The 72,089-nt window shown below is 34.7% G+C and overlaps 1 protein-coding gene across 1 annotated transcript; it reads left to right on the top strand.

Moving 5' to 3' along the window:
• Positions 1 to 30,091: 30,091 nt before the first annotated feature.
• On the top strand, positions 30,092 to 64,356 carry SMC3 (Structural maintenance of chromosomes protein 3). The gene is made up of 21 exons (XM_051213625.1): positions 30,092 to 30,205; positions 30,239 to 30,417; positions 30,450 to 30,529; positions 30,569 to 30,647; positions 33,623 to 33,740; positions 35,177 to 35,433; positions 36,894 to 37,204; positions 40,947 to 41,181; positions 41,785 to 41,976; positions 42,388 to 42,660; positions 45,931 to 46,081; positions 47,050 to 47,269; positions 49,241 to 49,388; positions 50,506 to 50,618; positions 52,409 to 52,565; positions 53,619 to 53,819; positions 56,184 to 56,270; positions 58,816 to 59,028; positions 59,832 to 59,912; positions 60,698 to 61,072; positions 62,946 to 64,356. The coding sequence occupies exons 4-21, from the start codon at positions 30,588 to 30,590 to the stop codon at positions 63,015 to 63,017; spliced, it is 3,264 nt and encodes a 1,087-aa protein (XP_051069614.1). The 5' UTR covers positions 30,092 to 30,205; positions 30,239 to 30,417; positions 30,450 to 30,529; positions 30,569 to 30,587; the 3' UTR covers positions 63,018 to 64,356.
• Positions 64,357 to 72,089: the final 7,733 nt, after the last annotated feature.

Genomic DNA, 72,089 nt, shown 5'->3' with positions numbered 1-72,089 from the left:
CCCAAAGATGCTTCAGCATTTTCTTTAAATACCACAGCTGCAGTAAAACTTTTTGTCTGGGTTAAAGAGTAACTGTGGGAAACACTGTATATTTTTGTTGAGGGTATTTTGTGTTGTTGAGTCCGGTTTACAGAATTTTTTATTCTAATTAAGATATAACAGAAGCCTATTATGTGAATGTATAAATGTTCAATATGTAAACTAGTTGACATGGAGGAAGATCTATTTCACTATTGACATTACAAAAGTAATGCTTTATAGAGGTTTAGAAGTGTCTAAATAAACGAGTTAAAAAGTGCCATATTCTCCGTTTTGGTGAGACAAAATGCACAATATAAGTAAAAGCAATAAATAATTCCATGAAAAAATATACTTACGAATACAAGGGTGACTGGTGCAAAATACGCTCAAAATGTACACATCAAATAAGTAACGCATGCAGAATGGGGAAGAAGCATCGGTGTTCTGTTCAGAAATTCGATGACATTTGGATACTGTAGAAGATGATGGTAAAACCAGAACGTCAATAAGTTTACATAAAAAGGAACCAGTACATTTATTACGACCAGTTGGTTGTTTAGTATTTTGTAGTTCGGAATTCGGATAAACAACATTATCCCAAACATTAATTCCAACAAAATCACATATCTGTAAGCAAAGGTGTTCAGCAACCAATCTTGAACCTAGAACTAATAGACTAGATGATGATGTGGACTGCAAGAAATTCGGATAATTTATAAGAAGGATATGCAGATGTTTTAAAAATCCGATAGTAAGTTGATAACGATGATCTTCATTAGAAGTTCTTAGTAATTCGATAATACTATCAAGATTTGACTGGCGTACAGTATCATAGAATGGATGAATACAAAGAAGAAGTAATGTTCTGTAGATTAGACTAGAAAAAATATGAAAAGATAAGAGAGAAAGAAGATTGTTGAAGTGAAATGACTAATTGGAATTTTCATCAATCATGATAAATAGTATTCATATAACAATAAATGATATACCTACCATAGCACTTCGTCAGGGATGAATGTATGTAGATCTGAAAGAAGTAATTTGAAAAGACGACCAACTGCGCACAGAACTAGACGAAAAAAAGAAGACAAGCAAAAAAAGATTTATTTCCCTACCTTTTTTTCTGACAACAATCTTCGACAATAATTAGCGTAAAAGATATTATAGTAAGAGACGCAAACAAATAAACAAAGACAAATGTGAATGGCAAACACTGAATACCATGAATAAAAACCGTCTTAATCACAAAATGACATCAACTTGAGTTTCATTGAGCATCAGAGAGTCGCATTTAGTCACCCTCAAATTTATCAGTTATTAGTGGAAAAAAACTAACACTTCGAACTATACAAAATCTTTACAAAATAAATTACAGTGAATACGGCTACGGAGTGTATCTTATAATGATTTATCAATGGAAATTTTTCATTCAATTATTACGTTTTAAATATAAGAGATATGACAGTATCACATCAGATGATTCTTTCATTATTTAATCAGTTTTCATTGTACTAGACCAATCTATGTAACTTATTGGATAGAATTAGAAATGTAGTTTTTTGTATCTGCTTCTATGTTGGGAAACAATTGTAAGTTGACCAACGTTCTATGGAATCATTTTCAGTTACTTTTGGATATTCTCGTATCATTTGGTAGTTACTGAGTTTTAGAGACGATGATTAAGTATGAGTAACAGCCAAAACAAAGATGTTAGTTACAATGATGGGATTTCTGAGTTATTATTTTCTAAGGTAGATTATCTGAACAACTGAAATTAAGCAAAGGTTATATTTGATTGTAAAGTTCCTCAACACAGCTAAGCTAAAGAATGTTCTAGTTTTGTCCGGTTATTTGATTATCTGACAACATTGGTGGTTTGGATTTTTCACTGATTGCCTTGAGTAGATGTATTTCAACACAAGTTCACACAGCTGCATTTTTATAACACTGACCACTTGGCTACCTATTCACTGCATCGATTTTGTTATTAACTTACAATTACAATTATTTTTATAGACGATATATATATATATATATATATATATATATATATATATATATATATATATATACAATGTAGAACTAGGGTGAGGACATAGTCGAATAGAAATTTTTGCTCGCTCAATTTGTATACTGCGTACAGGGTGGTTACATAAGAAAAACAGACAAGGCTTAGAATTAGTTCGCTACTATGACACTGAGATTTCTCCAGAAGAGAGTGCAAACTAATGTTACATTCCCAAACGAATTGCTGACTGTTGATAAGGCTTGGCCTAAAACTTTAGTTTCATTTGGTTCCGGCTATCGACTTCTTTAAGTCCCGTCAAATACATGCTACACGTCATTTCTGTGCCCATAATCCTAACCATACCAATGTTGGATCATCCACAGGTTGAAAATTGTCATTACTACATACATGGATTGCGCACTCGTGTCACTAAACTCAAGTTCCTGATAGAATGAGTATTTCTAATTTCTGTCAGCACATACTATCAGTGTGGAAGCATGACAACTATACTTACAACACATTTTAAGTATATGCTAATGCATTTAAAGAAACCAAATTAGCAGCTCTTCTAAAAATGAGTCTCGAAACAGGATCATGCTTTATAGGCTTGGTATGAATGAATTTTGGTTTCGTATTGATAAATACAAAAAATTATTAGCATCCGCCATCATGAAAAGACAACCTATTCGATTTTGGACATGGGGAAAAAATACTACAGTTTCCTGTAACTGAACTTCAGTAATCATAAAACCTTGTTTACTCATATAACTAGATAGAAAATTTCTCATGATGAATAGACACAAATTTGTATCCATTTCTTTCTGTGGGGAATCTAAATTTCCCACGACAATAAAATTAGTCAATGCACTGACTTGAGACTGTGATTTCTGATTCGAACGGACAAAGGGGTGACGTTCGGCTTTCAGTCACCTATCTTGGTAATGGTGATCGAGTAGTATTAATTGGTCTTGATTCGAAGACAAATACATGAATATGCACCTGGCAATCGAGCTAATTAAATGAATTAAGAACCTTTAATCAGTTATTCAGAAGAAATTAAATACCATAGAATGGTGCAGTCTGCAGAAACTTTTCAGTAAACCACGGACAACGCTTATTACTGGTTCCCGACACATTTAACAGCATATTCCAGAAAGGTGACGACTTAATATTTGACTTGAACAACTCCTCTGTAATAGGTAATTTTGTCATAGACAGTGTATACCGTAACCAAATCAATGATGCCATAACAGACTTATGAATTGCTGTTGAGTGTAAGGGTTGACCAGATGCTTGTTCGACTGATTCTAGAAGGTTTGGAATAATTGCAGTCGGCAATTTATTGCCAGATACACCTAAAATTTAAGAAATATTATCAAACAATTTTGATTGTAATATTGCAAAGATATCGTGTACAAAACGTGTGAAAATATTAATAGTCATACATACATAATGAGAAATTAGAGAAAATTGATAAGTTTGAACTTTAACTAAATTTGTGATGTTATAAAAAAAACTTTTCTGATATTTAAAGTATGTCTCAAATGGATTTTAATCAACGGATAGGATGTACTTTTATTTGGTCAAAAGTATTCTGTCAGTCAGCCACATGAAACATGAGAACCTGACACATGTGCCTCAGTCCAAGTTGCCACACCGTATTAGTATATAGAGATAAATTTTCAAGACAACCCTCTTTAGTAAAAGTAGTAACGTTATCAATAGTAGCAGAAATGATTAGGTATGCAAAAACGAGACAAAATATAAAGAGACTTTGGAACTCACGTTTTAAAGGAAGAAAAAGAGCAAATGGATCTGTACCATTCTGAACGATTATGAACCATGACGTCCAAAGTCTCTAATCAGTTACGATAATCATATGGACCACAACCAGGTAATCGATACCTCCTGACATGGCTCAGTTAAACTCTTAATGACTTAATGGACTGGTCCCATGTTTTTGTTTGCCCCCCACCCACCCAGATTTCTTTCAGCATACTTCTACATCAGAAAACACCCGTCGAAATAGGCAATAGTTGGCCATACGTAACACATGTCCCAACCACCTCAGTTGACGTAAACCCACTACTCCATCAATCGATTTAACACTTTTATCTAGTACTCTGTGTTTATTCTCAGCATTGCCCACTCAGTAGTCCCAAAGTACACGAGCGATGTTTCGAAGATATATATGATCGAATACTAGTAATCTAAAAAATATCCTCTATTCGTAATTTCCATGTTTCAAACCTATGAAGTAGAGAGAAGAGAACCGCTGTACAGTAAACTAGTTCTTAAGTTGACAAGCGGATATTTCGCTGACGCCATAAGTGACTTCAGTTGGTAAAGGTCACCCGAGCTTTCCGAACACGTGGCGAAATTCCTTCAGACACCAGCCAGTCAAAAGAGCTACCGAAAAGGTGAATTCTTCCCCGAAGATGTGACTAATCCATGAAAATATAAACAACGAAATAGAACTAATCAATTAATGACCGATATAAACAGGACGCTAATTACTAATTGGAGTTAGTAGTAAGCAGTAGTATTGTACCGATTAAATAATTTTATGCATGATACTTAGAATAAAAAATCACTGAACATATATTAATAATAGCAATGAGATAACCTACCGTTAGATAATGCTGTATCCAAGCACATAAGCAAAACCGAATGGACAGATGCACTTGTTTTCTTCGAGAAAGAATATGACTGAGTAAATGGATAACGAGAAAAAGATTTTATTAGCGTATCATGACTAGATCAGAGAAGTCACAAACTAAAGTCCGTCACTCAGTCACAACATAGAACCTATACGTATGTACATTGGTTCAAATGATAACAAGTAGAAGCATGATTAGCATTTAACTCTGAATTGAACTCTTTATAAGATATCTTTTTAAAATACTAAGAATATTATCATAAGAGATATGGCAAAGTAAACAATATCGTTGTTTATGCTTGATCTTATGTGCATCGTGAACTAAATCATCTGACGTAATAATGTAGCAGTCACAATTATGAAATGTGTTTATTAGACTAACTGTTACTGATTATAGAGAAAATCAGTAATCCATGTCCGTAAATATTAGAAGTAAGGAAAACTCCGTACAAACATTTCGATTTAAAAGCTAGTAGGTGCAGTCTAGCTTCTGTTTTTAAGATGATAACATAAATTAACACTGAATTCTAAAAAGATCCTAAATTACGACTACAATCGTAGTGTTTCTTGACATTAGGGCTGCCTTCGATTCGTTGGATAGGACTGTTCTCTGGGATTGTCTATTGAAGAAGGGTGTGCCTGAGAAGTCTATTAACATCCTAAAAGCCCTATATAAAAACACCTCAGGCAAAGTGGGGGCATACAACCACCTCTCTCCATTGTTCCATTCGAGCAGTGGGGTTAGGCAGGGTTGCCCAACCTCACCATTCCTCTTCAACTTTGCCATCGATGACATTCTGGAAACAGCTCTGATGGATGTAAGTAATGGCGGTGTGGATCTGTTGCCTGGAGAAAGAATTCTCGACCTTGAGTATGCGGATGATATTGTCTTACTGTGCGATAATGCCCAAGCCATGCAATCCGCACTTAATCAGTTGGCAATCAGTGTCCGTAGGTATGGTATGTGCTTTGCACCTTCGAAGTGCAAAGTACTCCTACAAGACTGACAGGATTCCAATCCTGTACTCACCCTGGATGGTGAGCAGATAGAATTAGTCGAGAAGTTCGTGTATCTGGGTAGCTGCATAAGTGCTGGTGGGGGTGTGAGTGATGAGATCAATGCACGTATAGTGAAAGCCAGAGCGGCTTATGCCAATCTGGGCCATCTATGGCGCCTTCGTGATGTTAGTCTGGCCGTAAAGGTCGGATCTACAACGCGTTGGTGAGAGCAGTTTTGCTCTATGCTTGTGAAACCTGGTCTCTCCGAGTTGAGGACGTTAGATGACTCTCTGTGTTCGATCATCGCTGTCTCCGAAGGATTGCTGACATTCAGTGGCAACACCATGTCAGTAATGCAGAGGTTCGGCATCGTGTGTTCGGGCACAGAGATGATAATTCAATCGGTGTCACCATCTTGAAACACCGACTTCGGTGGCTTGGACATGTTCTCCGAATGTCGTCCCAGAGAATTCCACATCGTGCATTATTTGCCGACTCTGGGACTAGTTGGAAGAAGCGGAGAGGTGGTCAGTGCATGACATGGTGTCGTGGCATGAAAGAAAGCTGCAAAGGACTGGCTTGTGTCGGTCCTTCACGACTCCCTGGTTGGGGTCCGAGAGATGGTGCTACACAGTGGCTAGAGACGTTATCAGATATGGCTCAGAATAGAAGCCAGTGGCGATCCTGCTGTAACCTTCTTTTACTTTCTTCATAAAAAGTGGTTGTGTCTCCCTTACCTGAAAGATTTCTTCTGATTGTACCTTTCCGTTCCTCATTATTACTATTATTATTACTACACTACTTTACAACAACCTCTTCGTTATTGTTCTCTTTCTTTCTGTTTTTTTCTTTCTCTTCGAATTCACATTGTTTTGTGTGGCGCATATATATTGGCGCTCTCTTGTACCAATATTTATGTGTTCAAATAAATAAATAAACTACAAGAGCATTGCGAACGACAAATAATTCTCCAGTAAGATATTGACTGTTGCCAAACTGTGATTAATTTTGGCGAATGTTCAAGTGATGTCATATACTTCGCTTCACTCCTATCAAGTAAAGCATAATACACTGAGGTCTGTACTTGTATTTTGGTAAACATCTAGAGGTCATGGGAATATTGTGAACATTACAAAGTGGGAAATAGTGGCTAAGTTGTCTGTGATCGCAAAATGTAGTCCAACAACAACATACTTGGTGAAGTACAACTTCGGATGTAACTGAAGAAATTGATGAGAAAGATTGCGTTACTCTATAAAGCTGAAATAATCTACTACTGACGTTTAGATTTAGATTATCCAGCAGTCTAGAATAACAGTTACTAGACAAGCAATTTAAACAAATGTTTTAATAAAGCTAAAAAAAGATGAGGTAAAATTTATTGGAGCGATTCATAGATTAGTTGAAACTTCATAACACAAATAAACTTCCAAAGGTTGTAAAAAATGGATTACCTTTATAAAATTAATGAAACGATCAGGAGGACTCGATTTTAAACGATGTATCCATCCAGCCAATTGTTTAGCAGTATAAATGATTATCTCTTCATATGCTAAAGCGAATAATTGCCAATTAATATGAATTTTACAATGGACAAGTTAAGTACAAAATCTGATAAAGAATAATCACTTCAGTATACACATATTCTTTGCTTATGAAAAATGGCCCTTTCAAGCTGAAGATGTTCGGCGACTTTCTGTATTTCACCTGATTGTACTAACCCTCCTTCATCTATTTCTTTACTACTTCGTACTTTTACTTGTGTGGTTCATATTTTTTGGTGCCCATTTACACCGAAACTCATACGTTCAAATAAATAGACACAAAATACATAATAAAATGTCGAATAAAGTATGTAATAAATATGTCAGTGAGATCTCTCCTGCTCGGATTGCCTAATTCAGCTAGAGTGGTGGTTAGCATATGTTAATACAGTATCAATGTTTCAGTGCAACCGTAGATCCTATTCTAAAAATATTTTTGTAATGCTGGTAACTAGCAGTGAAAAACACAAGTAATTACGGGTATATAGCCGCATCCTAAATTTGTATCTCAGTGATTTTATGAGTCCGTCCATGTTAAATCATTACCTACTAGACTGTCGGTCTTTTGCCTATAGATATCTAGATATCGTGAACTTTAAACAGTCACCATACAATGGCGCCACGTATCTCCTAAATTTCCAAAAATAATGTGAACTGAGGATTTTTCAAAAAAATAGGACATCAACATGAAGAAAAGTATGTACTAAACTACACAATATGTTGCGTCTATGGTCCTGAATAAACAACGATTTTGAGAAACAAAAACTTCTTGGTTTATTTTGAATTCGAGTGTATTTATTCTGATGTTGAACATCAAATAGTACTTGAAATCACGATGGTGATAATATAACATGTATAAAAATTCCTAATACAGAAATATAGATATTCAATAATGACTAAGAAATTATTTGGTTATTTGTAAATCATACTGCTTAAGTGACCTGGAACAAGTATATTCACATGTTGGTATTGGTTATTAGTTATTTCAAGTTTAAACAAACAATCATAAATAAATACAAAACACACAATTATTGTACACAGCTGTAGAACGTGTTGTGTTGGCTGTTTGGATGAAGTTTTAGTGGCTCGAGATCTGACTTCAGGTAGATCGTTTGGTACTTATGTCGAAATATAAATATCCCCAATCCTTGTATATAATTATCCACTTAACTCACGTTGGTGAATAATGGAATTAAATAAGTCAAATACGAGGATGAAGTTTTGAATACATGTATTTTGTACAATCGTTGATCGGAAAGCGAAGCAAAACAAAATGGCGCGCAGTGGAGAAGGCGAGTGAGCCAACTCCATTTAACCAAATGTGAATCGATATTTATAACCAGACAAAAATAAGTTACCAGCATGTGATGAGTAAGATAAAAAAATGCACACACATACGCTTACGTAAAAATAGTCAAGGTTGATAAGCGAATAAGTGACAGGGTAAAAGTGTGGCTTGAGACGAATGAATAGATGGATCTGTCCAGAGGCTAGAATAAACTATGTGCACTTGAAATAGCAACCAACACTATAAAGTTAATGACCTTGAAACTGTGACTAAACGGTTATCAATCAAATATTCAAACCAATGACTGAAAGGCAGACAAAATATTTCAATGGTGATATTACATTGTGTTGAATAATGTTTATTTAGTCTCGGAGTAATACGAAATTCCTCCATTATCTTAAAATTCACATTGGCTACCAATAAATAAGATTTCAAATAAAAACGAGACTAACACAAAAGATATTTCAAAAATAACGAATAGTTGCGTTATTCATGTGTACGGTCGAAGCAATAAAAAATTGTTATCGGCTTAAAACCTACATGTTCCGTAAATGTCTAATGAGACCAACTTTTTATTTTCAAGTAGATTGTAATTAAAACCTAAACTAGGATAGAAGCATCTGATTGTAAAAAGCACCATCAGAGATTAGCAAGTATTAAATACCAGGTATGTTGTTTAACGCTATTGTCTACCATTTACTGGATATTTGAAGTAAAATGAAATATTTGAAAAAAAAACTTAAATACATTTACTAAGATAACAATTCAATACATAAAATGAGGTTTTATACATAAAACTTACTTTCGCGCTCTAAATAATCTAAAAGTAAGTTGATAGCTACAGTGACAACACGATCTAAATTAGATTTCTGTTTTATACCACATTTAGAAAGTTCACCAAAACATGTAATTGCAGCAAATCTTGATTCTTGACTTGCCTTCTTACCCTCAGATCCAGCGAACTGTGCATAAACCTAGAAAAAAAATTAGTAATTTCAAAAGTCGACTGTTGTGTACAAGTAAACCAAAGGTAAAATCAAACAAAATACTTAATAGTTGTTCTATGCATCTAAAAAACAAAACAGATCATTGACTGACTATTCTAGCCGAAGAAAAATAAGTTTTCACAGTAGTCATTTACTAAGTACCTAGCCCAACTAGAGCAGCAGTACCATGAGTCAATCTTTTGATAAACCAATTGTTTAGATAACTGAATCACAAATAATATTGGTAAAACAAAAATGAAGTCGGACTTCTTAACTTTATACAAAAGTGCATCTAAATGCTAGGCAAAATAATTTGTTTAGTGCGCATAAAGGACAGAGATTGAAAATGATCTTATCTCTAACTAAATCCTTAACAAAAGATTTTTTATAAGTTCGAAACAGGATGTTTAGGTACAAACTATGGTAAATGTTTACAATACATAAAATCAAATTTAACCTCGTGGATTTTAGAAAATCAATGGCAATTCAGTAAAGAAAAGTCTTTTCTCAACGATATCACTTATTAAATCCGAATACTTGTATTTCTATTTATTGTATATATATATACGGCTATCTATTGTAAAATAGGTCGATAACGCGTTATCAGCCGTGTATTTGGGCTGCAAACCTGAAAAAGACGTTGCGTGACGAAATCACTAGAAAAGCGAATGATCTAACAAAGTGAAAACAGTTTATGAATGACAGGTATGCGGATTGACTGGGTACATCGTGGATACAAAGGCGAGGAGACGAACAATCAAGCGATGCCAAATTATAACCGACAAAAAAATTAATATCAAAGGTAACACCATATTGAAATCAGATTTAGGCGCATAAAGTTTTAAACGAAACACCTAATGTCAATGCATCATCATGTTTTATTTGAATTATAGACGGCAAATACAATAGGGTTTTTACGTTAAAACAGACAACGAGAAGCACCTTACAAGTTTACATAGAGAAGAGAGAGTATCAACTTCCGAACACTTCCTTGATATTGTACACAACATCACTACAGCATCCTTTCTGGTTATGTCTGATGTAGCGTGCAGATTTTTTACAACTGACTGAGCTAAGTCCATAGCACAAAGATCCAAAGTAAAAGATAAATCTTCGAGCAAAGAATTTACAACTAAAAGAATGAAAACATGAGAGAATGGAAAAAAAAATAGTATTATAGACTATACCTATAAATCACCATGATTCAATAGGTATCAGCGTTACGAGTGTATAAATATAAATATATTGCCTAAAATTATCAGTATAAATTTGTCAACTGCATATAAAGTAAAGACAGAAAGTATCGATGTGAACAAGACGAAATAAAAGTCGAATTGACTTGTTACTTATTGGAAACATACATTAACTCTTATAATTTGAGAAATCAGCTATAAAGAAGAATTGACAATATTATACACTACTTAGTGATCGTAAACTTAATGACAGGGCAAGAAGAAAGCTTAGAGTAGTGAAAGGTGAAATTTAGAAAAAGTACTGGTCGTAATACGAAAGATTAGGCATCGAAGATACGATTCGAGAAGAAAATGTAAACTAGTGAAATAAGAACAAAAGTTATGAGGAATTTAGAATCTCAGAATTAAGGGGAAGACAAAAGATGGATGCAGTTGCACTATTGCAAACGATTTTGATTCACATCACTCAAAATCTCTAACCACTGGTTAAGACCAACTCGTCTATTAATATGGCTAGGCCCAATTGTCAGTGCCTTCATGGACCGATGCTATGTTTTGGTATGGCCACCGCCAGCTTTCTTCCGGCCTACTTCTGTCAAGGTAGGAGGTGGTTGGGTATACGTAACACGTCCCAACTACATTAGTTGGTGAAGATTTATGACGCTATAAATCGATTTCCCATCTCTATATAGCACTCTGTTCCTAACCCAGGCATTACTTCGTGCTACTAAAATACACAAGCAATGCTTTGTAGACACCCATGATTGAATACTAGTAACCCACAAATATCCTCTACGCTTAGTGACCATGTTTCAAAGCCATAAAATAGAACGGAGCGAACAGTTGTGCGGTAAACTCGTCCTTTGTTTGGAAGACGGACATCTCGCTTACGCCACAAGTGGCGCAGGTTGGCAAAAGCCAATCAAATCTTCTGAACCAGTGCTGAGATTTCGTTAGACACCAAACCACCAGAAGACCAACCCCTGAAAAGTCAGACGATGAAAGTGTTATCTCTGAAAGTATGTCTATGACAGTTAAATAAAAACGGAAAAAAAGACAACCCTGAAGATCACCACTTGAATTAACCGATTTCAATGACAGTTTACCATAAGCTCTGACTTGACCATTAGTGTCCGAATAGAGAACCTGTACAAGCTCGATGTACTTCTGTAAGATGCCTTTCAATGACAGACACTGCCATAGAACCTCACGATCAACAGGGCCGAACATCACCCTTATGTCAAGGAGTACAACTATAGTAGGACGTCGGAAAGTATGTCTTTGCTCCAGGATCTGTCGAAGGGTGAATATTTGGTCAATACATCTGCATACAGGTCTAAAACCAGCCTGATTTTCTCAGACCTACTCTTCAAGAGCTTTAGTTAAACGTCGAAGTATCACTGAGGTTAATATTTTGGACACTATGTTAATTAAGCAGATACCTCGGTGATTGTCACAAGAGGATTTCCGTCCTTTCTTATAAGCTGAGACGATCAGTAAGACCAGTCCCCAGATTTTAACTAAGATTTCAGCTGATCTAACTGCTAAAACTGGATCACCACGTTTAAAAATCTCAGGGTTTAGTCCCTCAAGCCCTCCTACCCATCCTTGCTTTAGAATACTGATAGCTTTAACAACCTTATTAAGAGTTGGGCAAGATCCGGCTCTAAGCATGTGCTCCAGAATGAGTGATAGTCTTCAATCGAGCTCCTCCAACGATGACTAGTGACAAGTTGATCTATTTGAGTCGATCGATGAGTCGACTATGAGGGTCACCATATCAAACAATGTTTCTCCTTATGTTCGAAGTTGATGTCTATCAAAAACAGATAGTTATCTGAGCATAGTTGCAACAGGCGGTCGCCATTATCTGTCCGATGAACCTCAACACTGTAAAATCTACACAAGTGCCTTTCGGTTTGGTTCAGATTGCCTACTTGAGCATTAAAATTACCTGCCACTATAGCTTCCCGTAGAATCCATCTTTAACTTCACCCAAGCTGTAATCAGTGGGAGCGTAGGCAGAGACAACGAAAAGGCAAAGGCGTATGTCTTTATCTTTTCAAGTTCTTACTGTCCCGTTTAGCCAGACAGTGCACAAGTGACTATCTACTGGAATCCAGTATAACAGAGCCTGTTATGCATACGAACTTAATGCTATACCTACACCGGCGAGGCCGCGGAAGGCAGCAGTGAGATCTCCAGATAACCGAATGGTAAATCGTCCCGGTTCTGTATGTTGACAGGATCAGGTACGATGAATGACCGTACTTGAAATCTTGTATGTGCGTTCCCGAGAAGCAGAATACATTGAGGATGTGAGATTTTAAAGTCTTAACCGAAAAAGCATGTTTTCCTATCTGACACAAGGTTCGAACATCAAAAGATCAAACACGTAGTTTAGAGCGTGGTTTCAGGGGACTAAGAATAACATTTCGTGAACTCAGTTCATTTACGTTGGTGGCACGTGGTGATAAAAATAAATGAGGATTAGTCGCGGGGATGAAGGAATTATCAAAAGGTGAGGGAGAGAGATTCGATCCCCGACGAGATCTTGGGTGCTGATAGAGGTATGAGGGCAGTTGTCAATTTCCAGTTGCTCAATCGTGGGAGGATATTTCTTGAGGAACATGAAAAATAAGCTGAATTAGTGGTGGTCTTAGAGACCTGGGAGCGTGATCGCAGAGCCCAGGGGACAACTGCTTGAGGTCGGCCATACACAGCCTTTTAGTGAGAAGTTATTGGTGTGTTAACTACACACTTCAAAAGGCCTCTAGAGACGGAAATCTGTGGGGTGTGACATTTCCCAACCCCTTCTTTCCGTTGTGAGAAGGTAGCGTCGCTGCAGGTGCTGATTGTCTGAGGGAAACGCCTTACTGCTGTCACAACCTTTTACAGTCAGCAGTACGACTTCGTCCTCGGGCCTTAGTCTTATCGTCCCCCAACCGGCCTGCCTGTGATGGTAAGGCCTAAAGGAACATGTATTCCAGCCAACATATCTCGGTTGAGTCATCACGATAGGCAAGCCCGATCATCAAGTCGATGTATCAACTACGGTCGGGTAAGTAACGGGAGTCTAAGCGTAAAATATGCAGTTAATGTGGGACAAGTGAGATCTGATGATAAGCTAGATAAACTAAGAGAAATATATAGAACGAATACGACTGAGCCACTGTGATCAGTTTTGTACCATATCACAAACAAGAAGTCTGCACCTTGATCACCCCATCATCTTTTAAAACCCACTACTGTCAGCCAACATTGCATATCGAGATACGTGGTGGTTAGACACTATAAACACATGCCTTAATGACTTAAACTGATAGTTTATGGCCTGATAAATTGACCTGACATCTTCGGTGGATACATTGAAGCTAACCTTGGCAGTACTTACTGAGTGACTCCATTGTATCAATCAGTCGGCTACGACATAGGACCAGGCATATATATGCATCGGTCTAGGTTGCCATACCTGATTAGCACAAGATGAATACCAAATTCATAGCAGTTAATTCGATGGTGGTAATATATAAGAGAAATATTGTACAGGAAGAAAGAATTAGTTCGTAGAAAGAAAGATATAAAGCGATTTTAATCTCTTAGTTTAAGGGAAGACAGAGAGTGTATACACCGACGCCATTGTGGTCGATTCTGAGCCATGTCACCAAGAGTCTCCAACCACTGGTTACGATAGTCACGTGGACCCCAACCAGGTAGTCTGCATCTACCAACATGGCTCAGACTAGAAGTTAGTGACTTCAAGCACTGATGCCACGTTTTGGTTTGACCGTCCTAACTCCATCATATGGAAGCAATGCTTTAAATATACTTATGATCAAATACCTGTAGTCTAAGTATGTTTATATATCCTAAGTTTCATAGCTGTAGAGCGAGGTTTGACCGCTTACTTGCTCCTCAGTTGGCAGACTAATACTTCAACTACGCAACAGGTGGGAGCAGTTAGCAAGGTTAGACATTCTATACTCGTACGGAGACCCAATTAAGAACTGACCGAAAGTAAATGAGATTAGGCATACAAAAAATGAAGTTTTTGATTTACGATTGCTTCTGTTTCCATAATTTTACATTATCTCACACTGCCGAAAATTTGTCAGTTTCTTTACTTGTTTGTGAATAACCTACAAACTCAGACAACAAACATCGAATAACTGATTGGAAGGCTGAATAGTTGGAGATAACTTGAAAAAATGTGCAGTCTTAACACAATAAACGTCAGGTCCCGGATTTGTACTTTTATACGACGAACTAATGAATACGAGGAGAAGGTAAGCGAATATCCGGTGCTTTAACCAGGTTGGTGGATATGGAGAGTCTAACTAGGAGTTGGAAAACCCTCATTCCAAGCCAATGATGCACATGGGCTCCAGTATCCTGAGTGAACAAATGGCGTATGAACCAATCGTTGGTCACCGGCTACCATGGGACTGCATCTCCTTACGATGCTCCACTGCCTCGTGGATCAGACCTTTAAGTCGAAGGCTCCGGATGTGGCCCCCTAAGAAAACTACCTGCTTCAGTTTGGGCGCCCGAGCAGTATCACAGCCCTCACACAAGTCAAATGAGATTTGTGTGGTGCATATGTATTTGGTGCCTCCTTGTACCAATATCTACGTGTTCAAATAATACTAATACCAATACGAATAATAATAATAATAATAATAATAATGATAATAATAATGATAATAATAATAATAATTATCATTATTATAAGGTAAGCTCAGATCTAAAACTATTTATGTGATATACGAATTACTTGCCGATGTCATTAAGAATTGTGCACTAGCTTTTAATTAGATGAATAATACGACGAACTCACAAGTCAATAAGTATTAACTTACTACGTAATTGGTTTTCCGGAGAACGAAGTATGGCACGATTTATGACTGGAAGTACAAGGACTTTGAAACTGGTACTATCACAGCACACATTCAAGATTGAACAACAGCGTCGCTAAGAAAGGGTGCAAAAAGAAAAGTGGTGAAGAATTACCTGACTTGTTTCTAATGACTTCGAAAACTTACAAGATTATATCAAGATATATATTTTAAAATGTCTCATTGCTTTGATAAGTCAGGTATTCGGGTTACGATTTCGGCTCATAAAACCTCTTAGAGATTGTTTCTGTTCAGCTTTCCTAATTCTCAGAATACTTTCAACACAGCAACCGCTTCGCATAATGTGGACTATGAAAGTGTTACAGGTTATCTTTTCATAATATCAGAAGGGTAAGCGAGTAACCCTTCTTTGCAGCGGGTCATCTACGGTTTCGTAATATTCATGATTGCGATTTATCACGTTTCCAGGTGACATGTTCACACCTAAATGAAATGCCTATACAGATGTATTATAGACAGTAGCGGTTTAAATAGACAATGGTACAAGCAGAAATAAAGTTAAGCTTACCAGGGGAATATATGTTACTTCCTGCTTTCCTTCAAAGATGGACTTAAGGAGTTGGTTTGGAAATACATCCTGAAAAGAGATTAACACATGATAGATCCTGTTACTTTATACTCAGCTTCAAATTCAGGAACTGGACTATGACTGATGAAGGTACACAACTCAGAGACAACAGCCATATTGATTATTGTTGGGCTGATTGAAGATAAATGCCTCATAACACTTAGAAGAAAACTCCGGTTCTGGAAAATCACTTTTGAAAAAGACGGCACTACCTGATTCCATAACTTTGAACATACAGTAGAACTCCTTTTAAGATCTTTACCTTCACATGTAAGTAGTATGTACGAAGCAGAGCGACACCAAACATCAACCTGAACAGATACGTTTCAGCACTGAGAACAACCTTACTATATCTGAGTCAACCAACTCTACTGAATCATCAAGACAGAAAGAAATAACTTCACTGAGTAGATAAAATGAATAAACAGTGTCACTATGAGGCCTTGAATGGATAATTGTAAGATTTAAAATTCATACTGCTACCTGAATGCATAACTTTTTTCACTAGGAATCCACACCAGACTTTTAGCAGCGGCCAGACATGCAGACAGGTTCTTTGTACATGCTGAACGTATAAACTTGACGCAATAAGAGTATTTCTGAGAAGAATCATTTAGGCAATTAACAATATGGACAAATATATCGTCTATATATTCCCCGAGGTTCTCTGTGCAATAAATAAGTATTAAAAAATACCTTTGTTTTTGTTTGCTATGAAAGTTTCTAAATCCTCTCCCAACCTGTTTATACACGTATCTACAACCATCGTGGAAAACACGTTGTGCGACTAGTAGCGAAGTATCACATAAAACCCTCCACTGAAATGGAGTTCCAATATACAGTTTACTACTTTACGAATATACTACATAAGAAATAATAACCTGTCACCTCATATACTGCTTTTTCTTCACTATTCAATGTTAGAGGGAACACTATCTATTCTTTGGTCCTCAAATCGCTCTGAACCACCCATCGTTTACACGCGTTAAAGAAAGAGAAACTTTGAGCAATATGGCTTTATTCTAGACCAAAGCTAATAAAAAAGGAAATAACCGATTTCATTATAACATCTGAGACTATCAGCTTCGATAAACGACTCGGAAATAAACTGGTTCAAAAAAATCGGTTGTGGTTTCGTAATGTAAATTTTCCATGGACCTTATTGGTAGACTTGTAGTGGCGTTCGACCCTAACAACACGATTTTTGAAGCCGAACATATAATTATTAAAAAGACATATTTAACAACTCGCACGAAGAGAAGAATAATCATTGAAAACTCAGGAACACTAATTCAATTCATCGGATGGCATGGCTCAGCCTTGCAGGCGTGGTCATTATTGAGTGACTTGTCCCCTTTATTCATATTAAATATATCGTTCTATCTCCAGTCTAAGTGGGTCCCTCAGAAATATTGGACGTTATATAGCTGAATCCTACCACATGACGAGTCAGAACAAACAATGAAATGACTTTCACGTAGGATCTTATAGATTAGGCAGTTACATCATGACAAATTTACATTTTTTGGATTAGGTCAATTATTAGGGTAGTATTAATAACGGAGTAGGCCATAATTCTACAGAGTCTCCGTATTTGATAGTGTCCCTAAATAATGTGCCAAATACCGTTCAGAACTAGCCCACTTTTTCAGTGTCTGGCTTTCAGTTAAACCCGACTGGATATAAATTTGACTTTAGTTCGTACCTTCGTCGCTATACTTATTGATTAATTACAGTTAATTGGGATATATCATATCAGCTATCACTGTGAACAATAATGAACAGCTTGCATCGTTATCGTGCCTTTCCCCTGCCCCTTTAGTCCCGCTGTAGCATTTATTCTGCCAGTGTGCCGACATTCCAAAATTTGTAGGATGTTTTAAATGGTGACGACCATATTTTGGAATAAGTTCTGTTTTATCAGTTTCTCTCACTAATACAACTGAACATTTACTTACCGTGAAGACACGAAGATGACTAGTCTAAAACGAACTCATTTATACATAATTTGTGCACACTCCTGATTGTTGATTGGGAAACAGTCACACATGACAAAAATCGCATGTTGCATGTCATGCTGAACGTAGTTCATGTTGATTCAATACAAAATATGTCATGTGTCGAATGAATGTCATACCGAAATAAACCAATGTCGCACTGAATGAAATATCACACCGATAATAAGGTAAATATTATACTGAGTAATCATTATACTGAAGTAAGGACAGAAGTAATACTGATCAATAATCACAATGAATGGAGAATACTATTCTACATTTTTGTCCCGTCATTTTAGTGTCTCAATGAACCAACACATTTAGGATAGTAAATGTGTGACTTGTCGGGCGTTTACTATTACACCAAGACAACAGCTGATATGGTGACTTCTCGCCTGCATAGTGAGGAAAGTTTGATATGACTTTGGTATGAAAAGTAAGTTGAGCTGTGAATGTTATCGAGCTTTTGGATAGCTTTTGTTTATTAGCTATTAACAGCATTTTTGCCGTTACGCGTCAGTTTTCGTGATTTTTGTGCTTGTTACATAACTTTTCACGTCTATTTCACTTTATTTTTATTCATCTTAATATATGAAGTCCGCTTATGTTCGTAATTATAATTATTACCGTTATTAATATCACTATTGGTCCCCCAACACATTAGATATTTTTTATCTCTTCTTACCCTTCTAAACATATTTGATTTCTGATTGTCCTTCGAATTTAATTATAACTTTCATACGTCATCCCAAACTATGAGTGCACAAACATTTATTCCAGCGTCATATCTTACCGCAATAATAAGTTATCTTTTCTTAATTATTTTCTGTTTTATTTTTGTTACTAATTTGACGATGCATGCATAGTTGTTCATTCTTGTTCTGTGATCATAAACACGCCTATTAAGCTATTTGTGTATTCCACGTCTCCTTTATTTCTATTCCCTTATTTTCTTCCTTTCCTTCATTAAACTCAATTCAATATTCTTCTCAATTACACAGAACCTGATTTGTTTTTATTCTCTTATAATTACTCTCTTTTTCAAATATGGCAAATATAATGCTAACATTATTAAAACTTGTGTATTATTGCATTTTTGAGGAAACTCGAAATGGTTTCTTCACAACACTCATGTACCCATAAGATGTTTGTAAATAATACTAATCTCCGTTAACTAGTAGTATAGCGTAGTTGCTGTTCACTACCTGGGTGGTTGTCAAGCCAACTTTACTTTGGTCATTTGTATCACTTGAACTGAAGCAAGTGAAATGCAATATTTATGAGGTAAGAGATAGATTGCGTTCAGATTTTCAAACAAATGAGTTACGAAGACCTTTAACATTTAATTTGCTGCCCCAAAGTATGTTGATGAACAATGATGTCTAATAGTTGTTAAGTTAAAGCAGGTCGAGGCAATTCTGCGTTAAACTATTTTTAAACATCATATAAGTTTTTAGCATAGAAAACATAAACAGTTCTATTCATTATAGGTATCATCACTTTTGACGGAAGTATCGTATTAATGTGTAACTTATCTGAGGAAGAAAAAAGTAAATGGGTGATGATAGACGTTGATGGTCTTCTCCAGCCACTTTTTGAACACACACATCAACTGTGTATAACACTACAGTGTCATATGAATTAGCCACATATTCGTTATTAGTAAAAGGACTCAGTTTTTAACATGGTAACTGAGATATGTTGTTAGTTAATACTAATCTACGGTGTCTGTTACAGAGTTAAAGAATAAGCTTCTGTAAACAGAATCTGCAACTACTGACCAAATTTTGAGCAGAAATCTGATGCATATTAATGAGTAATATCGAAATTGTACTTTCCAATGATTTCATACTGTATGTAAACTGTGAATTGCTGTCAGTATTACAAACGTCGTAATTGGATTGTTCTCAGATTTCATAGTACTGCTTGAAGTTTGTGAATCAATTTATTTGATGCCTACGATTCGTTTGCAAGTACTAAATGATTAGTTAAAAACCTAGGAGGGTTTGAAAGTGAATGGTATTGTTTACAACAGGTAAAGCACTTATAGATACATTCTGTTGGCTTCTATTCCATTTATTTGTCGAATTTGATGCTGATAACGAAGTCTGATCGTCGGCTTCCCGATTGATTCTATGTTTTTCAGAACTTTATAAAGGTGGGAAGCTCCCCATACGTTTTCAAATATGCAACTTATGGCATCTGTCAACAAATTGATAGGCCGAAACCTTTCTAAGAATCACCTTTATACCAGTGAACAGTTTAACGAATCTCTGGATACGAAAAATTATGTGAATGAATAATTTACAAGTTGACGATGACTCTGTTTAATATTGACCACTTCCATGTTTACTCATCCAATGAGTCAAGTATAAAAATAACAACTATATGCAAACTTCAAATTATTTTGTGAAAGCATACCACAACCAAGGAATGCGTAGCATCTCAGATCCCGTGAAAGCTTGGTGAATGTTCCTACTATTTTACATGGTAAACCATGCTAGCATTCATACGAATATACTGATATGGTGAAGAAACGTGCATATGCGACGCAACTAACTCACTTACTTACGCTTGTTATCTTTCGTCGAGGAGCATGGGCCACCAACCAGCACTCCCCATTCCACTTATTTCTAGTTGCTATTCATCCTTTTCATATCTGCTTCCGATTTCTGACGTAGTGTATTCTTCGACCGTCTTCTTTTCTGTCCCCCCTCAGAAGCTCGAGTTCGAGCTTGCCTCGTGAAGCAGTTTCGTGGTTTCCGTAATGTATGTCTTTTTAACTTCCAACGTATTTTCCTGAGTTCCTCTTCAGTTGGAAGCCGGTATATCCTCTCCCATGGTAGACTGTTTCTGATGATATCCGGCCAAAGGATATTAAGTATCCCGCGTAGACAACTATTTATAAATACTTGTATCTTCTTGATGATGGTTGTATTATTGTTCCATGCTTCAGCTCCATACTGTAGAACTGTCTTGAAGTTCGTATTGAGGATTCTGACTTTGATGTTGGCTTGCAGACAGTTGTTTTGAGTTACATATGTTCTACAACTATAGGAATGCCGCCCTTGCTTTGCCAGTCCTCGCCTTTACGTCTGCACCCGATCCTTTTTGTTCACCAATGATGCTTGCCAGGCACATGAAAGATTCAACATCATCCAGAGTTTTTCCATCAAGTGTGATTGGATTGGTGCTCTCTGTGTTGTATTTGAGGATCTTGCTTTTTCTATGTGTATGTTGAGGCCTACTGATGCAGAGACTGCTGCTACACTAGTTGTCTTCATTTACACATGTCCACGTGTATGGGATTGAAGGAAATGGTCATCTGAAAAGTCCGAATCGTCTAATCGGCTCTGAGTTGACCGTTGTATTCCGTGTTTTCTCTCAGAGGTTGAGGTCTTCATAATACAGTCAGCCACCAGAAGAAAGAAGAAGGAGGAGAATAGACAGACTTGTCTGAGTCTGATCCTCACTTGGAATGCATCTGTCGGCTGTTCTCCATGCATGACTGTGTAGTGGCATTGGACCATAACCACACAGTCCTCAAAACTGAACACGAGACTACTAGGAAAATAGATATTCAATATTTAACGCGGAGAAATACTTAACGATGGAGGAGGCGGGAACAAGGAGTTGATCGAAAGGCATGGTTCGGCCTTGCAGGCGTGATCCTTGTTGAATGTTATCTTATATCTTTTATCCATATTAAATATATTGTTCTATCTCTAGCCTAAGCTTGTTCTACATCATGTATTGGTGATTGTTACGATACAATGAGTTGGTGTAGACGATAGAATGACTTCTACGTAAGATCTCATGGATTAGGCAGTTATATCGTGACAAGTCTACAATTTTAGGATTAGGTCTATTATTAGCTCGGTACTAATATAATAGTAGACCATAATTCTTCAACTGCACTGTAGTCCATCGTACGAATTCCTGATGAAGTTCTCAAAACTATGGCTGTAACGACCGAACTGCCAGTATTCGGTTTGAACGCAGGACTGACGAACCAAAACGTATTCGAATAGGCCAGACTACGTTCTTCTGTATAGCTTACCAAGCGTTTTTGAGACACCCGTATTAAATTATATCAAAACACAAATTGTGTGCTCAATTTAAACAGTTCTAATTTAGGAAATAGAACAAATTATATCAGAAATACAAAATACCTCAAACGGTACAGCCTGTGCTATACAGTCAGAAGTTTCTCTAACTCAAAGTAGCGCGCTAAACAATAAAAGAGACAGTTAATACCAAAGGGTTAGACACCTGAGGATCAATACAAATATTCCCAACGAAATGGGATCAAATATCTATCTGCATGGATTCCAGCTATCCTACCAAGCAGACAGTCAAAAGGTTAACGGTCACACATTGAATCACGCCGTGACCCTGAGCTTAGTCAAACATGACCTTACTATCAATAGTCCGGCAACATGCAATAGAAAATCAGGTAACAAAAGATAAGTCTTTAATTGAAATCACGTAATCTAAGCTCAAACGAGGAAGACTGAAGAACAAAAGGTGTGGTTAAAAGAGATCTGAACAAAGGTTAAAATACATGACAGGAAGAAGAAACAAATAAATGACGGTACTGTCCAACTAAAGGCAACGGAGGGATTTTCATTGTTTTATTTCCGTTACAATAGTGTCGAAGAACTTTCCATGATGACCTTCTATCCACACTGTCAAACTTCTCATAATCAAGGAAGCTGATTGTTCGATGATGATTCGTAGTGTCGCGATTTGCTGTGCACGACTATTCCTTACGAGATCCAACCGATTGATCTCGAGATTAGGCGTCTACTGTATCTTTCATCCAGTTCGGCAATACTCTATTAAGAACCTTTCCCGGCACTGACAGTGGTGCCATGTCTCTGTAGTTCTCACATTTTCTCAGATCGCCTTTCTTTAATATCTTGATGAAGTATCCTTCTTTCCAGTCCATCGATACTTGTTCCTTTTCCCAAACCTTCTTGAATAGAAGTTGAAGCATGTTTGTAGTTACTTCAGTGTCCGACTTCAGTGCTTTAGCTGGTATATTGTCAGGTCCTGCTGCTTTCTCATACTTGATTAGTCTGATTGCCATCCTGGTTTCTTCGGCCGTTGTTGGAATGACATCTATAGGAAGGTCTGCGTGTGCTGCTTCGATGTCCTGTGAATTCAATGAAGCTGGAGTTCCTCAAAGTACGCTACCCATCCGTTCCGCTGTTCTTGAATTTCAGTGATTGGCTGGCCTTCTTTGTCCTTGACCGATTTCTCTGGTTTACTATATTTCCCTGCTATTTGCTTCGTTGTGTCATATTGCTGTCTCATATTTCCGCCGCTTGCAGCTTTTCCCGCGGTCGTTGTTCGTTCTTCCACGTACTTCTGCCCTTTGACTATAATTCTCTTCTTCACTTGCTTGTTTGCTTCTGTGTATTTAGCTTGTTCGGCTGGCTGTTGTTAGCTGCTATCTTCTTGTTCCTCCTTTCTGAAATCTTATCCAGCGTTTCCATAGAGATGATGATACTTGCCGCGATTCAGCACCTTCAGACACGTTGAAGTTGATACTTCTTTGATCCCTTTCTGGTTGTCCTCCATAGTTGTTTCTTTCCCTTTCAGTAGATCTTATGAGGCTTGGAACCTGTTGTTGAGAGCTATCTTGAATCATTTGAGTTTGCTAGTATCTCGAAAGAAGCTTGTATTGAACCTTTGTAATGCCGTTTCTTCAGCTATACAGTGTTTCTTTAGCTTCAGTTTTATCTTGGCCGCCACCAGATGGTGATCGGAAGCTATGTCAACTCCTCTGCTGGTTCGCACGTCTTCCATTGTCTTTCAGAATTCTTTATTGATGCAAATATTATCTATCTGGTTCTCCGTGGTACAGCCCTGCGAGATCCATATAGCTTTGTGTATGCGTTTGTGTGGGAGTATTGTGCCGCCTATAATCAATTCGTTGAATGCACATAGTCTCGCAAGTTTCTCCTCATTTTCGTTTCTCTCTCCCAGTCCATGTCGTCCCATAATATCTTCATATCCGGTGTTGTCTATTCCGACTTTGGCGTCTAGATCTGTCATCAGGATGGTAAGGTCTTTCTCAGGCACTTCGCTATGATTGATTGCAGTCTATCATAGAACTTACTCTTATTGTCTTCGTTCCTATCACTGGTGGTTACATAACACTGGGTAACAATCATCATGATTCCCTCGATCTTTGTTTTGAGTGATGCTTTGATGATCCTGGATCCGTAAGCTTCCTATCCAATAAGTGCATTTCATATTTCTTTGGACAACAGGTCCGTGAGTGCGTAGAGCATTTTCCTCTTCGTGACTGAAGCACAGAAGCATCTTGCCCGTACCTAGATTTCGCTGTCAAGATTGAGCCAATGGGTTTCGCTGATCTCATGTACTGCCAAATTGTGTCTTCTCATTTCCATAGCTGTTTGACTGGTCTTTCCGGTCACCCTCATTGTCCGGACGTCCCATGTACCGATAAAAATTGTTGCTCTGGTTGTTAAAATGAGCATTGGCTTCATGAATTCCGAAGAATCCCAGCTTCCATCTTGAGGCATCATAATTCTTCCTTCAACTTGGAGGGCAGATTTTAAATAGTTTAATTTGTTTATTCTGGTTGGCGTTTTTTAGCAAGATTTTTTCTACGGGATGGAATTGCTGACCACATGCCCAACTCTCCTTTTTTAACCGGGATTGGGACCGGCAGTAACTCTAGGAGAGCTACAGACGGAGTTATATACGAGGCAACATTTTATTGAAACTTCTGAACTGATTCAGTACTTACAAGTTCCCATAACGAATCAGGTGCTCATGAAACAAATAGTTATTACCAATTGTCACAAACAGTTACCCTTCAAAATCATCAGAATACATCTCTATGGAACCATGGTAAATACAAAAAGCATTATACAAAGGTTTACTGATACATCATTGCTACTGATAAAGGAAGAACAAAATGTGATGCAGACATATAAGTCCACAAGTTGTATATATAGTTAAGCTCAAATGCAACCACCAAGAACTTCATGCCTCCACACTTTTTTGTATTCCGAGCCATGTTTTTTATCGTAGAGTAGACGACACGAAAATAAACGTTAGAGAGACTGAAGCCTTGCCTCGTTATTGATGATTCTGTCCACTGTCATCACGAACCGCTCAACGTATTTATCGGCAATCTGTTATTTGTGCATTTTCTCGCTTCATTGAAAATTTGTGTGCTGTTTGCTTCGCTTAGGAAACAAAACTGTTGTGTTATTATGGTAGATATGCATGTTATCTTTCTTCTACCAACTGAAGTGTCCAAAAATATAATTAGCTATGTGATTTATAAATCGTAGTTGATTGGGCTAACCTTTAAGTATTCGTTTTATGTATGTCAGAAGCATATAATGGCAAGGATACGGACATGTGATAAACGTTCTACAGTCACCGTCTCAGGTGCTTGTATCTACCTCATAAGGCCTGCCACAGTCAATCGAAAACATTAGGTCGCAGCTTTTTTATTCCATATGAACAAAATGCATCGTTTCAAATCCCAATAAGACCTTTCTTACAAAGGGAATGCTCCCTCAATTCGCATTTCCGTCTCGACATACTAAATACCTTCAATCTAGTATCGCGACTTAAAATATATTTATATGCAATTACTTGTGAAGGGTTGAGCTTTCATAGTCTTCACATCTGTATTAGTGATCTTCTTACCGGTTCGTTCCTTAATGCCTCCAACTACTTCATCTGTTGATGATTACAGCGTCTCCGGTTTCAAATTTTCTTTGTTTTCTGGTCTATGGATCACAAACCGTCCATGAGCTACTACAAGTATTATTGTGAAGTACCTAAAACGATTTTGCGACATATTCTTCCCTTTCCAATGTTAAACAGAATATTAATTGGCAGTTCAGAAACTTAGACCATAAACGTCACATATTACTTGGAATTTCACGGCTTTTGATTCACTGTTGAGCCTTTTTGGTTTACGCTTATGACGGGATATGCACTAAAACGCCACAAACACGAATTTAAATCTCATACCATTCGGTAATTTACTCCTGACAGGAATGTAATAAGTATGTAGAATTATGGCCTGCTTCGGTATTGATACTAGTATAATAATAGACCTAATCCAAAGATTGTGGATATGTCACGATGTAATTGTTTATTCTATAAGATCTTACGTGGAAGTAACAACACTGTCTATCCTGACCTGTCAAATCGTAACAATCCGAGATATAACGTTCGGCGTTTGTGAAGAACACATTTAAGCTAAAGATGGAATAATATATTTGATATGAATTAAGACAAGTTATACAGAGTGACCACGTCTGAAAGGCTGAGCCATACCATCTTATTGAATTCAGTTGATCTAGATGTTGCCGCCTGCACCATTGTTGGCTTTTTCTTTGTGTAAAATGTTGAATATATAATTTCCCAGTTATCTCATGTCCGGCTTTGTGGATTATGTAGATAGGACCAATACCACTACTGTAACGTTTACCGGCCGGTGATTTCCAAGATTTGATTCAGTTCCTGTCTCGGTTTTGGGAATGATATGCGCAGTTTTCCAGGAAGTGAGATAACATGTGGAGAGTGATGTCGCAAATAGTTTAAGAAGTATAGCACACAGATCACTACTTGCACTTTTATGCATACTAGTTGGAATATCATCGGATCCTTTAGTATAAGAGGGTTTCATTGAGCTAATTGCCTAGGAAATATTCTTTAGATTGAGTTCTACATTAGTGTCTTCACAGGAAAGCACTCGACCGAGCTCTGATTCAAGTAATGATTTTTCGTTAACGAGGCACAAGAATGTTCATTAGATAGTCTCTCAGTAAGTTTAGGATCTTCATACACTTAATTGTCATTGATAAACATTTCCTCTTACGTTTGACCATTCATCTAACAATTATTGGTTTAGTAACATAATGATGATACTTATTTAGACAATAATGTACACTTAAAATTGCGGCGAAATTAGGAACTGTCTTTTACCCAACAATTTTCTTCTAAATTTTGACTGAACACAAGTATCTAAACTAGCCTAAACAGTTATTTCGAACTCTATTTGTTTGGAGGCTACAGGTAAGATAATTTGTCGCCCACTCTCTAACGTTGACCTTAGGCATACCGACTGGGACAACTTATCGTCACGTATGAATGGGGATGTAATTTATTGTGATGCAACTAAGACGCTTCGGCCTACTGTCTTGAAACAAAAAAATTATATTTAGCGATTTCAGTATTGGCTGCTGAATCGAATGGTGGTCCAATAAAGGGTGCTACAGAATCCTTATGAGCATAGTTTTGTACGTCATTTGTACGTATATGTGTGCTTGTTTGTAAAATCCGTCTTTGTATGCACTTTTGTGACGGTAATTCCTTGCCTTTCTCTTAAACGTAACGTTGTTCCTTGACCCTTTCATTTTTATCACCTGTTAGATTTTTGGTTCTGTGCTGGGACTGTTATTGTTTAATCCGATTACAATGTAATTTTCACGGTTTCTCGCTAATTTGTGTGGTTTACAGTCTAGTTTTATTTGTTCCCACTTGCCTACTAACTTAGTATGTGCCAGGTTTTCCTCCCTGGTTTGGATGCTGCTCTAGAAACTGATCATTCAGTACGTTCAAAAAGGATAGAATTTTGTTCCCCGAACATAAGGAGGACATAGTTTTCCCCTGACTGGTAGTGGTTTCGTATCATTCGCTCACCCACTGATTATATTGTGGATTGTATTGTTTAATCTTGTTGGACAACTTTGTGCACCGTATGGCCTAATAGTGCCACGTTGTAGATTATTTAATGTATTTCATATTGATGGATTTACGTGCAGTCGTTGGTGATACAAACACTGTATTTTTAATTTGCCTTTTAGAAAGTATATATATCTAATGTTTAGCTCATAAACAAGAACATTTGCCCTCATTCAAGGGGTCTGTTAAGCAAGTTCTCAGGTTCATCTATCCTCTGGTAATCTATTTGAATCTTTCTAACCAAATTATTATTTCCGAACTGCAATGTGGGTATGTCGAATCGAAATCATAAATACATTTGATAATGCACGAGCGACTGGTCTATGTATGTAGCGAAAGGAAGGTTTGGAAGTGAGACAGTACAATATGTCTTTCTAGCGTATCATTTTGAGGATAGTTGAAGATATGAACAGGTTTTTTGTAATTGAACAATATAGTTTTTCTGATTTTTATAGTGACGAGATTATTAGTTTTTAATGTGACTTCTCCTCTTTCCTTTTAGATAAATTTAAAGGAAGAGTTTTAGTCGGTTGGTTCCAGTCGTCGACAGCTCGATGTAATACTCAGCGAAGTTGGAGTTGTTCTGTATATAATTTTGAAGTGCCGTATTGAAGTGCAAAACAACCAAGCCAGAAATCAAGCAATTTAAAAGTAACAGCCACGTTGTACCTTGTGTTATGATTATGGAAGAAACAGAGCAATCGCTCTTGATTCATATGAAGGTTTACAGGCTCATGGAATGACATAAAGCATTTCAACGGTATACTATCTTAATTACTTAGGTAAAAATTTCAGGCTATCCCTTAGGATGAGATAATCATAGCATCGACAAGTTGTTTGATAATCGTTTCAATACAATTTGTGACACGTAAAGATGTCACGGATATTCAGGTTTGACAACGCTTTTGTCGTGATACCTTCATAATCAAACGACACCAAACCAGTCAGACCAGAAACCAAGTATGGATGAGTCTGAAGATATATTTAGAAATTTGCTGATATGTTGAGAAGAACCTGATTGAAGTTGGTTATTAGTTCAATGAGATGTGCATCATGTTGTATCCACTCACGATCTGGTGGGGATGCATGAGTGAGTGCCTTCCGCCAGCGCGTTTCCAGCAAAACTAATGAGGCCAGCATCACTGTTGAAGACCACTTATTTTGGGTGTTTATTTACTGCCATGCACAAATATAATGGATGTCAAAGGGACCGTAGTTCCCAAGTGATGCGTACTCATCATATGTTACATTCAAGAACTAAAGTGATCTCAGAACCTATCCGGCATATGGAGAAATTAAACGAGGTCAACCACCCAAATAGAAGTAGCAAGCCTTACTACATGATCCAACACTGAAAATAGCAGTAACATGGTGGCCATCAATAAAAACACGCACATCTTTTTAATATGATCACTCAGCTCTTCATAATAATGAGAATTTGGGAATCTAAAGCACGTTCAACTTACAATTATCCTACCATGAAAAAACGATAAATTATCCTACGTTACAAAAAAACAACATTGTATAGATGTGGCATTATTAATCATACTTAGGCAGGCAAAAGCACTGGCGATTGCAACAAAAGCACAAATCATGAGAAACAAAACTCTGAGAGAATAACATAATAAATTACAGAGATGGAAAGAGGGAGTATATTCAGCCACAGTTTCATGAGCTCGACTAGAAGGTAAGACAAACCCAAGTTTAAATGGAGTGGTAAGAACCCCTTACTCTAGGTGGTCTATTATCTAACACGGAGATGAATCGACTTGATGGATGGTTTAACTAAGGTTCATCGATATTTATTTGGCCCTTCAACAGCGACCGAATAAACTCATAGAGGGATTCCGTCTGCTTATTCAGGTTTCAAAAATCTGGAGATAACAATTTTTACCAGCTTCAACAGGGAAGATCTATTAAAATCATCCAATCTCTTCTGGAAAACATATCGATAGGATTACCAAACGACCTACTTTTTTAATTATCGGTGTCTGAAATCACGTTGATCTAGTTGTTAAAGTAAACATTAATAGAAATACTGCTTCACAAGTGTTACAGACAAGAAGGACAATAGATTCTCCATCTAAATAAAACATAAGTAAAGCTGAGGGGCATACTACTTCTGGTGTTAAGGGTTCTGGCGGGTCCTGTTACTTCTGCGCTACCTAGGTTTGCTTTGTACATAATGTACATAAAGAAAGTCATCATACAAGGTTTTCGCAGCTATAGAGACCAAACATGCCCAGAAGAGTTCAGCCCGCATCATAACATAATAGGTATGATCTGTTTGACATCGATAATACCAATAGTTGGGCGCAATGGTTCTGGAAAATCGAATTTCTTCCAGGCTATACAATTTGTTCTTTCAGATGAATACAGTCACTTGAGTAACCAGGAAAGACAAAACCTTCTTCACGAAGGCACAGGTCCACGCGTTATTTCGGCTTACGTGGAAATGATATTTGACAACTCTGATAATCGGATTCCTGTAAGGACTTGTCCTAGCAACTTAATGTTTAGTTCGATAAAAATGAAGTCTCTTTACGGAGAATAATTGGTAGCAAAAAGGATCAGTATTTTCTCGACAAGAAAATGGTCACGTAAGCTTGTTGCCCTCATCTTACTTTTCCTAATTTTAGGAAAGCTGATGTTATGAATATGTTGGAAAGCGCTGGGTTTTCTCGTAGTAATCCGTACTACATCGTTAAACAAGGAAAGGTTAGTGTTTTTTTTCATATCTTGGTTGCATAAAGTGGGTTTCCGGCCTCCACTTACCTCATGAAGTACTTATACATACTTATCTAACTATCCTGTCCTAAGCACACTTGGAAAATGGTTACATTTCATAATTTTGCGTGTTACTATGTATGAGTTCAACTTGCTATCCATGTGGGCTGCTACGAAGAGGCTCGAATTCTACATATCTACTGGCCTTTCTGACCTAAGTCTTTGGCTTACAACTAACCTCACCTGACCGACTAATGTGTAGTCAAAGTACGGTCTATAAAATACTAGTAATCACGGCATTAGCTCTCTACTACATCCTTTACCTAATTCTTAATTTGGATTTAGATGCCCCCGCGTAATTACAGGTAGGTCATATCGGCGGATGTCAGTCTAGATCTCTTTACTCCGAATATATATTGTCCATTTCTTGTACCAATATTTGTGTGTTCAAATAAATAAATAAATACTCCGAGTGATATTTAATCGACCACTTACACAAAAAGTGATCGAGTATATCATGATGGGAGCACTTTAAAATATATTTAATTTTCCCTGATTTCAGAGGCTAGCATATATTAGTGCTAACACATCAAATTTGAAATTCGATATGAAGCCATGAGCATTGTCGTATTTTGGTTCCAACTTTAGTATGGATATGTGGTTCGTATGTTTACCTTCTTAATGATCCTGTCTTTCTAAGATTTAATATTATGACTAACTTTCTAAAACTAAGTTGATTTCCTAGTGATGTGTGGACGTCATTTAAATTGCTTACCCCTTAAACATTCGATCTCTCGACAAATGGTAAGATTTAAATAAAGGTAGGCACACATCATATCAATTTTTTAAGACAATCAGATTGAGTCGCATTTTGTTGATATGGTACCGTAGGTTTCTAACTGAAGATTGTTGTTTGCCATAATCTTCAAGTGGTTAATTAATTGTGTGAAGAAATAGGGTTGGTACATCGGTAGTTCATCATTAAACTACCAAAAATCCATATTCTTCAGTCTGTCAATTGTAGAAAATGAAATGTCTTAACAGATCAATTTTATGTAACCACGAAGTCGTATTCTCTCGTATAATGGCGATTTTTAAGATTACGTATAATTTACTCATTAATTAATTACTTTCGATTTCTGTAGACCCTATAATGTTGCTAGGTACAGCATCTTGAGTTATGATAAATTTCGAGTGTTTGCAAAACGTATCTATCTGGGTATCAATACCAAGGTTGAACTTAGTTCCTAATAAATTGAGCAGTGAATAGAGTTAATAATAAATATAATTTTGTTATATCCTAATGAGTAGAAAAATTGTATTTCTGATGTTTCGTGAATTAATGTAAGCCTCTTCTTAAGAGCAACTAAATAACCGAATTAAGTTATCACAAGCTTAAATGGTACAAAGGAAACAATACAATTAATTTTTAGTACAATCAAAATAGGAATTGAAGAGGGAGGTTGATTATGAATACAGTGGTCTTAAGTGCTGTTAGAGGTATGAGGGCGGTTATCACTTCCCGGTTGCCCACACCGTGGAACGGTTCTTCTGGAGGTACCTGAAAAGGAAATTGGATTAGAGGTGGTCTTAGTGACCTGAGAGCGTGACCGCAGTGCCCAAGGGACAACTGCTTGAAGTCAGCCTCACACTATCTTTTTATGAGTAATTTTTGTGTTAGCTCCGTACTTGTTGAGATGGTTGAAAGTTAGGGGCGGCCAAACCAAAACGTGTCATCAGTGCTTGAAGTCACTAACTTCTAATCTGAGCCATGTTGGTAGGTGCAGACTATCTGGTTGGGATCCGCGTGACTATCGTAACCAGTGGTTGGAGACTCTTGGTGACATGGCTCAGAATCGACCACAATGGCGTCGGTGTATACACTCTCTGTCTTCCCTTAAACTAAGAGATTAAAATCGCTTTATATCTTTCTTTCTACGAACTAATTCTTTCTTCCTGTACTATATCCCTATTGCAATCTTTCTTTTATATGTTACCACCTCTGAATTAACTACTTTTATGAATCCGGTGTTCATCTTGTTGTGTTAATGAGGTATGGCAACTTGGACCGATGCATATATATGCCTGGTCCTACGTTGTAGCTGACTGACTGACTAGTACAATCAAGATCATAATAGGTCTGAGTATGTCAATGTCAAGTTATTCTTGGTCAAGGTGAATTTGTATAATGGGTATGATGGATATACCAAGAGTGTGGGATACAAATCTCTAAACAGTTAAAATAAAAATGTAAACAAGACTTAGCTATTCACTTGGTATTGTTTGTCTTGTTTCTTCCCGTTGAGGTTAAAGACTGAAATTGATCAGTCTGTTATTGGCATATGTGCATACTGTGCGTATGCCTCGATATTGCCTTAACTCACAAGCTTTTTGTACACCTCAGTGGGAAGATACAAGCCAAAAAAATACCAAGTGAATTTAAATTCACCCCATTGCACAAGCAAGTGGCTATCAGGACTCAGTAGTCGAGTGGATAACACGATGGCGTTTGAAACGAATAGTACTGGGTTCGAGTCCAATAGTGAACATCAACTCTGAGACGCAGGTACATCCAGCTGACAAGTCCCAAATAGGACGAAACGCGCGTCCTGGATTCCACTGCTAGCCACTATCCATCAAGACTTAGCTCTGTTCTAAGGAAACATTTAGCTATCCCAAGTAGTGAAAGACAGTTGAACTCTTTGATACAATTGCTCGACTTTTTATTTCATACTAATTCGTTAATACTTCATATATCTTTCAACTAATAATACTTTATTTTTTTCCGTTGATGTCAATAAAATCCAAGTAGTTCCTATACAAATTTAAGCTCAATGGCTAATACTTTTGTTTCGTAATGCACTTTCAAGCTTGCAAACATTTAAACTCATTAGTATTAAAACTTCGGGTCCTAGTTCTTAGCTTTCGACGTAGGTTTTGTGTTTGACTGCATCTTTGTTTTTCAGATTACTCAGTTGGCTACTGCACCTGATCACCAGAGACTGAAACTGTTGAGAGAGGTTGCGGGAACCAGAGTCTATGATGAACGGAAGGAGGAAAGCAAACAAATATTTAAAGAGTCAGGTAGACATGGCAGTTAAGCTCTTTTTATAGTTTGATTTCGAAGATCTTTCAATAAAATCAGTAATTTTTGCTTGTTTCGATAAGCCATGTGTTGATCACTTCGTAAGTGCGACAACAAATCAAATACTTGATTACTTCAACGTAAAGTTTGGTCACTTGCGCTTTCAAGTACCATTTTAATTTCGAACTAACATTCGCTTTTACTTGTTTCGCACTACGTCATTTATGTATTCCCCTTTATTCTCACTTTGTGTATTCTTAGTAATACAGTATCTGTCTAATGCGCTCTCTGTAGAAAAAGTTAAATGGTGGTAAAACTCATCCTTGATCGCATTTGAGCTGCAATCTGTCGAAGCATAGGCGAAGATGACGAAAAGATATCGTTTCTCATACAAATTTCTTCGCACTTTGATGGAACGTTCTAACATAACAGCACATAACCGACTGTTAATAGGGATCCAATCGATCAGTGCTATCTCGGCTCTAGCGCCTAGCATGACACCGACGCCAGCAAAACCAAATGAAGATAGCACAGGGTTCCCGGATAAACGCACGTGAAACAATCTTTTCGAAGCGATAAATGGTGATCGAATTTGTAGTATTTCACTAGAGTTTTGAATACGGCTCTCGGATAGACAACAGAAGTCGATATTAAGACTTTCTAAAGAATAGCCAATCCTATTTTTGTCCGACTTACATTAGTGTGCGAACGTTGAAGGAAGCCAGTTTGAATGGTATATGTGGTATCAAAAAGACTGTTTCAGTATTCGTATTCGGCGGTAGCATTCAACTTTCGACCGGTCACTGACTCGAGATCGTTTAGATAGGACAGGGTTTCCACCATAGGCGAGCTGCTGTGTAGGTTGAAAAATAAGATTACACAAAGTGAGAATAAAGGGGACTACATAAATGAAGTAGTATGAAAGAAGTAAACGCGAATGTTATCAAATGATTGTGAGTGGGATTTGTCTGAATGCGAGTTGAAGGAAGAATACTTCTTCCATTAGTAATTATTTGGTTTGTATGAGAGCTGTGATACTGCTCGGGTGCCCAAACTGAAGCAGGTGATTTTCTAAGGGGATCGTACTCCGGACTTTTGACCTAAAGGTCTAATCCACAAGGCAGTGGAGCAACGTTAGGAGATACAGTGAGTCCGAAAAGTGCCAATTTTCTATCCAAATGTATTAGTGTATTACTAACCGTATCACTATTATGGGAGTATAACGTTATTCATAGATTAACATAATGATATTGCTTTCTCACTAATAAAAAGGACTACATAAGGTCAGCTTCGAAATAGCACAATTTCAATCAATATTTAATCATTATAAGGAATTAATTTCAAACACATTTTCTTACCTAATTTTGTATTTTTTATTAAATATTCCGTATTAAAATTAATTACCAGTAAAGTACAAATCGTTTTCCCTCGATAGAAGCCAAACGAGAACAGATATCTGAACTCTTAAACAGCATCGAAGATCGATTACGAACCCTTGAAAACGAAACAAAAGAATTAAAAGAATATCAACATTGGGATAGAGACAGACGTGCGTTAGAATTTACCATATACGATAGAGAGTTGAAAGAAACTCGAAAAAAATTAGAAGAAATACAAACTCGTCGAGAACAAAGCAGTGAAAGTACAGCTGAAATTCGGCGAGCTGCCAAAGACTGTGCAGATGCTATAGAGGTAGATGGCGTTTTATATTCTGTTCTTAATATAAATTAATGTTATTTATTTTAATTTATTCTTTAGACAAGCATGTACTAACCGATTTGTGGTTAACCAGCCAAATTTCTCTTATTTTAAAGTGTTTAGAAAAGGATACTCTTACTTATCCGATACGTCTACTCATCAGGCAATAATCAAAGCATGAAATAATGTGTACTCATGTCTTGATCGACTAAAAAAATTGAAGCTGTACGATTAGTCTTTTTCTTAGTGTTTGTCTTAAATTATTTTCATGCATTGATAGGTTCTGCATTGAGTAGTCTGTCTCAGATTAGACATTAAATTCTAATGAGAAAATGTGATTACTTCAGTGCGATTATGCATCGAACAAAATAATTGGGGTATGTGCTAGGTTCGATATGTTATAACACCTGTTTCTGAGCCATATTCTGTCAGGTTAAAATCTCCTGGTAGGTAGATTTAAAATATCTATGGATATTAATTTAGGAGCGAAAAAAGGAAAAGATATCAGGAGGGAATTTCTGGTAAGGAATTAATTTCCAGTTTTACATCGTGGACTGAGTTTACCTAGATAAATATTGAAAACCAGGCAAGATCGTATATTTGTTTTGTTTTATTATAGTTGGGCATTGCTGTGGAGTCGTACATTAAGAAGAAACAATCTTTAACTGCTTCGTAGTTTTCAATGATTATTCAAATGAAGTTAGTTTGTAGTATAAAGTAGAGATTTAACTATCCCCAAGAACCTCTGTTAAGAAACTAATCATTGAGTCGAAGTAATCAATTATCCCTAGGTTTGCTTCTAAAGACACATTTATTCACAATCTATATTCATAAAATAGTTATTTGCTCATACCTAGTATTCGTTTTGTTTTCTCCGGAATACATCTTTATATTCTATTGTCATTTAATATTCCTTGAGATTGTGATAACTTAAGCTGGTGAGTCTTTCACTACATACTCTTTGTTTTACAATACAAGCGCTTAAATGTGATCTGTTCGTTTGGAAGTCTACCCAAGACTAAGAAAGTAGATGCCACTCATTTCACTTCCGTAAATTCTTCATTATAATTTCGTGGTTAGCATTTCAATTACTCGTTTTGTATGTCGTTAAGGTGAAATGCTGTATATCATTAGTGCTATTACTAAATAACATTTAATAAGTAACACTTCATTAAATAAATGCTACTTTATCACATGTGATCTGTGGTTAGTCAATGTATGTTTTCCAGTTTATCGACCTATAGCGCTTGTTTTCAAACCTATATGTTGCAGGCTTAAATTCCACTCTTCCTACGTTGATCATGGCATTTAAGTGATATCTGTAATCTCAACCCAATAGCTGTGGTTCAAAACATAGAGGTCCAACTTGAATGTAATTACTGTGTTGTGTTAGTATTGCTATTAACATACATTCATAATAATCGAATATACTGATTATATTTCTTTCTTTTTAGAAACTAGAAAGGGATCTAAGAGACAATAGATTGAAAGAAGCTCAGATGCAAGATGAAGTCGAGCAAGTCCAAGCATCTGTAAGTGATGTTCTTCAACGCCGTGAGCAACTTCAACTCACTATAGCTGATTATTCAGCAACTCTTCGAGGTGGTAAATCTGCGCGTGAGCGAGCTTCTGAAGAATTAAATCGTGTTAGAGAACAAATAAACCAAGTTGAACGTCGGCTAGCTGAATTACGACCTCAGTATAAAAAGGCTAAGCAGTTTGAAGATGAATTAGCGAACGCACTTAGTGATGCTGAACATCGTAGGTGAGTAAACATAATTTCATACACATTTGACCAATGCAGACCTTGCGGTACTTTACTTACTTACTCCTGTTACTCCCAATGGAGCATAGGCCGCCGACCAGCATTCTCCAACCCACTCTGTCCTGGGCCTTCTTTTCTAGTTCCATCCAATTCTTGTTCATTTTTTCATGCCTATTTCCATTTCTCGGCGTAATGTGTTCTTTGGTCTTCCTCTTTTCCTTTGGCCTTGAGGATTCCATGTGAGGGCTTGTCTTGTGATGCAGTTGGGTGCTTTCCTCAATGTGTGTCCTATCCACTTCCAGCTCTTCTTCCTGATTTCTTCCTCCGCTGGGATCTGGTTTGTTCTCTCCCACAGTACGTTGTTGCTAATAGTGTCCGGCCGACGGATCTGAAGTATTTTGCGTAGACAACTGTTAATAAACACCTGTATTTTCTGGATAATGGATTTCGTAGTTCTCCAGGTTTCTGCCCCATACAGTAGAACTGTCTTGACGCTTGTATCGAAAATCCTGACCTTGGTGTTGGTTGACAGTTGCTTTGAGTTCCAGATGTTCCTCAGTTGTAAATATGCTGCTCTTGCTTTGCCGATCCGCGCCTTCACATCTGCATCAGACCCACCGTGTTCATCAATGATGCTGCCCAAATATGTAAAGGTTTTTACATCTTCCAAATCTTCTCCGTCAATTGTGATTGAATTGGTGCATGCTGTATTGTATCGGAGAATCCTGCCTTTCCCTTTGTGTATATTGAGACCTACTGCTGCTGAGGCTGCTGCTACACTGTTCGTCTTCTCCTGCATTTGTTGTTGCATTTGGGATAAAAGGGTTAGATCATCTGCAAAGTCTAGATCGTCTAGCTGCATCCTAGATGTCCATTGTATCCCGTGTTTTCCTTCAGATGTTGACGTCTTCATGATCCAGTCGATCACCAAGAGAAAGAGGAAGGGTGAGAGTAAGCAACCTTGCCTAACACCGGTCTTCACTTCGAACGACTTTGTCAACTGTCCTCCATGCACGATTTTGCAGTGTAATCCATCATATGAACTCTGTATGATATTGACTATCTTCTGAGGCACGCCTTAGTGTCGAAGAAGTTTCCATAGTGTTATTCTGTCCACGCTATCAAATGCCTTTTCGTAGTCAATGAAGTTGATGTAGAGTGATGAATTCCATTCAATTGATTGTTCCACAATGATCCGTAGAGTTGTGATTTGGTCTGTACACGATCTATCCTTACGGAATCCTGCCTGTTAGTCACGAAGTTGGGCGTCTACGCAGTCCTTCATCCTGTTTAACAATACCCTGTTGAAGACTTTTCCCGGTATTGAGAGAAGAGTGATGCCCCTGTAGTTATCACAGTTGCTGAGATCGCCTTTCTTTGGTGTTTTGATCAGAAGTCCTTCTTTCCAGTCTTTTGGTACTTGTTCCTCATCCCAAATCTTATTGAAGAGAATGTGGAGTATCCTTGCAGTTGCCGCTACGTCTGCTTTCAGTGCCTCTGCTGGAATGTTGTCCGGTCCTGCTGCTTTGCCACTCTTGATTTGTCTGATGGCCATGCTTATCTCTTCAATTGTTGGTGGGCCAACATCGATTGGGAGGTCCGTGGGTGCTGCTTCGATGTTGGGTGGGTTCAGTGGACCTGGTCGATTCAAGAGTTCATTGAAGTGTTCTACCCACCTGTTTTGTTGCTCTTCAATGTTGGTGATTACCTTGCCTTCCTTGCTTTTCACTGGTCGTTCTGGTTTGCGGCGATTTCCAGAGAGTTTCTTTGTTATTACATACAATTGTTTCATGTTTCCTTCTCTTGCAGCCTTTTCCGCCGTCGTTGCTAAATCTTCCACATATTTACGTTTGTCGGTTCGGATGCTCCGCTTCACTTGTTTGTTTACTTCTGTGTATTCAGCTTGTGCCTTGGCTTTTTCTGCTCTTGTTCGACTGTTATTCATTGCTGCCTTCTTGTTCCTTCTTTCTTGAATCTTATCCAGTGTATCAACAGTGATCCGTTCCTTGTGATGGTGTTTCTTGTGGTCCAGGACCTCATGACATGTTGAAGTGATTGCCTCTTTGATGCCCTTCCAGTTGCTCTCCATAGTAGTTCGTTCTCCATTGGGTAGATCATGAAAGGCCTGGAACTTGTTGATGAGGACTATCTTGAATTTGTTGAGTTTGTTAGTATTCAGAAGAAATGCCGTATTGAACTTTTGTGATATTGTCCGCCCCACTGTCCAGTGCTGCTTGAGTTTCAATTTCATCTTGGCGACCAGCAAGTGATGATCTGATGCTATATCAGCTCCTCTCTTGGTTCTCACGTCCTCTGTAGTCCTCCTGAACGTTTTGTTGATGCGAATATGGTCGATTTGGTTTTGTGTAGAGTGATCCGGTGAAGTCCATGTGGTTTTGTGTATGCGTTTATGTGGGAATATGGTGCCGCCTATGACCAGCTTATTGAAGGCACATAGGTTTGCAAATTTCTCACCATTTTCGTTTCTTTCTCCCAGTCCGTGTCGTCCTATGATGTCTTCATATCCAGTGTTGTCCGTTCCAACCTTGGCATTGAAATCTCCCTTGCGGTACAGTATAGTTACTTAATGAAAATTTTCATGATCAGAGTATCACAATTTATTTAGTGAGTACCATGATTATCAAACTCTCTAACTCGGAAAGTATCATTTAATCTTCGTTCAAATTATTTGATATTTGATGATAACATTTTAATTAGGTTAAGATGTGAAGTTGTTGTTTTTAGGTTATTTTAGACTTTCTGCTTAACTTATGATGATTTAAAAATAAAATAGTTTACAAATATTTATTTATTTTAATAGTTGAATTCATGAGTCAATTGAAGTTAGACTGCCATGAAAAACCTGAGAGCACTGGACGGCCGTTTCGTCCTAGTGTGGGAATCTTAACAGTGCGCATCCACGATCCCACCCCGTGAAATTCGAACCCAGGACCTATCGGTCTCGCACACGAACGCTTAATTTCTAGACCACTGAGCCGGCATTCAACGGTGTCAATGTCTAACGTCAACGAATCCATGGTGACCTAGCTTCAGTTGACTCATTAATTCAACCATTAAATTACTATAATATCCACAAAACCCCTCTCTGTTTATTTATTTATTTACAAATATATAAAGTAAATTGTAAAAAATAGAGTTGTATGTTATGTTGAACAGTATCAATTTCTGCAAAACACAAACAACATTCGTATGAGAATAATATGAATTCATCTTAATTTCATGAATTCTTTTCAGAGATCTTTACAACCACAACATAACAATAATAATAATATCAATCATTGAAACTAAATATACTTATTTTAAAGGTATCAATACCAAGGTTAGACCTGATAGTTTCAAATAAATTGAGCACTGGATAGAGAGTTAATAATAAATATATTTTTTGTTATATCCCAGTGAGTAGGAAAATTTTATTTCTGACGTTTCGTGACGTAATGTAAATCTTTTTCTTCAGTTATTTATTTACTCTGAAGAAGTGGCTTACATCAAGTCACAAAACGTCGGATATACAACTTTTCTACTCATTGAAATATAACAAAAATATATTTATTATACATATTTTATATCGTATTTACAAAAAAATGTTACAAAGAAAATCCAATAAGGTTTCACTTTCATTTGTTATATTATATTCTTTTCTTATTCAATATATCATAATTGGTATAAATAGATAACAAGTTACATCCTTATAAGTATTTTTATTATATAATATCCCCTTTAGAAAGGAATTATTCGCTAAACAAGGAAGAGTCAATCAATTTCAATCCCGTAGTCAACGTGATGAATGGATTAAAGATCAAATGAAAAGTTTATCAAAAGCTATAAAAGATAAAGAAAATACTATAAATAAATTAACAGAAGAAATTAAACGTGATGATGAAAGACGAGAAAAACTACAACAAGATTTAGAAGTGGCTGAAGAAAATATGACATGTGTTCGAAAAGAATTAGAAACGGTAAGTTAATTAAAATCAATCTTTACTACTGTTACTTACTAAATGTATCAATATGAAGCTGTTTTGTATCTTTACTAAGTTGTTTAAAGTTGTAAAACAATAAAATAGGCTTCTGATACTAATGAAATAGATTGTTTTTGACAATGGTAAAAACAAAAGAATAATACTATGAATAAATTTAATAGCTAAAATATTAATTTATGAAATAAGTTTTACAAGCTATTTGTGTGGAGATCTGATCATTTGTAAATGAAAGTATATTTTGAAATGATGGAGAAGTTTTACAGCTCAGGTAGATGCTTTTGGTGTTGTTGAGTTCTCTGAGTTGGATGGTTTAATTGTGGAGCTTTCGTTTTTATTTTGGACAACATCCTCAGTGCTTAATTCATGTTGAGCTCAACAACACCAAAAGAAGCATATCTTTATTGTTTTTGTGTTCTACATTTTCTCCCTTTTCAAAAGGTTAGTTTCGTTGTTGTTAATTCAAGTCTTGCGATAATTTTAAGCAACTTCTTTTCTCTATCCACTCTTCTGTTTTCCGTTCATGTTTCATTTTTACTAACAACTGGTAAATGTCAGTATTGCGTTTTTTCCACTTCTAAGGTATCTGAGGAACAACGTAGACTTCGTCGTGAAAAAGATGAAATTCAAACGGACAGACAAACTGTTTATCGGGAAGAAACTAGAATAGCTCACGAACTGAACAATTTACGTGATGAGTTGGCCCGTACTGAACATAATTTACGATCGATTACAGGCAAAGGAATTTTGAATGGTTTGGATTCTGTTCGTAAAGTGAGTAATTGTCATATTTTTTATTGCATGGTTTGTAACGCAAAAGTAGGTTTGAAAAACTCAATATTTTCTATAATCACGGGATTTTGTATCTTACTTCTAATTGTTGTTCGGTTTCAAATTGGAAAGCCTCTACAAATGTATTGTTCTTGGTATGATGTTTTTTTTCAATGTTGTTGACAGGGAAGAGATTAATGTCACTCAAGGTTTTGTGTAGCTAGTGCAAATACGTTTCTGTTACCAATATTTTAAGATCATTTTTCACACTTTCCAACATGTTTAAATATTTACTTCGATTCTTCATGATTTGTAAATATCTCGGTACAGTCAATATTTTTATTATTGTTGACTTTCAGGATTTATTTTTAAAATACACCACATACTCATATAATCTTACTTAACTATTTGTAGGTTGTTGAAATATTTCGTGATCGTTATGGTCCAGATTGTGATATTGTACAAGGTTATCATGGAACATTGATAGAATTAATTGATTGTCCAGAAACATTTTATACTAGTGTAGAAGTTACAGCTGGTTCACGTCTGTTTTATCATGTTGTGCAGAATGATAAATTGGTTATTCGTATGATTGCTGAAATTAATAAACATAATCTTCCTGGTGAAGTTAATTTTCTTCCAATTAATCGTTTATGTGTACAAGAATCTTCATATCCAGAGACAAATGTAGGTTATTTGTATTTTCAATTCTTCCTGTCTTTTTCTATAATGTTATTCAGGTAGCCTAGACATATTATTGTCGATGTTATATAGTTTTTGAAACTACTGCTCAACTGTTGAAAGTTGTTTAGTGTTTTAACTGTTCTGCCACCGTTCTACACTTGTCATTGCTAATCGTCAAATTATACAGTGCTAGATTTGCAGTACTTCTTATTTCCAGGGGTATCCTATGGAATATGTAATTTATACCATTCTACTTAAGTGTTATGTCAACAGGACTACTGCTTTTTTTTCTAATCTAATCCTCTTTAATGTAGAATCATGAAGAAGTATCACATTCCGATTCATGAATATTTCTCCAGGTATTTCAAGTAAATGAACATGAGTAAAGTTACAAGATGTACCAGGAACACCAAGATAAGCAGGGTATTGATTCTAGAGGGAACAAATAAATTATCCTGTTTTTGAGAATAGGCTAATCAGCCAATATGAAATTTCAAACACACGAGAATACCAAAGAGTTAAAGCTAAAAAGGGTTAAGAACAACTGCAAGTAGAAGAGATTAAACTCATTCACTGAAATTGATGAGTAGCCCGCTACAGAAAGCCAATTTGTGCATCACAATGCATAGATCGTAGAAATACTATAATATATGTATTACTACTTCCTACCAGTTGTCAGTGTATAGAGTATAATAAGAAAATAAACAAGTTTAAAACGATGTTTTGTAATTAGTAAACCCGTTGATACTATTACATGTAATTTGTTAACCGCTCCAAAGTTTTGTCTATTTCTAGGCTGATTTTTGTTTTTATAGCATGTGGGCAGAATCCATACCCCCTTAATCGGATGTAAAATATTTATAGAATATATTGACGGGAGAGTTTAGACGTTGTAGTTAAAATACGTCAATATTTTGTGAATTATTTTTGTTTCATGATGATTAGTCCACCGACATTGAGTAGTGGCAAGAAATTGAACATTGGAAACCAGTTTTTAATGTTAATAAGAATAAATAGAACTAGGATGACTAGAATGTGTATGACCTACCGAATTAATTGCGATAAACACTTACATGACGATTAAGAATTATTCAAGTTTCTGATGCGTTACATTATAGTAAGTGATTGCCGAAGTTTGCCATAAGTTAAGTATTCTTCTTATCTGTCACGTTGTTTAATTCATTTTCTAACTACTAACTTGGTTAAAACTTGGAACTTTTCGTTTTTACGAATCAGTGAAATCAGTCGCTTTTTTTAACCAGAATTTTGAAAAAAAACGATTCATTTCAATTGATATTAGAAAAGGTTTTAAAAGAAATTAAAACGTATCAAATTTACCAATGAAAAAATCATGGGTTTGATATGTGATAGTGAAATTAAATACGATTTGTCACTGAGTCTGGACAAACAAGCACTAAACTTACTGGCTACTAAATATTTAATTTCTTTTGCTCTTATTGATTTCTACTCCGAACCCACTGATAGCGACTGCTTGTGATTGTGTGGAATAAATTTTCTAACGTTACTCTGATTCTCCATTCTTGGTCATAAATCTTGTATCTTCATTCATTTATTTGAACAGATTAATATTGTGATAAGTTTTGCAAATTGAACGTTATATCCGTTTCCTAAGCTATTCTGTAACCCCCAAGCTAGGACTATACGGCGACCTGAACATGAGAGAGAAGGTGCAAAGTATGCGAAAAGTACTTTACTCCAAAGGTTCATTTTAATACAGAAAATATAGGGTTTTTATAATATTTTAAATGTCTTTGGGTTACTTGAAGATTCTGGATTGCTACTGAACATATTAGCAGTAAAGCAATCAACCAATCAGAACTTCTACATGTGACGTTTCACTTCCTCGATGTTTCTGGTTAAGACTTCAAGTGAAAGCTGATTCGATGAAATGCTTCTTAGTGTTTCCTGATCCTTGCTTGTATTTTGCGAGAATTTTTCTGGATCACCCCAACATATTGGTACAAAGGGGCACCGAATACTTATGCGCCACATAAATCATTCGATTTGCATAAGGGCCGTGATGCTGCCTGGGTGCCCAAACCGAGGCAGGAGGTTTTCTTAGGGGACCACACCCGGAGCCTTCGACCTGAAGGTCTGATCAACGAGGCAGTGGAGAAATGTCAGGTGATGCAATCCCATGATAGATGGTGACCAATATTTGGTTCATACGCCATTTTCTCCCTTACCATCCTGAAGCCCATGTGCACCATTGGTTTGGAATCAGGGTTTCTTAACTCCCCTAGTTGGATCCTCCACATCTATCAACCCGGTTAAAGCGCCGGACATTCGCTTTTTTTCCTCTCAATTTTGTAAACAATAGTAATACCACGAGAAGGTAGTGAGTAGGACTTTCTTGGTAGTGGTTGTATACACGTGGCCATGTGAGAGCATTTCGAAAGACAGAGTGGACTCTCCCCACCCTCGGCCGTACCAGGGCATTTGGGGGCAAAGCGTGGCAACTGGCTGTTGCAATGTAGAAGTGCTGGGCATCGATCCCGGGCCCTCTCGCATGCTAAGCTAGTGCTCTACCACTGAGCTACACCCCGTTTAGGGTATTAGCATAGTGTACTACAGAGAGAGAAAAATATATTTTAAATCATCCGTTATATCAGAATTTCATAGTATTTTGTGTATAATTTCAACTAGGACATTTATCATTTACAGCATTTAGTTACATGAAAATTTCAAATTACTTACCGGGAAACATTCACTGAAATGGATAAATCATCGCTAAATTATAACAAATCAATTGGTTAAGTGACAATTTATAATTTATCGATTGTAATAAATGTGCTGAATATAGTAACATCTTTAGCACATATAAACACCTACACTATTTTTAGCCACTCGTAACTAACTGTATTGACTATATACTCCGTTATAAATACTCGATCGCGCCTATAAATTAGCGTACAATTTTATGAACATTTGCAGAATATATATAATAATAATAATACTAACTGCAGTCTATTTCCTATCGTTTGTATTTTTATAATCTTCATCTTATTAGTAGTAAATTCATACTAACTTAATTTTATGCATTGTAGATGTTTATACTAAATATTTCTTATTGTAATTATAGCTAAAATCTTAAATATAATACTGATAGAGAGTAAGCTAGTCTGTGTGAAGAATTATACTTCTAACGAAATTTAAATTTCCATAAGTTAATTAATTCCATCAAGAATATTTTACAGTATACAGAATAATAGTTGACATTATTTATTTTTAAAAACAAACAAACAATTTCAGGATGCAATTCCAATGATTTCTCGTTTAAATTTCGATGAGAAATTTCGTGGTGTAATGTTGCATATTTTTGGAAAAACATTAATTTGTCGTAGTATTGAAATTGCAACTCAATTGGCTCGAACAAAAAATTTCGATTGTATTACACTTGACGGTAAGATTGCATTTTCTGGTGTCAATAATTTCTGAACATAGTTTATGCTAGTTTATTGATTTTGTAACACCTTGTATTGATCGGGTTTTTTTATACACTTGTAGTCCAGAAGTTTCAGTGTTATTGTTTGTAAATTTACATTATGGATTGACGTTAGTTTGACAACCGTTGAAAACCAGAAAGCAAAAGACAGATGTTTTCTTCTAGCATGGAACTCTCTAGTAGTGCTCATACACAACCTTACCAGGGGTAGGACGCTGGATCCTTCAGACTTCGTGGTAAACACCTAACTTTCAGATTATTAGGTTGTCAATCAGCGGTTTACATGTATAAACTCAGTTAGTTCGGTACATGAAGATGAAGGAGGCTGTCAGTTGCTCACAGGTTCTCAGTTGTCGTTTAAATAAAGTTAGTTCGTGATATATAATCATTAATTAAGCAATCTCGTCTTAATGCCCTACTTGAAATAAAGTTTAAGCATTTAGACTTCATCCAATAGGTTTCAGGTTGGAACTCTGTTCCAGTTACTTTGCTTTGGCCATCAAATCCAAGTGCATAAATCTGTACTTGACAAATGAGTTATATTATCATTCACTTTACATTTTTTGTGTATATGTAATGCATATAATAATGTCTAATATTATTAGATTTAAGATAATAAAGAAAATTCTCAAGATATAAATGTTTTGATGGGAATATTCAATTTATTAACTTCCATTTTCTATAATGTTTAATGATGTAACTGAAACTGTTTCGCTTGTGTACTCGTTTGTTAATTGCAATAGTGACCATTATATTCATGTCCTTTTTGATTTTATTAAACTGTATTACTTGCTATTATTATTGTTATTATTATTATTATTATTATTATTATCACCATTATTATTATTATAGCTTTAACTGCCAAACTATTATGATGAAAAAAAGCTAGTTAAAGCTCAACGTGTATTTCTTCTTTACATTGACAGGTGATCAAGTATCACGTAAAGGTACACTTACCGGAGGATATTACGACAGTCGATTATCACGTTTAGAATTACAGAAACGTAAACAAAAAACTGAAATTGAAATTCAAGAGACAGAAAATGTTCGTGAGAATAATGCTAAACGTAAAGAACAAGTTGATGCACAAATTAACCGTATCATTGACGATGTACAACGTAAGGATACAGTAAGATCAAAACATGAGTGAGTTTATAAAAGTACTTGTCTTTATTTGTACATAAATTATTGATGTTATTTTTACTATTTTATTCAATATTTCATTGATAAGGTTTGGGTAAATTAGACTTAGGTCGTTTTGAATATATCTTATGACTGAAAGTGTTCATTAAAATGGAGTATATCTTCATTCTGCACCTAAGAAATGGAAATAATAATATAGTATAGGAACGAGTTTACATCATTTGCCCTTTGTCTACCTTGCCGAATAAATAACGGAAACCTAATAACAAAACAGTGATGTTTATCAAGAATTAGTCGTCTCTGAACTTTCGCTTTTTTTAATATTTGGCCTTGTGATGAAAGAAATCAAGAAATAATTTTAAAGCTATTCGTCTATTAATTGAGACGTAACCTATTTGTGGACTACTTATGTGGTAAATGAGTTATTAGGCAAAGTTTTAACGTTTGTCTAATCTATTATAAAAAAACTCGTTACTATAGCTTTGTTATAAGAACTCCTTCAGTATATAAGCATTTGTCGCAAGCTATCAGGTGCTAGAGGTTCTTATGATCATTTAATATCTCAGGTCTATTTATGCAGCCCTAGGGTTTTGATAAAATTAAATCGAGTCATATTAATGCAAGAAATCTGTGGAAATAATCGAGTTTTATAGTTTGGATTACGAAGTAAAACTTAGTTAGATGACCATTAAAAATTAACAAGTATCAGACAGCTTTTTCTTCTTGGTATAGAGCTTCTTGGTAGTGCTCAACCACTACCCCAATTGGACGTCGAACTCAGAACCTACAGGTATTTTGGTGAGCCCTTAATCTTAAGACCACTGAGTCGTAATCCAATGGTTTATATTTTTGATTTCGACCAATTTTTGATGTTGCGCAAATATCAATGGAATTGGTGGGTGACTGCCGCTTTTTCTATATCATTGGACTCAAATGGTTACAGTTTCCCACTAGAAATTCGGGAATTACCTCTCAAATCTTGCTTAGTTTCTGGTTAGGAAGAATTATGACTAGTTATCACCTACGTATTTATGATGCATCTCGATTTTAAATTGGATTGAGGTTATCATTCAGAAACTAATTGGCTAGATAATGATAGTATTTATCAAAATATATCCTTCCAAATATTTTACATTTTGAATGGTGAAATCAAATCTAGTGGTTTATCAATGCACAAATGACATTGCACGTGTTATAGAGGAGATTTATAATAATAGCCAGTTATCTAGAGACTGCTTACTTTAACTTCCTAAACAAACTAAAATCCCAGATAATCGCAAGTAACTCAGTGTAACAGTAAATGCAAGAAGAAAAACCAAGCACCTCAAACATTTGTGATACACAGTGTTGAAATTGAACAACAGTGTTAGTCGTCAAATGGCTGTACCAATGACTGAGGAAAGAGTAGTCCATCTGTCAAACTCATCCGATATGTTTGAGTTGATGTTGGAGCTACTGTAATCTAAGTTTTCTAAAAGATGATTATGTTAGAATTCCGGACGTGTAAATACTGCTAACGGATCAAAATTTAATATTTCTAATTAAGACGAAAAAGTCTACTCCATTCTGGAATAGAAATAAATTAAAGCAGGTTTTCATAGTTTCATCTTGCTAAATATTAAGAAAGAAACGATTATTACTTGTCAAGAACAGTTCAATTGAAATAATTATCTCTGTATTGACGGATATAAATGAATCGGATAAGGTGATTAATTTAATTTCTAACTTACAAATCAATCAGTCCTTTAGCTTTCTTAGATATAACTCATTATAGGAACCAAATACAGTTATTACTGACTGTTGTAGTTGAAAGGTTAGGGAACTTTACTGAATATATTCAAACAGTTGAAGTTCGTACGTATGGAAAACATTTTGAAATCGATGTAATTGGTATTTTTTTGCTTGAAAATGAAATCTTATTGTAAGTTTATTTTTCTGTCTTTACTGTATTCGTTGCATTTTTATATATTTTAGAATGACATTTGATAAGTTGAAAAAAGATATTCATATGTGGAAAGAAGAATTACGTGGCAAACAAGAAACTAAACCACAGAAAGAGTACAAATTATCATCTTTACGTCACGACCTGGATCAGATGAAGTACACAATGGAATCTTATAAAGTTAGTTCGATTCCATTTTGCTAATGTTAGCGTACTTATGTGATGAATTCATTTGTTTCTGTTGTGTCACTTGAGCACACAAGTGTTTTGAAAGAGGTTAGAACACTTTGGATAGAATGTAATTTTTACACAATATGAATTGGAGATTTAAATTATGGCTTTTTATTTTTTGTAGTTTTATTACAGATGAATATGTATTTCTATTTGATACCTTGGTGACCAAATTGTACCCTTACACTTATTTGAATTATTTTAATATATCGTTTTAGATACTGATTTGTTTAAATAATAAGTCAATAAAAATGCGAGCATGTAAAAGCACTTTTATTTGCAGTTTTTTTCGTTTTCTCAAATCAATTCATATTCGTTCACTTATTGTGCAAATGTATTCAAATGAAGTAAGACATAACTCCTAGCTGCTAACTACCCATTCAAGCAACAATGATACTTTTCGAGTTATTTTTCCATGTTGATAAATTTTGCTTTTCTAAAGGATATGGAATCAAGAAATCTATCTGATTTTTCTCAGTGATATTATATGTAAATTATTTTCGTATTCTAGTTCTTATCTCAGAGTTGGGTTTTGTATAGAGAGGAATATGATCAACATATTCTAATAACTTGACCAATAGATTTGTTACTTAGCATTGATAAAGGTGATATACTAACAACACGTACCAGTCATTGATCAGTAGTAACCAGTATTATTTTTTCTGGTACATAGTGCTGGTAGAATTCGAGCAGTTAATCCATTTTTCACAGTGATGTCGTCAGAGTTAATCAGTCGGCTAAACGCAACGAAAAACCTGGTACATGTCTATGTTGGTTCAAGTTGCCGTACTTCATTAATACAACAAGATGAAACTGTCAAGGTAAATCTCAGAGTCGTAGTACGAAAGATTAGGCACCGAAGATACGATTGGAGAAAAGAATATAAATCCGTGAAATAAAAAGGTTATCAGGAATTCAGAAGTTTAGAATTTGGGGAGGAAAATCTTATCCTACTTTTCTACCTAGGATCATGCATACATTTTGAAATGGTCAGTTGAATATTTGAGTGGTTTATTCTATTGATTAAAAGCTTAGATTAATCGGAAATCTCGTTTTTTACTTCTAGGTTGAATTAGGAACTGATTTATTAAGCCAGTTGTCAGTTCAGGAGCAACGTGAAGTTGATCGTTTAAATGATAAAATTCAAGAATTAACCAGAGAAGCTAAAGATGCTTATAAGTAAGTTACGTGTGTACATATTTTACATTGATTAGTTTGATTAAATAAAATTGTTCATTTGTTTTTGTTGGGGATGCTAGATCCACAGAAATCGCTTAGTGAAAGTCTCATTTTTGTAATGTTATTTTGGAAATTTAGATCTCTCATTTTCGCGCCAAAAGCCCCCACTTTCACTTTCAGTTTGTATTTCCCATTTGGAGGGACCATAAATGTCATTGGTTCGTTTCCTCTCTTAGTACGCTATTTTGTGACGTTTCCAGGGCCGTTTTGTACTGCATGTATACGCATGAGTTGTATGCTTGTTTGTTCATGCTTCCGACTATTTGTGGAATATACATTTCCTTCGGCTGAAATCTGGTGTTCTCCATCTAGTTAACAGGGCTGTGGCGCATTGGGATAGCTTAGCTTGTCCCGTTGTAGCATTACTGACTTTCGTTCAGTTCTCCTGTTTTAGGTGATATCGTAGCAGTTTTCTTACAATAAATATTGTCATATAGACATTCTCATTTCATTCATTGCTGACGTCATCTAAAGTAGTGTACAATGAGAATTTAGAAGCACCTAAGCGATTACAAATTACTGGGTCGTACTGATTCTGTAGTAGTAACCTTTGTTCTACTTCATTTTATTTTTCCCTCCTCTTATCGCACACTACTCAGTCAGTGAGTTTTTATTTGTATGAAATGTGGCTTTTTTGAGGATCTAATCATAAATTTCGAAATGCAGCAATTTGCCAGATCTCTATCATCGTGATTATACATAAATACTTATAAATGTTTTGGGTAGCCTCTTAATGTTGCAAAGACTCAAACGGATTACATTTGTGATTTCTATTGTCAAGGAAAGCAGCTGTTGCACTAGGTGGAACATTTCGTGTTTCATGATAGCCGGTTGTAAAAAGAGCGAAGCATGTATATTGTGAACATAATTGGGAAGTTTTGTACTTTGTACCAAAAATTCGTGATTATGCATTCTATTGACTATTTGAAACACTAAAACCAACCTCATTTGATTCTGAGTTTTTTTTAATTTTCGCTTTAGACAATAATGAATCCTGAAATTGTATTTCAGATTGTAGATGAATGCATTTTGTTTCAAAAAGTCTGAACCAATAGAAAAACCAATACCTATTTCTTTCTCATTAGGATTAGTATACGTTAGCATTATAAAGTGCTAACGATTAAATGCTCAATGTAAGCCCAAATCTCAATATTCTGATTAGTCTATTTTAACCAATCAGCTCTAGTGAACGAATCAAGAGGTTTCTTATGGAAATTCGATGTCAACTTTGACGTTTCTATTACGATACGATGTTGTTTCAGTTCCTTGTAATATTTCTTCTTTTCAACCTATTCTTGTTTTGATATGTGATTGATCAATTACAGTACAGGGGTTATAAAGTTTAGATTAGGAATAACGTAATAATGGGGATGAAGAAAACTCAGAATAACTATTACAAATCACAAACTAATTGGGACTCTGTAACAACAATAGTCTCAGCTACTCTCCAGTGTTTCGGCGTACTCACACATATCATCCCCTTTTGTTAAGGCAATTTAAAGAATCATCCCAGAACTTATTTATGATTCCCAATAAATCATATTGACTATAAAATTATGTATAGATTTATTACTCTACATTCTTTAAAATAGTATAGATTAGGATAATGTCTACTTTCATTTTAATGATAAGTTTATAAGAGAAATATTCTGTTTAAGTTTACTGATCATATTTTTCTAATATGTTGGGTAAATAATTTTCTTCTTTTTCATCCCTCCCCTCGGTCCTAGGAAGAGAATTACATTAGAAACCGAAAAGAATGAAAAAGAAACTCAACTAGAACATAATTTATTAAGAAAACAAGAACAATTAGAATCTGAGGTAGCTGAAGCTTCGGAACAAGATTTACAAGATCGTTTAACTGAATCAGAAGAAGAATTGCGCGAGGTAACTTATTGTTTTTTTTGGTCACTAATTAAAATTCCTTTTAATATTATTTCATGTTTTTTATTATTGTCTCTATTAATAGTGATCTTCACTCACTGAATAAGTGATTTTTAAAAGTTGTATTTGAGTGTAATATTCTGTAGTCTCTGTTGGTGCCTTATATACTTCGTAGATCTAGATTTATGATTTCAATGTAGTGCTGATAGTTTGTTCTCCATCTGTTGGTTCGAAAAGTTTATCTTGAATTTTTCTAGAAATACTGCAGCATTGACCTTAGCTTCATAATCGAAGTACTATTGATTAACTAGACTTCCACTAACAGTCCTCTATGTGATGATAGACTAGTCGATGAAATCCATTCAAGAAGTAACTGGCATCAGAAACTATGTTTTCTTGTTGTCTTCGTCGTCGATTCGATGGTTTGCAACTCGGATATAATAAATGACGAGTCATACGAACAGCTGAATTATTCTAACGAAATACTTTCTATAAATATTGTGGGATTATTTGAGAGAATTGAATAAGATATTGAAACCAGGTTTTCTTGATTAGGAGGCAAACCAATAGATAATAATCCTAACAACTTACTTGATGAATATTTATGCTTAGATTAACCACTTAATGGTCGAATCAAGCCACAATATCATTGTAAAGAGACGATTAGCTAGCTGCTAGTTTAAGTGATATTGGGGCAAGTTTCTGAGCAAACAGAGCTCAGGACGCTCACTTCATACTATTTAGGACTCGTAAGCTCAAAGTACATTTATGCCAGTTTTAATGTTTACACTAGAACTCAAACTCACTACTTACTACTTGTGACATTTTATATACATGCTCTCTACTAATACAAGTCTGACATTATCCTCGTTGCCCTAATCAGAAAGCGAATGTTTATTATAAAAATATAACTGTTACTTTTTTAAAACCTTATTCAATATATATTTTTTGGTTAGCTTTAGAGTATATCTTATGATTTTTTTATAAATACTGTCAATAATATTAAGACATTTTAATATTTTGTTTTTATTTATCCTGTTTACATTGTTTGTCTAGGTTGAACGTCTTATTGAAGGTGCTCAGCGTACAGTAGATGAAGTGGAAACACGTTTATCTGCTCTATTACATGAACAACGTCAACTGGAATCAGAAATGGAGCGTAAAAAACAAGAAGAAAAAGAATACGCTGAACGTATACAAGATGATCAACAGAATTTAGAAAAAATGCAGTCCAAACAAAGTCAATTATTAAAAAAGGTATATTCACATTATTAGTATTTGTTACAATTGGAATTTTCACTTGTCAAATAATTTTAACCATAGTGAAGTTAGTTTTTATCACAGATTAATATTAAATTTCAACTAGTTTGTACAACAAAACATTTATCATATACTCGTTAGTGGCTTACTTCAAAGTTTTAATGATAAGTTGTGATTAGTAAAGTTCAACTATGTTGAGAGTGAAGATTATTTCGCACTATATTACAATTAAGTTAACCTATCCAATGTAGATCATAAGATTTCAACTTAATGGTTTAAATGTAACACGGTTGAAAACTAAAGATCTTGGTTTCAACTCCTGACAACTTTATAGTTGGATACTTCTGAAGAAATCACATAATTGAACAGAATATCTATTTAACGATCATTGATTTTCACTAATATTTACCCTGTTGATATTATTTCATGATAAAAACCAGCTTAAACTAATCTTAACAAGTCCCTAGACCGAACCTGTTTCTTTTAAAGCATTGTTTCGTTAAATTATAGGACGACAAAATGACAATTATTCGGAATATATGTATAGTACTTATGCATAATATTTATCTACTGTTGTTCTTCATATTCTTCGATAAACTAACTAGAAGTTTTAAGACTTATTTCTTTGATTTCCTTTTGAAAAATGTTTACTTTCTAGTAATTTTCTCAATAAATGAACTTGTTAGACTAAACTAAGTTGTACATTCTTTATTCTTAGAAATAAAAGTGATATTTCATGAATTAATTGTTAGAAGGTTATGTACGGCATTTCATTGTTAGACTTTTCATTATGATATTTGTTAATGTATAAGTCTTTTATAGATTATCCTCTTATATATATATATATCTTGATCATTGCAATCGGCTTTTAGAGTCATATATTATCATTCGACTATTTATTCAATTTATTTGATGTTCTATTCTCTTAGTTTAATCACATACTGTAGACAAAACATCAGAGCAAGTCTCAAAAAGCATATTTTTAGAATTTATTCACTGTTTTTTGCTTTGATGACTTTGACTGTAATTTACTGATTGTGAAACTTTGCTGTTATGTACATCATTATTCATGTTAACCATTATTGTTAAAAACGATCTCTGACCATTTTATTGCATAAGCATTCCTTTATTAAGTGGTTATTATATGTATCTTTTTATGAAATTACTCGGGGTTAGCTACATATCTCTGGAGGACACAGATAAGACATATTTCTTCAGATTTTTCGTAAGATTAGGATGGTACAATAAATATAAATATTAAGCGTTTCTGAATAATATCTATGCATTAACCTATTTGTACTCTGCTAGTTTGTTTCATTTGTAATTCAATATTTAATCATTATAAGTGTTATGGATGCAGAATAATATGCCAATCGTTGTCATGTTAAGTCTATGGTGGCCTTGGACTTTAAATGTACATTCCCTATTGGCTATTATTTAATTCATTCGTTACATATTGTGTAAATGTTGTTTTCTATTTTATGGTACGATGTGGTTTGTTTGGTTAGTATATAAATAGAGTATGTCTGAAATACAATGATTCATATCTCAGAGGCTGTGACTTGTGTTCCTGACTCAACTGGCCGAGACAGACTGCGAAGCGGGACCAATCAGGGCTCTAGGTCATCCATACGTGTTTTCCCTGTTACTGTGATCGATCGATAAAACGCTGCTTACTAAAACCTGCAGTCTCACACGTTACAACGATAAGTTAGATAAATTAACATTTGATAATGAATAAATCAAATCTGTTTGTAAAAGATTGTGTGGCACAAAACTCGTGATTATATAATACTTACAATATGATCAATCATAAACTAAAAATAATCATACCTTGAATATCTTCTCACTACTAATTTGTTTCAACTACTTTCCCTAGTTTTCACCTTGTTTATTCTAATATTTCTTTACATTCCTTTTAATTTCCCTTTTCTATACTGTTGACGAATGTACACTATCACTGTTTAATGTCTTTTTATATCTGTCTTAAAAAATTTTTTTTAGAAGTTCATTTCATTTGAGATATTTCATTAAGCCTCAATTAATTCACTCAGTTAAATATGAAAACAACCGTTGTCTTGTATAGAAGTAAGTTACTTATATTGACATAAGTAGTATATGATGTTATTCGTGAACAGAATGTCTGGCAGCAGAGAGACAAAAGGATCGAACAGTAAAGAATGGAAACAGAATGCAATTTGTATGAAAATGCAAGAACAATGAAGTCTGGGTCATTTTGAGACAATTGGTGGACATTTTGAAAACTAAGCATTTACTTTATGATTGTTAGATTTTATTAACAAGTCCTGTAATTTCATGTTAAATACATTCGATCGTTTTTATACTCTTTTCCATTTTTAGAAAGAAGAAAATATGAAAAAAATTCGCGATTTAGGTTCTTTGCCAGCAAATACATTTGATAAATTTCAAGAAAAAAATATAAAACAAGTATGTATATACGTATATATTTATATTTATGAAATAATTCGATAATCAAACTAAATAATTAACGAATTATTATTATTAAACTCACCGACCAAATATAAATTCTTATTAATGAGTTTGTAGGTATCATTACCAAGGTTTGATTTGATAATTTCAAAAATTGGATTAATTTTAATTTGGTTATTTATTCTTTGACCGGAGTCAGACAAGGCTGTCTACTCTCACCCTTCCTCTTTCTTCTGGTGTTCGACTGGATTATGAAGACCTCGACATCTGAGGGAAAACACGGAATACAATGAACAGCTCAGAATCATTTGGACGATTTGGACTTCACAGATGACCTAGCCCTCCTATCGCATACACATGAACAAATGCAGATAAAGACAGCCAGTGTAGCAGCAGTCTCTGCATCAGTAGGCCTCAGCATACACCAAGGGAAAACCAAGGTCCTCAAATTCAAAACGGAGAACGGCAGTCCAATCACACTTGATGGTGAAACTCTGGAAGATGTAGAATCCTTCACATACCTGGGAAGCATCATCGATGAACAAGGAGGTTCAGATGCAGACGTAAAGGCGAGGATCGGCAAAGCAAGGGTCGCATTCCTACAATTGAAGAACATATGGAGCTCAAAACAACTTTCAACCAATATCAAAGTGAGAATCTTCAATACGAACGTCAAGACAGTCAGTTCTACCGTATGGAGCTGAAACTTGGAGAACTACAACAACCACAATCAAGAAAGTACAAGTATTTATAAATAGCTGTCTATGCAAGATACTCAACATCCATTGGCCGGATACCATCAGCAATAGCCTTCTGTGGGAGAGAACAAATCAGCTTCCAGCTGAAGAAGAAATTCGGAAAAGACGATGAAAATGGATAGGACATACACTACGCAAATCGTTAAACTGCATCACGAGTCAAGCCCTAACTTGGAATCCTGAAGGGAAGCGGAAAGGAGGAAGGCCAAAGAACACATTACGTCGGGAAATAGAAGCAGATATGAAAAGGATGAATAGGAGCTAGAAAGGATTGCCCAGGACAGGGTTGGATGGGGAATGCTGGTGAGCGGCCTATGCTCCTTCACGAGGAGTAACAGGCGTAAGTAATTAAGTTACAGATGCCGATTAAAATAGTCTAAAATGTAATGCTTATCGTTAATAGATTATGAAAAAAACACTGGATTAATATTATAACGTATCACTGGTGACTGTAAAAAGCTGATTTCCAAAGATAGTTTGTTCAAACGGATTAACATATAGTACTGTAAATAGGAGGACTATTTTAAATACCTTGATGTTCATGTACATCTTTCAATTGGTAAATTCCCAGAAGTACTGAGTTAAGTAAGTATTTATTCTTTGAGGAAGTTGCCCACACTAAGTCACGAAACGTCAGAAAATCTGGTTTTTCTACTAATTGGGATATTAAAACTATATTATTTATTTATAAATTCTTATGTTTAGATTGAAGGCACACTCCAAGTATGAAGTCTAGTGATAATACCCAACTTCTGAATCCAAAGTAGGTGGGTTTGGGTTCGAAACTGCTATATAGTGGCTGAAAATCGAACACCTTAACTACTGCGCCGCAGCTTCAATACAACTATATACACTTGTGTTTGAGAGTTATTGAGAATACTTGGTTGGCTTCTAAGTCGTATGAATCTCATGAATGAATTTGTTTGAACTGCTTATTCTATATCGGAGATATTAATAATATTTTAGAAAGTCGTTTTGGATCAATATGGGTTTTATTTTCTCACATTATTTGATTCCCTATGTATGTGGAGTATCAAAAAGCTATATAAAAACGTTTATATATGTAAAGTGATTAGTATTTGGGCGGTAAAATGGAGTTTCATTTTTTGAGCTGGATGGTTTAATTGTGAAGCTTTCATTGTTCTTCTGAACGGCATCAACACAAACTTTAGGCAGATCTGTGAGCTATTCAAATTTCTTCGCATATGACTGATAGCTTGTCTTATCAACCATCCAGCTCAAAGAACTAAACCTCGGCAAAGAGAGTTTTCAGACCAAAATGTTCTAAAAGAGATTACTAACATAATTTTTCCCACTTCATATATTCGTACTGCTTAAACTGTTTAAACTTCACAAAATTTTCAAATGTAAAGAAAACAAGTATTTACTTCACTTTGATTTAATTTCATTGAAACAGTACTTCAAATTTCTAGTTCTAATGCAAAGTTTTGATCAATGAAATCCAATCATATCGATTGTGAGCCAATTGCCCACCAATGGCATTGGAAAAATGCAAACTACTGGATGCCGACCCGATGGTTCAAATGTTAGATACTTTCTGCGAGACCGAGACTTCAAGATTTTAGGTTCGGTTCGCAGTGAGATATTGTGTGTGACGTTGAATAATCACTAAACTGAATTGTGAAAATTCAAGAATTTGCATATATATATATATATATATATATATATATATATATATATATATATATATATATATATTTGCTTATCATTTTAAAATCGTCAAATATTGTATCTTATAAATTTTTATTCTCTTTGAATTTAAGCTATTCAAACTTCTTGATAAAGCTAATCGTGAATTAAAACGTTATAGTCATGTGAATAAAAAGGCTTTAGATCAATTTGTATCACATTCAGAAGAGAAAGAGAAATTATTAAAACGTAAAGAAGAATTAGATAAAGGTTGTCAAGCGATTAAAGATTTGATGAATGCATTAGATCATCAAAAATATGAAGCTATTCAATTAACATTTAAACAGGTTCGTTTAAGTGTTTTTTGTGTATGCGCATGAGGTTGTTTGATTTTCAGTCTTTATGAAACTACTATTTCATGTTAATTTCATTCTGTCATTTTAGAAGAATCAATATATCATCCGTTTTATAATTTATTAAATAGTTAATCTAAGTAATTTAATGTTTAACAAGAGGAAGGGTATTATCAGGATAAATTACTAGTAATATTGACAACTACAGTTCCATTGAGTGGTCCATCTATCAAATAGGGATATACTTTCCTATACTTCTCTCGATTCACGATAACAATTTTTTTTATGTTAGGTAGTTGGAAGTAGTCGGCTTGGCGGTAAATTATCAAGCTGTGAAACTGGGTGACACAGGTTTGAATTCAGCGGAAGCATCATTCTCCTAAAGGTTTCACATACGCCTTGCAAATGGGTGCCAACTAGCATAGGATTTCCAACCGCCTAACTTAATGGACACAATGTCGATTCATTTAAACTAGTGGCCTTATTGGAAATCAGTCGATAGGATCCAATTAGCACTAAGAACTAGGCAAATATGAAATTAGCCACTACTGATTGATCAATCAATATATATGTGACACGAGTTTTAAAAATTCCTAATTTCTGATTTTCAAGAGATGATTGTAAAAATAATATATCTGGATCACTATATCGTAGTGATGTAAAAAAAAGATCATACTGAATAAGTATTCGTAGTTAACGTATATTTTTGTAATGAGGTTAATAATTTTTTCAGCAGTTTTTTTGTCAAACTATAAGTTATTAATGTCACATGCTCCTTTTTATTTCTACAATTAAAGGTATCTAAAAATTTCCAAGATATTTTCAAACGACTTGTACCTGAAGGTCGTGCAGAATTGGTAATGAAAAAAGGTGTCCGTGTAAGTGCTCATTTTGGTGTAGTTAAGCTTTGTGACCTTAACTGTTTTATTTATCACCAATAATAAGTATTCGAGCTAATTTCTGAATCGATAACTGTATTCCCACTTATGATATATAGGTTGACCTTCAGTCAGTTTTTCTAATCTTCAGCATCACCTGGGTTATTTGTTTAATAAAATTCAAGTTTCACGTCACGGATTGACTTTGGTTAGACAATCATTGGGAACCATTAAGCACTAGGCGGTTGTCTCGTCCTAGCTTAGTGTGGACTTTCAGGTCCTGACTGGGGGTCCAACTGTTTGCATCCCAAGCCATAATCAGCTTGCTAAGATCCTGAGTCTAACGTCTTGTGGAGTCGTAGATGGGACCTATTTAGGTGTATCATACCAGGATGGAACAGCTGTCCAGTACTTACTGGTCTAATTGAAGTTATTTTTGACTTGGTTTACATAACATACTCGAATTCGAAGTCGTGTACGAACCGGAAACAATCAGACAGTGAAATATATATGGATGAACCAATTAGTAACTACATTAATCAATGAAAGGGAATTCATTTTTTAAAGCCACAAGAGAGAAAATTACTCAATAAATTTGTAAGTAATATAGTTAGATTGCATATAAATATCATATTATATTAAAGTCTGTAAGATAAGATCCTCTTAAGTTTACAGTACTAAATGCTTGTTTGTTGAAAAATAATCAGTGTTGTTAGGTTTTCTCTGTTATGCACTGTTATTCATTTCGTTTTTTAAAACATTTTTCCGTTATTTCTCCTTAATAGCAAGAAGGTGAAGGTAGTAGTGATGAAGATGGTGGTGCTGATAGTAGTGTTATTCCCGATGTTGAACGATTTATTGGAGTTGGTATACGTGTTAGTTTCACTGGTGATTCAGCTGATATGCGCGATATGAATCAATTATCTGGTGGACAAAAATCACTAGTTGCTTTAACTTTAATCTTCGCCATTCAAAAATGTGATCCAGCACCATTTTATCTGTTTGATGAAATTGATGCCGCATTAGATGCACAATATCGTAAAGCTGTTGCTGACATGATTAGAGATTTGAAATCGGAAGCACAATTTATCACTACAACATTTCGACCTGAATTATTAGAATCAGCTGAAAAATTCTATGGTGTAAAATTTCGTAATAAAGTAAGTGTAGTACTATCATTGAAGTAATTGCTTCTATGAATTTGATGTTCATCTTTTTGTGCGAACGAGTCATGAAAACTTGGATCTATGTATATATGTGCCTGGTCCTACGTTGTAGATGACTGACCAACTGAATACTGTTGTTGCTTTTTTCTTTTTAAAATTATTCAAGCTTGTTAAGTTTTATTTATTTTATAACAATATTGATGTTATACTCAATTTCAATTTAGTGTTTAATGAGTGTTACAATGTTAATCTAGTTATTCGTTTTGATGGTCATTTTTCACTCGATAGATAGATGAAATTAATTAGGTCGATTATTTGTAACAGGCAGTTCTAATTTTTTTTTAAATCCCAATTAGTTATGATTATTTAAATATACTATTAGTCGAGTTATGTTAGTAATTTTGTTCAACCGTCCATATAACCCACTAAATACAATCATTCGACTTATGGAGACGATTTATGACGGGGCTCATTTTATGTCGATCGGACCAATAGCGCAGATGGCCACCAACAACGATCTGTAATCTTAACGCTTATTGACCCACACAGCTCTCTTATCCCCATTAACATTAAAACACGAAGATAGCTTATTGATTTTCCTTATATTATTGGCGTTGTTCCTTGATTCAAAAACCCATATGGTTATATAAATTAATTACACGACCACAACCTACCGCAAATAGGGAATTACAACTTGTGCATAACTAGATTATGTATGATATAAAACTGAGTTAGTATTAGTATGAAGTGCATAAATAATTTTCCGTAAAACATATATCAACAGTTATTAAATGTAATGAAAGCTTAAAATAGGAGCATTGCAAAGATATAATGAGCCAAATATTTAATACATACACATAAGAAATATGTGTAGTTAACCAACTCTAGAATAGTTCCAAGAGTTCCACCTTTCCCAAATACTCATTCATATCTAGCAAATTGTTATAAATTACAAAATTAGTATATAATAAGAAGACCTCTTCTATTGAAGTGGGCGAACTACTCAAGCTCATGAAATCTCTTAGTTTATTTACCTTATCCAAATGAATGGGTCATATTGGGTTCATGACAATTCGCAATACTTATAAACTGTTTATATCAGTTAACTATACTTTTTTTTATTTTAATAACTAAGCACACTTAGAATAAGAAAGGTTGTCATATATCAAAATCTTCCATTCCTTTGTAAATATACGCAAATGTAATATCCTGTTTGATAGTACAGTTTTAATGTCGACTGTACTACCTTGATGAGCCATTTATAGGAAGTACGTGGTGAATGCATTATTTTGTTTTCGCTTATCTCGGCTTAAAACAACATACAGAACTGTGTACAGTTTCTAACCATTATTTTATTTATTGTTCGACGTACCTATTTTGACCTTGTCACTTCGTTTATTTGAAGATGACTTACATCACAGACTGATCCTAACTGAAGAGATATTAAGAACGAAGGAGCGCCAGATAGATGTTTTATCTTCAGATGTAACTACTCAGTACTTTACACTATTAACGCCTCCCGAGGTTGAACCTAGAATTCACAGGTATCTCACTGGACCCATTACTTTTAGACAATTGTCCACATTTCTAACTTCACTTAGTTTGTGTGACCTAACCCGACCATCATTCATTCTCATTGATCATTACAGGTCTTACCCTTGAGATAGGTGAATATCACCTACCATTGTTACTCCTAATAAGATGTTTGAAAATTCATCTCATGGTTATTTTGGTAGACAGACTTTTAAAATCTTGATATGCGAATCTGAGTTACCGTGACATTGTTGATAATATTTATCGATACATTTATTCTTCAATCTGTGTCATTTTCCCCATAAAATAACTCTTGTTTTGTTATTCATTTTAGGTTAGTCATATTGAATGCGTAACTAAAGGTGAAGCACTTGATTTTGTCGAAGATGATCAGACACATGGATAATTTCTACATGAATAACAGTGATCATAACCTTTGTGTTTCATGTATACACTGCTTGTTTTTCTCTCTGTCATCTTCAAGCATATGTAGAGGATATTTATCTACCTGTCTTGTATATATCGTCGTCATCATCAAAAATACATAAGTAAATCCCTTAATACTCATGAAAATGAGCAAACTAACAATTATGACGTTGTTTTGTTAATATTGGCATTTAACGGAACTTCTCCGTAAAAAGTAACGACCAATTACAGTTGAATGTATATTACCCATTTGATCGTTTTTATAATATTTCCACGTAATAAATACACACAACATCCCATAAACTAATTAATTATTCCCATCTCTTTATGTTTGTCTATTCTATTCATCTTTTTCCTGTACTACACTTTGCATTTATTTTTTGTTAAACATTATTCTGATATTTGTTGGTTTGTTTTTTACTCACATAAAATATTTTGTATACCCTATAAATAATAATATTTTGATAATGAATTTTTAGTTATTGTTTTGACTAGTTTCTAGTTAGTTTTAGTCAGTGAAATAGTGCTGTAAATTGTTCAAAGACTTGACTGACTACTACTTCCACTTTGACAGATTAGTAGTATTAGTAGTTATCACTAAGTAAATGTTATCTAAAATCGTATGCAGAAATCTGTACTTGATAAGAGGTGCTTGTATTCGAAATTTCAGTAAAGTAATGCAAATTCTTGTTCTCTATTTTTATTCCTAACGATTTCATGCGCTTCAAACTATATGATAGTGATATTCCGTTGTTTGGTTAACTAAATAGTCTTTAAATGGCATTATTTTGTTAAGCTCAACATCAATATGTGCTACTAGGCTGTAAAGATTCATTTTCATTAAGAGGTAACTGGAGAGAAAAATCATGTCACTCCGTTATATTTACAAACACTTCAAGTGACTAAAACTTGACTAAAGATAAATTGTCTACAATCGGTGAGGTAACTTCTAGACCAAGTGTATTCGACGGATCTTGTGTTGTGATATTAATTGCAGGTTCGAAAATCTAGGTTGAATGTTGTAACACCAGAAGTTTTATCAGGCAGTAACCATGTGCTAAATACAACAGGCTTTAGAACACCTTTTCCACAGTTGAATCATTATACTTATGTAAAACCATATAAGCCCGTGATAATGTGGATAAGTACTATTGAATTCAAATGGTGACGTTGGGTTCAATGGTATGTATTGAATCTTATTGCTTATGAGAAAAAGGCGAAATATTTTTTTGAGTTCGTCCTAATTTTCATTATCATAAAATTTAGTATGGAGATTAGTTGCTTTGGTTCTGTTAACATTTTTAAGGTTGAGCCTAGTTTTTAAAACAAAATCAACTAATCTTTTAAGAGGATTAAATTCCCAGCAATATTATATATTCAGATAGTTAAAATAAGGATTATACATTGTCGGAACTTGACTATTTTAATTGATCTTGCTGGTGGGGAAATCTCAGGATAGGAAAATCGATATTTAACACTGGAAATTCATTCCATTGATGTATGAACAATTCAAACAAACGTACAAGCGAGAGCGAAATCGTTTCCATTTAGATCATTATCTTGCCCTACTTGATTCTATAACTATGCTTAAACATATAATAGGACGAAACAGCTAGTTGGTTTTCAATAGCTGTCAAACCAAAGTCTGTCCATGAATCGCAATCAAACAACTATGTACGACATTCAAATATTACTTAGAATTAATTTTGACGACAACGTAGCTTTGGGGGACAAACGGTGTCAATCAAATATAATACGAAACAATGTATTTTTGTAGAAAAAACCAACAACTTAATTTTCGTTGTCCATAAAATTGTTATTATCTGATTGTTGTTTTCTATGCATATTGATCATAAGAAAATGAGATAATAATCATGAAAAGAAAGACAAAAATATCAGGCAAACTGATCTCAATCATGCATATATATGATATAACAATTATAGTAGCAGTATAAAAAAAATATATAAGAAACTGAGAATGTATTAAAAAGAAAACAGCACAAATAAATTCAAAACGAATATGAATAACTAGAAATAAGTCATAAGTAGATAGAAAATTATATATCATCTAAAGATGTATAAACTTAATTCAGTAACATAGAGCACATCGGAAAATAGTCACAGTTCAAGAGTATAAACAAATTGAGAGAAAAAAGATCAAATAAACAGATCTTATTGATTATTTCGATGGTTAAGATCATGAGTCAGTTGAAGCTAGACCATCATGGAAAAACTGGAAGCACTGGACGAAACGGCCATCCAGTGCATTCGGGTTTTCCATGGTGGTCTACCTTCAACTGACTCATGATCTTAACCATTGAGACTACTACAATCTCCACAAAAAAAACCCATCTGATTATTTGTTTACTTACAACAAGGTAACTTAAACAAATAGATAAAGAGAAGTATCTTCTTTCTTTTTATTTTTCAAGTAATAATTCACTAAGTAGATACATGAAGAAGATGTAAAACAAACATCTCTATGTGTATATACATATACAATTAATCAGTTAGATAAGTTTAAAATAAAATAAATGATGAATAGATCATTCTTAATTGTTTCCATTGAGATTTTTCATTTTCATCATCATCATTATTATTATTAAACATGAATAATTCACGACGTATATGATTCAATTGAATAAGTGAATAGATTTGTTTACGTTCTAATTTTATAGTTAATTTTGGACTTTTAAACAAATCAATCTCTGGTAAATAGACGTGCTGTAGTAATTCGTATAGATCATTATCTTTATAAATAACTGATTGATCCATAGACGGAGTTGTAATGTTGGAAGATGAAATCATAGAAGGACTAATGGTATTATTATTGTTACTATTAATATATTCAGAGTATAATATACATTTCATAATATTTGTTTGAGTATAATCTTTAAATAAATGTTTTAATCTTTCATAGACAATATTATTAGTAAGGTAATCAAATGAGATTATTTGATCATTATCACTATTATTATATTGTTCAGTACAAGTATCGTTAATATTTCCAATACTACCACCTTTAAATCTAATTCCATATAATAATTGTTCTAAAGTAACAGATTCTAGATTCAATTGTTTTTCATTTGTGGTTAGATTCATTTCATGCATAAAAACTTGAGGTACAACGTTTGCGACTATTATTGACTCACTTTCACTGTCTTCAACATTTGGAAACCGATTTAATTCCAATGAAATTTTAGATTTCTACAAAAACAAGTTGAAATATAACACATCAGCTTTATATTTGATTACAGTGTTTCACATTACTTATACCTACATTGGAATAAATAAAAATATAACCGTTGCAACAATCACCTATTAATTTCCAAATAACATTCAGTAATTATTCTAAACTCATTTGCTAGTTTCGACCGAAATACTTTAATAGCTTATCCACTTGCCAAGTTTAATAGGCAGACATTTGATCGTACTGAACTAATGGAGTATGGTAACTTGAACCGATGTACACACGTACCAAGTTCTAGGTCGCATCTCACTGACTGACATTGTGGTAACAAAAAGTAGCAGATTATTTTTGACACGTTCTTGAATCATATTTTGACCAGAAAAGCTAATTCCAAGCTCACTCCAACAGGTCTGTAACAGTGAATAATTCTTTAAAATAAATTGTTTAGTAAGGACCCGACATTGATCATAATCCAGTTAGCTAAATTGGATACTACTAGCTGAAGGTAGTAAATCAAACTTCACAACCAGATCACAGCATGATATAACATGAAACTACTTTCCTAGTTTAGATAATCAGTTTGAAAGTTCCACGTTCATCAACCTCTGTTTACAATCAAATATAATTTAACACTTAATCATTATCACTTTCTTCATTGTTTCTCCTTTAGCAAATTTGCTGAAGAACACTTAAAACCGGCATTTCCTGGTTGTATTGTGTCCAATGTATCATCATTGGTGAACACGATGTGATTTGGTAATCATAAATTTGTTCCTTGATTTCAACTGAATATTTTTTATAGATTTATTTTACTTTCTATGCTCTCTTGTTTTCATATAGATATATTTCTAATCTCATCATGACAAAACACACTCTTAAATTAATTCGACTAAAAACTCTGGTGTTTCTAGCACCATATCTGATTCTACATAGTAACAGCTTTCATTATGTGTTTTTAAATTATTTTTAGCAATATCACTGTGTTTAAACTGAAAAAAATAATAACCAATTTTTAAGTAGTCATTTTAAAATGCAATGAAATCTAAAGTAATTCTGTGCAATCAAGTCGGTTCTAAATCAATGGCCTGTGAAAAATTATTATTCCATAGTTAAATGGCTAAAGTAAGTAGGTAAAGAGTTGTAGACCGAATTTAATTGGAAGTTGCCACTTATGAATAAAAAGTGATTAGAAAAGCTCTATTGAAATGTCACTGAGTATGACGTTGGATAACTTGTAGATCCACGTACATTATTGGTGACTGTTAAGAAGTTAAAAAATCAACCATAGAACTCCTTCAGCAATACTGTCTAGAAGCAGATGAGTAATTTGCAAATAATTGACTGCTAAATAGTGACCAATTTCATGTTTGTCTAGTCCTTTCATTGTTGATCAATTCGCAATGTAGCTAGTAATCTAAGTAACTCGACATCAAGTGGATAATGTTGAGATGTTAGGTGATTAAAGGTAGTTAACTGGAAACTGTGGATCTAGGTTTCGTACTGGTTGGCATTCGTGTGCAATGTGCAACTTAATCTTTAAAAAATTAATGTTTAGTCTAAATAGTGCTGATGATTATTTATTAATAGCGAGAAGGAACAATGTTGAATATATAATAAAACTCACATTCATAGCTCGATATGATTCTCGCACTAATTTTTTTCGTGGTTTGTACAACATTTTTGATTGTTGCTCTTGACGAAAATGACTGCCTGATAAATCGTTGAAAGATGAAGATGTTGATGATAATGTTAGTAATACTGGAATTTTCTTACATAAATCAGGTTCTGATTGTGAATATTGTTTGTAGTGTGCTCCTGATGCTGTGGACGATTTAAATAGCTGTGATGCCATAATTTGTTTTCGCGTAAATGACTCATTTATATTATGATGAATTGATTGTCTAAACCTAGAAAATTTCGACTCTTGATAAAACATTGAAAGTCTGTTCTTTGATTGGTTATCTTCGGATGCTGGATCGTCGTCAGTTAATTCAATATCGGTCTCATCATCAATACAATCACTATTATCAGTGTCTTCAGTTTCTTCATCTATTTCATCATCATCACCATCGTCATCTTCGTCTTCATGATCATCATCTTTATTGTATATATCATTTTTGTTATGTTTTAATTTGAACTTGGGTGAACAGAGTCCTCTACAATCTGGTAGTAAGAAAGAAAAAAAACACTTCATGAATGTAAGATGATGAGAAATAATCTTCAAAATAAGTCAAACTAGAGAGCACTGAACAGTTGTTTTGACCTGGATTCGGAACATTTCAGCAATCTGTAACTATAGTAGAGAGAGAGTTACTTATAAACCATAACGTCAGAATTCTATGGTCAACAAAATTTTAACTTCAGTCAAATCACGATGTAACACAATGATTATCTAGTTATCTCTTACTTGGAACATGATTTAACTGAATCCAGTCATGATTGTTTACTAAAACTTCGGTAATTCAAACTAGCTTAATCCAGTCAAATTTGCTTTAAAGTACAAAATGACAAAAAAGGTAAACAATTGTTTGACTATATCTATTGAAGTGATCAATATATATCCTATAATTATCAAGACTGACACTGCTGAATAACCTATGTAACTCGTAACAACTGGTGATAAGACTGGAAGAAAATATATAGATCTTGATAAAATTTGAGCTGTTTACTTAGAGCAACAATTGGCATTATTGTAACAAAAATAAAGATTACAACAAGTACATACTCATGTTTTTCTCTTTAATTCTTGTATGATAGCTGACATATAATTCCAGTGATATTAAAATTTATTTTAATGATCAATTGTTCTATCTTTATATATTGAATTTATTCCAGAGACTGGTTTCACTGATTGGTGATAGTGTTTTTTATGAGCAGTCGTTACTTATCACCTACTTAATAAATTTTATGTAATCTAATTTAAACAAACTAAATCGTGACTATAATTTCAGTATATTTTAATATAGTTCAATAATGTTTATTAAGTTGTTGTATAGTTGAAGTAATAATATACAAAGAGTATCCATTGTGTTTAAGTATAATCATTATTTTCTTTACCTATAGTCTCTGAAATCGATTCATCTCTGACTTGTTTTGTATTGCTAACATTTTCCGGAACTATTGGTACTTCATTTCCACCTTGCTCATATGTTGATCTCATATTTCGACCAAAATTAAATGGTAACTTGGGAAGCTATAAAATATATAATAAGGTGATAGATAGATAGATATATTAAATAAACAAGTTGCTTTCAAAATAGCGAATTCTCTTCAGCCGCTTACAACCGTGAAACAAAAGTAATCATCAATAACAATTTAAACAGGTATATATATATTATATTAAAGATAGTAATTGTGAAATAATTAAAAAAACTACTCAAGTGGTTATTTATTTATAGGTTTACGCTAAAATCTGAAAATCTTTCAAGATAATCAATGAAATGAAAAAGTACTGTGTTGTGTGCTACTGGTGTTGATAGATATAAGTAGTATGTGTAACCAATCGAAAGTGGGATGCCTGGTGGTAGAAGGTTGAGGAAATCGAAAAGAGAACGAGAACAGAGAGTGTTTGGTATGGAAACGAAGTCTAAGACAATTGATGGGTATTTTGCTAATGAAAAATTTACTGTATGGCTCTCACATTTTACCAAGACATTCTGTAATGTTGTATTGTAGTACATTTGGTTGTCCCCACCAGTGTTCTCGTTCACTACAACACATCAGATTTATTCCACTTTTCTGAATCTATCTCCCTATGAAAATATTGATAGAAAATTTAAGTACCAAGAAAAACAGTTATCAATCTTCTTTTCTCCTATTGATTTTAGTTTCAAAGGTTTATTGCGTGACAGTTTTTGTTTCTATGATCTTAACTTATGCTACTAAGTTGAGTAATAACTTAGTCAACTTTTTAAGTGATTACACAAACTATGACGTAATCATCTCATTTTTAAGAGTTCCGTTCCCATGTCATTTCCAGTTTCATTTTCTAGGATATTGGTATATTTGACTGACTAATAAACAGTCATTTAAATACCTTTTTTAATCCTTTCACAACTACTGTCTTGTATGAATTTATATGTATATATCAAACTTAATTTTTAATCAAGAATTTTCTTATGTAAAATAACTGCGCTTATTTTGTTTTTGTTAATGACTCCAATGATTTCTGGTCTGTAAGCAACTAAAGAGAATCCAAGATAATAAATGAATTCAAATTATTCTGTTACAATTGTTGATCTTGTTTTATTCAGAATTTATGAATCAGAGAAATGGACATGAAAAATGAAGAGTTCCAATCAAGTAACACTTCGAGTGGATATGGACAGTCACCTAAACACGAGTATCCGTTAAACGCTATGGGGATAATAAAGTAAGGTTTATTAGTGTATATATTTCATATTATGCAGGATCCATATATAGAATGTATGAATACACAATATAACAAAATATATATATGTATCTTATGCTATAGCAAATTGTAAACACGATTCGCAATATTACTGTAATGAACGAATACTCAGGTGGGGACAACCAATGTATTTTTAATACAAAATTACAGAGTATCTTGGTAAAATATGAGAACCATACGTTTGTTGACATAAGTAGCACACACTACAGTATTAATCTCAAAGTTTTTCTTTAAATTTATGAAACAAATGGAATAGTAACGTCTCAGTTAAATGTAAAACTATGCATGAGGAAAACTCTAATAAATTAATTTCCTTATATTTCATTCATTTTTATACTAACATAATTGTGTCATTTTTGATCGATCCCTATTCTCATTTGCATTTAATATTCCACTATGAAGATAACCTTTAACTCCATCCGAATTCCTTCAAGGGTTATTACCGATACCAAGATTGGGTAAAGGAGATGGCTTGAGCATTGGGGTTAGAAACCTCCAGCCTGTAAAATGAAACCTTGATAAAAAGGCGTTAATTTAGATGAACTATTAGTCTTCCAAATTTCTTGTTGATCTGATGACTCCGTTTATTTAGTTATTTCATCCACTAATATTAATGATAACCAAAGAATTTCACTCATTATAAACTTGTATACTCATAAATTAACCTGTCAACATATCAATTATTTCATATGAATATACGATTACACGAATTTTAAAAAAATAAAATGATTGTAAAAACCTATCTTCACTGAATGATTTAGTTGGGAAAATGAAATTTACCTTAATTTGTTTTAATCTTTGTTTAATTAAGTTTCCATTAAGTTTTGAAAATGATATTTGGTTTTTATCATTTGTATTGATATTTGAATTGACTACTGTTATGCCATGAGTATCTTGTACTGAATTATGAATTGAACTTGTTCTAGACATTCGATGTCTACCACGTAGACTAGTTTGAGATTCTCGTCGTCTACCCATTGCACGTAAACCAGATCCAAGTGTCTGTAAATCAACTGGAGGTTGATATGCTTTGGGTAAATTAGCCTGACGTAAACGTTGCAATTTGATTGGCGGTTTCGTTTCAATCAACTCTAAATTATTACCTAATTACAAAGAAAATGAAAGGGAAATAGGGGAAGTCAGAGAAGTATGGAGCAAAAAAATCAAACATTTTATTTACTTTTGACGGAATGGTTTTAAGGAGAGCAGTTTAATTTGTAGACAGTGTTCGATACGAATCAACCTTATTTAGGATATCTAGAGCAATGGGCAGCTATCTTGACATGGTATAAGACTCCTTTTTAGTGGGTGCCCAAAAATCAGAACATTTGTGGTGAGAAAGGATAGAGTTTAGTTTGTATGTACGATAATAGTGTAAAATGTGAATAATATCAGACATGGTAGCTTAGATAGATAGTTTCTTTGTACTACTTAAACTTGGGTTAGTTTTA

This window comes from Schistosoma haematobium, chromosome 3 (assembly GCF_000699445.3).
Source record: "Schistosoma haematobium chromosome 3, whole genome shotgun sequence".
Lineage (NCBI taxonomy): Eukaryota > Metazoa > Platyhelminthes > Trematoda > Strigeidida > Schistosomatidae > Schistosoma > Schistosoma haematobium.
The sequence above is the reverse complement of the archived record's forward strand: the minus strand, read 5'-3'. Positions and strand labels throughout refer to the sequence as shown.

What these genes read in the sequence shown, in the direction of transcription:
- SMC3 (XM_051213625.1), top strand. Translation starts at nt 30,588, where the DNA reads ATGTTGGAAAGCGCTGGGTTTTCTCGTAGTAATCCGTACTACATCGTT. An exon ending in CGATTGTATTACACTTGACG is followed by an intron (nt 46,082 to 47,049) that starts GTAAGATTGCAT and finishes TTACATTGACAG; the next exon opens with GTGATCAAGTATCACGTAAA. An exon ending in ACAGTAAGATCAAAACATGA is followed by an intron (nt 47,270 to 49,240) that starts GTGAGTTTATAA and finishes TATATATTTTAG; the next exon opens with AATGACATTTGATAAGTTGA.